This window comes from Hypomesus transpacificus, chromosome 13 (assembly GCF_021917145.1).
Source record: "Hypomesus transpacificus isolate Combined female chromosome 13, fHypTra1, whole genome shotgun sequence".
Taxonomy (NCBI): Eukaryota; Metazoa; Chordata; class Actinopteri; order Osmeriformes; family Osmeridae; genus Hypomesus; species Hypomesus transpacificus.
In genome coordinates, this window is record NC_061072.1 from 5,033,188 (window position 1) to 5,105,276 (window position 72,089).

General features: G+C 41.9%; 1 protein-coding gene and 2 long non-coding RNA genes across 4 annotated transcripts; 2 read left to right on the forward strand and 1 right to left on the reverse strand.

The window, feature by feature from the left end:
* Positions 1–22,283: 22,283 nt before the first annotated feature.
* Positions 22,284–23,515, forward strand: LOC124476017. Its single transcript, XR_006956995.1, has 4 exons — positions 22,284–22,395; positions 22,523–22,645; positions 22,755–23,223; positions 23,475–23,515. It is a non-coding gene; the product is annotated as an uncharacterized LOC124476017 (long non-coding RNA).
* A 61-nt stretch (positions 23,516–23,576) lies between these two features.
* LOC124476018 lies at positions 23,577–24,028 on the forward strand. The gene is made up of 3 exons (XR_006956996.1): positions 23,577–23,618; positions 23,700–23,813; positions 23,989–24,028. It is a non-coding gene; the product is annotated as an uncharacterized LOC124476018 (long non-coding RNA).
* A 9,708-nt stretch (positions 24,029–33,736) lies between these two features.
* zgc:174164 (uncharacterized protein LOC570656 homolog) lies at positions 33,737–42,659 on the reverse strand. Of its 2 annotated transcripts, none has more exons than XM_047032202.1 (22): positions 42,496–42,659; positions 42,196–42,299; positions 42,022–42,098; positions 41,850–41,928; positions 40,985–41,061; positions 40,584–40,776; positions 40,421–40,483; positions 40,190–40,261; positions 39,892–40,061; positions 39,652–39,742; positions 39,251–39,381; positions 38,968–39,139; positions 38,717–38,806; positions 37,886–38,081; positions 37,673–37,781; positions 37,190–37,370; positions 37,008–37,094; positions 36,593–36,698; positions 36,313–36,451; positions 34,517–34,610; positions 34,247–34,284; positions 33,737–34,073 (listed from the first exon to the last, which is right to left on the reverse strand). In XM_047032202.1, exons 1-22 carry the CDS (start codon positions 42,572–42,574, stop codon positions 33,968–33,970), a joined length of 2,454 nt encoding a protein of 817 aa, XP_046888158.1. In that variant the 5' UTR covers positions 42,575–42,659; the 3' UTR covers positions 33,737–33,967. The 2 variants fall into 2 exon arrangements, with proteins under 2 accessions (XP_046888158.1, XP_046888159.1); XM_047032203.1 differs by having other exon boundaries at positions 42,196–42,282; positions 42,496–42,634.
* Positions 42,660–72,089: the final 29,430 nt, after the last annotated feature.

A 72,089-nucleotide genomic window follows, 5' to 3' on the forward strand; every position in this document is an offset into this window, starting at 1 on the left:
GGTTTGTCATTGTTGTAGCTCACCCTGGTGCGTGTTGGTATACAGCAGTCCTCACAGAAGCTGATGTATGACGTCACAGCCTCCGTGAGCTCATCCAGACTATTGGTAGCAGTCATGAACATGTCCCAGTCAGTACAGTCCAAGCACACCTGCAGTTCCTCCATAGCCTCACTGGTCCACTGTTTCGATGTCCTCACAGCAGACTTACAGCGCTTAAGCTTCTGCCTGTATGCAGGAATCAGGTGGACCATGGCGTGGTCTGAATGACCCAGTGCTGCTCGGGGAACCGCATGGTAGCAGTGATCCAAAGTGTTCTCTTCTCTGCTAGGGCATTTGATGAATTGTCTGTATTTGGGGAGTTCTTGAGTGAGATTGCCTTTGAGCACAATAACCAAGGAATCGGGATTTTCATGCTCCACACTCAATATCTGGTTGGCGAGCACACGTTGACCCACACGTATATACACACGTATACACCCATACATACACACATATACCAGGTTTTATAATGATAATAATAATAGTAATAATCAAATAATAGGTGTGACATTTTGAAAAATTACAGTCAAATTTTTACCAAATATGAAAACAAAAATGAAAACATGTTATGTTTGCAATATTATACATTTTTCTCATTGTGGCTGTCTCTAAGGCCATGACAGGCTGATACATACTTTGCTGCTAAAATACAGCAGTTAGGTTTTTCTCCCAATAAATAAACCAGTCTCTCTCTATTTGTTACATTTTCAAATTCCTTGTATATGTTGGTAATTTGGGGGAAGTATTTGGTTCGAATGTCTTTATAGTGGTCACATTCTGTTAGGAAGTGGAGCTCTGTCACTTCTTGTATGAAAAGTGCTATATAACTTACTATATAAATAAAGTCTTACTTACTTACTTCTCCTTGTGAGCAGACAGAGCACAGCCTCTCCTCTCTGGGCAGCCATGTCTGCCTGTGACGGTCTCTATGGCCAGGCTGTGCTCACTGAGTCTGTATTTAGTTAATGTCATCCTTATTTTTGGTTCAGACAAAGTGATCAGGTATTCTTCCATTGTGTACTGTCTTTTTAGATTTAAATAGCATTCTGTTTTGTTATTTTGGAATAATTATGTGGCTGCTGTCTTGAGGCTCTGTGGGGTTTGGTGAGCAGAGCCTCTGGACTAGCTGGATGAGGGGACTCTTATCTGGCTTCATCTTTTGGCATAGAAGGGCTTTGTGGTGGAAGGTATTTTCATCATTTTGGCTAAGGTGTAGGTAGAATTGAGTTGCTCTTTTTTGTATTTTGATGAGAGGATACACTCCTAATTCAGCTCTGCAGGCATTGTTTGGGGTTTTGCGTTGAACTCTCTTAATATGTTTTTACAAAATTCTGTGTGCAGCCTTTCTATGGGGTGTTTGTCCCACTTGGCAAATTCTTGGTTTGTAGGTGGGCCCCAGATTTCACAGGCATATATCGCAATGGGTTATATAATGGATTTAATAATTTTAAGACAGATTTTGATTGGGATGTCAATTTTAACATTTCTTTTGATGGCGTAAAAAGCCCTTCGTGCCTTGTCTCTCAGGTAATTTGCAACTTTTTGGAAGTGGCCTGTGGTGCTGATGTTTAGACCTAGGTAAGTATAATTTTTGTTGTATTCTAATTTGTCAGTTCCCAGGAGGAATCAATATTTGGGATCCTGATTTCTGGTTCTTTTTCGAATTTTAGTCTTTTTAGATTGACTTTTAGGGCCCAATTTTGACAGAATCTGTGCAGCAGGTCTAGATGTTGCTGTAGTCCCTCCTTGGTTGGGGACAGAAGCACAAGGTCGTCTGCAAAGAGGAGGCATTTGACCTCTGTGTCCAGGAGAGGGATTCCAGGTGCTGCAGACTGTTCTAGTTCCCTCGCCAGACCATTTATGTAAATATAAAAGAGGGTGGGACTCAGACTGCATCCCTGTCTTACTCCTCGACCTTGGCCAAAGAAGTATGTGTGCCTTTGTCCAATTTTGACTGCACACCTGTTATTTGTGTACATTGATTTTATGAGGTCATATGTTTTCCCAACGACTCTGCTCTTTATCAGTTTATATAAAAGGCCTTCACGCCAGATTGAGTCAAATGCTTTTTGGAAATCAACAAAGCAAGAGAAGATTTTAGTCATGTTTTGGTTAATTTGTTGGTCGACAATTGTTTGTAGAGTGAATATATGATCTGATGTACGGAAATTTGGTAGAAAGCCAATTTGACATTTGCTCAGTATATTGTTTTCGCTGAGAAAGTGCAGGAGTCTGTTATTAATAATACTACAGAGGATTTTACCCAGTCTGCTGTACACATATCCCACGGTAATTATTGGGATCGAATTGTTCTTCTTTTTTTAATATTGGGGTGATCAGACCAGACTTTAGGGAATACACCAGAACTGAGGATGATGTTAAAAAGTTTTAGTATGGCCAATTTAAATTTGTAATCCGTAAATTTGATCATTTCATTTAGTATACCATCAACACCGCAGGCTTTATTGGGTTTTAGGTTTTGTATTTTATCTTGTAGTTCATTCAATGTTATTGAAAAATCAAGAGGGTTCTGGTCATTCTTAATTTCAGATTCAAATAATTGTAGCTCATCGTGTATGTGTTTTTGTTCTGGGTTTTTATCTATGTACATGAAAAGCTTGGAGAAGTGGTTAATCCATATATCCCCATTTTGAATGGGTAATTCTTCATGTTGTTTATATTGTCTGTTCCAGTTTTCTTTATAATTATTGGCCTTTTTGGGATTTTTGTTACATTTAGTCATTTTGTTACAGGTTTTAAGATTAGATAGAGAGGCAGATAAATCATACATGTTGTTTATGTTCTCTATTGCTACGTTGACACCTTCACTATTATAGGGGAATGTTTTGTTAAAGAAATTATCCAATAGAGATTGTACTTGTGGCTGATGATAGCATCCTGATAGGTTTCTTGGCTATCTTTCTGCCATCAGTAACAATTACTAATGCTATGTTGATTGCTTGTTTTAGATGATTCTTGATTAGTTAATTCTTTGTTCATATACAGTGTGATTTTGCTTTGGTCTGATAGGGAGGTGGATGGGCTTACTGTAAATGCTCTGAGAGACTCTGGGCTGAGGTCTGTGTGATACAGTAGTCCACAGTACTACTGCCAATAGATGAGCTGAAGGTGTACCTTCCGTAAGAGTCCCCTCTTAGCCTACCATTGACTATATAGAGACCAAGGGTGCAACACAGTTGTAGTAGTTGAGACCTGTTTCTGTTAGTCATTTTGTCGTAGTTCAGTCACACTGGGCACCTAGGGAAGCTGAGGCTGTCTCCACCAGGTAGATGCTTATCCCCTTGGTTGCTAAGAATGTTCTCCAGTTCTGGAGTTTAGGTCACCACAAAGCATTACATTTCCCTGGCTTTGGAAGTTGCTTATCTCTTCTTCTAATATGGAGAAGCTCTCTTCTTTAAAATAGGGGGATTCTACTGGGGGTATATAAATGGCACATAAGAAGACATTTCTCTCATTTGAGAGTATTTTGCAATCTATTTCTATCCAAGTGTGAAATGTTTCTTTTTTGATCAATTTAATGCCATGACTGAAGTCTGACCTATACCAAATGAGTACACCTCTTGAGTCTCTTCCCTGTCTAACTCTTGGTAATTTAGTGGATGGGATTATTAGTTCTTTATAACCTAGGGGGCAACCAGTAGGTTCATCGCCTCTATTCCAAGTTTCCTGTAGGATCATTATGTCTTATGGTGTGTTGCTCTACTCACCGCTTGAGCGTAGCTATGGCGGCCAGGATTGGGCTCTTGTCATTCTGTGGACTGGTTGTAGAGGGTGCACTGGGGAGGATCAGGTAGGTTTAGGAAGATATTGGGGCTGACCAGGGTTGGTTTGGGTAGAATGGATTGGGAGGTGGGGACTCTGTGACGGTAGGTATTCTGGTCCTGATGGAGTCTGTCTGTCTGTCTGTCTGTCTGTCTGTCTGTCTGTCTGTCTGTCTGTCTGTCTGTCTGTCTGTCTGGTGGTGCTGTAGTCTTGTGGGGGGGTTTCTGGATGTAGGTCCTCTGTGTGCAGCGTGTGTGTTGTAGCTCCAGGAAGACTTCTCCTTTCTCTGGTTGGGCTGTGTGACCTTACGCTTCTCCTATGGGAGTTGTTCGGATTTCGATTGAGCGCTACATCTTTGAGTGTCTTGGCGAAGGTAGGGATTACTGATTTGTAAAGGTGTACTACTTGGTTATACAGACAGTTGAGATCAAGTGTGGGGTGGTGGGCCAGTTGGACGTTAGGCTTGAGTGTACAATCTCTGGATAATCTGGCATTAATCCTCGGGATGGTGGCAGGGTGGAAGTATTTTCTTGGTAGCAGCGTAGAGATCACTACTCTTGAGTTAGGGAAAGTGTGTGTGGCTTTCTCTATCACACCTTTGAGTGCAGTGGCCACAATTATCTTGCAGTACTCTTTGTACCCGTCAGTTGTACCCGTATGAATAATTACAGTGTTTCCCACAGATTAGAAAGCTTATTGTGGCGGGGAGGGGTGGGGGTTGTCAGACCGGGGGGGAGGGGGGGGGGGTCGTAATAATTCCTTCGTTAATAATTTGTTACACAGTTAATTTGTTAATAATTTGTTACATTAAATATTAATCCAAAATGATTCACACCTTCACAAAATTAACAACAACTAACATATCATTTTTGCATTATGCATGTAGCAACGCTAGTGCTAAACAACTATTTAACTGGTCGGCTCCATGACGCCGGGTAAGTAGCTAGCTCTTGAGACTTCTCACCAAAAGAACGAAGGGGTAACTTCGAGTACTGTAAGTCGCTCTGGATAAGAGCGTCTGCTAAATGTAAATGTGAGTAAGGTACCTAGCGAAAAGTAGCCTCAACGTTCCTCGACTTTTAGCTATGTTACTAATGCTGAAGGCTCGCTGATATAGCTGTCGGTCTTACTAGAACGGCATATGTATGCATTGTTGCTAACGTGTGCTGACGTTGTGACTGTGTGCATATGTGAGAAAGACGCATGAGTGACAGAGAGACGGAGGGAGAGCAGGGGAAAGGAAATGCAGCTGAACGAATACGCTGCGTGTTTTAACCTAAATAGCGATTAAAAAAAAAAGTTTTACGAAACGCAATATGTGGCGGTCGGTGTTGATTCTGTGGCGCACCACCACAAATTAGTCTATGTGTGGGAAACACTGAATTATGTGACTGGGGGATCCTATCTTTTCTTCATTCAGCAGGTCAAGGGTACCTTGGATGTTTGGACACCAGAGTTTTGTAACTATGTGTCTCTGAAATAGCCTTTTTTTCTTCCATGTACTTGCCATTCGAGTCGATTAGGAGCACTATTTCTGGAATGTGTGTGTCCTCTGTAGGTGGTGTGGCCTCGGTATGGTTGTCATTTACTATGCAAGGGGCGGAGTTCAGTTGGTCCTGATTGATTTGTCCCATATTGTCGAGGTTGTTGTCGAGGTCAGAGGTGGGTTGTATTTTTTTCTTTGCTCTTTTTCATGCCTCAGCTCTCTTATCTCTTCACTCATTGCCGCCAGCTGGGCCTGATAGCTCAACCTTTCTTCCTGTAGTTCTTTCATTTCTATCCTTAGTGCAGACACTTCTCTCTTGAGGTCGTCCCTTCTTTCCTCTGATTCTTGATGATTGCTTAAAGGCACTTTTCTCTGTTTTTCAGTGTTTTTTGTCTGTGATGATTGTAGTATGTTGATGAGTTCTCTCATTTCAACAAGTTCAATTTCTAGTCCTGTGAATCTCTCTCTCCTGTCCATTAAGGAGGCGCAGAGTTTTGACGTCCGCTCGTCACTGGGGTCGACTTCCACGGGAGTCTGTGTGGTCTCTATAAGGCCTTCAGGAGGGGGGGGGGGGGGGGGGGGGGGGGGGGCATCGTCTGCATCGTCTGCCCCAGCCAGGATGAGGGGGATGTTCTCAGTCTGCTCCTGTTGTGCCTTCTCTTTAATATTTAAAAACTCTTGTTGGAATTGTTTAATGTCTTTTCCTTGCACTATTATTGTTCCAGTTTTGTACAGGTTAATGTGGGGTATGTCTTTCTCTGGTTCTTCCTCATCTCTTATTCTTAGTTTCCAGCCATTGCAAATCTCTTCTTTTTTAGTTGAGGGGTAGTGCGCTTTAATAGCACTGTGCCAAGCGAGGGGCTGGTCACTGTAGAAGATTAGGTTGCTGACATCTCCAATTTTGTAGGAGTCGGCATATAGTATCTCAGGGTTCTTTTTTAGAAGCTTTTGTTTGTATTGTTTTCGGCCATTCTCATTGGTAATGTCCTTTGGATATACTATGGATATTACCTCCATACCAGGGGGGAGGGAATCCATATTCTAGTACATTTCAGAGGATATTCAATTGTCTGTCTTTCACTTTTATCAGTTAGCTAGTCTAACTAGTTGCCTGTTTTGATAGCTCTGATTTGTTTGACAACAACTCGTAGTCACTGGGATATCCTTAATTTCTCGTTTATATAAAGCTCTGTGTAGTTTTCAATTAACTCCTTACATTTTTTCCAGGTATTGATCTCTTATACTTTTATATTTGTAACATTTAAGTAGGAAATGTTTTTCAGTTTCAATTTCCCCTGATGTACAGTGCCCACAGATTCTGTACTCTTTAGGTAACCATGTTTTTTGATATCTTCCTTTTTCGATTGCAAGGGTGTGGTCACTCACTTGTGGTCATTCTGTATTTAGTGAGCAGTTGTGTCTGCTTTATGTCCTTGACAGTATATAGGTATGCAGCCATTTTATACTTTCTATTCAGGCCCCGATAGCAGTGTAATTTGTTTTGAGTCTTGGTATTTGAGTCTAAGTATTCTATAGTTTTGTTTCCCAGTGTGAATATGTGCCTCTTTTCCTGACATTTGGGCTTTTTTTGTTTGACCATGATTTTGGTCTTTGTTATATTAACTTCCATGGTCCAATTTTGGCAGTATTCTTCGAGTAAAACCAATTACTGTTGTAGCCCTTCTTTTGTGGGTGACATCAGAACCAGATCATCTGCGTAAAACAGTGTCATGGAGAGGGAGGCCGGGTGCAGTTGATGGTTCAAGGGTCTCTGCTAGTTTATTGATAAAGATGTTAAATAGAGTGGGGCTTAAGTTACAACCCTGGCGGACACCCCTCTTTTGAGAGAAAATATTTGTGTGTTGGTCTCCAATTTTAATGCTGCATTTGTTGCCTGAGTACATAGATTTGATGATGTCAAATGTCTTCCCTCCGATGCCACATTGGAGGAGTCTGTAGTAGAGTCCCTCATGCCAGATGGAATCAAAGGCATTTCTAAGGTCCACAAAACAAGTAAAGATTTTGCCGTTTTCCGTGTGGTGTACATTTTTTTCAATAAGTGTATGTAGGGTGTAAATGTGGTCTGTGGTGCGATATTTTGGAAGGAACCCTATTTGATTTTTGCTGAGTGTACTGTGTTCATTAAGGAAGTTTAGGATTCTGTTGTTTAAGATACTACAGAATAACTTCCCCAGATTACTGCTCACACAGATACCTCTGTAGTTGTTGGGGTCACATTTGTCTCCACTCTTGTAAATAGGTGTTATTATGCCTTGATTCCAAATGCTAGGAAAGTGTCCAGATTTGAGTGTTATGTTGTATAACTTGAGTACTCCTGTCTGCATTTCTAGAGAGCTACTTTTAAGCATTTCATTTCTAATGAGGTCGGGACCACAGGCCTTTTTAGTTTTAAGGGACTGGATCTTTGTTACCAATTCTTCCTTTGTAATCGGGAAATCAAGTGAGTTTTGGTTGTTCTTAATGGTTGCTTCTAGTTTTCTTAGGTGTTTGATTGTTAGATTTTGGTTTTGGTTCATACTTTCTAGTGGGATTTCTTCGTATAGGCTTTCAAAGTGGTTTTTCTAGATTTCCCCATTTTGGATTGGTGGTGTGGTGGAATTTTCTACGATTGAATGTCTGAAGTCAGAAGAATTTGTCTTTATCTGTTTATTCTTGAAATCAAGGAGGAGCAGTTCCAAAACAGTATCATAAATGATGTCTGCAGTAGAAGGGCTCTCTAAAGGTGTCATGATCTGAACACTCTTTTATACAGTAATTCCAGACAGTTACATCATTAGTTCAATAGTTCATGTCTATCAAAAGAGGAATCTTCAATAACAGAAAGTTAAAAAGGGAAATAGGTTGCAGAACTGGATACAGATGCTCAATATTAAAAAACAGAGCTTGAGACGACAGAAGCAGAACTTGTCAGCAAAACACCCCTGGAGTATGGGCAAAACAACCAGGGTCAAACAGTCAAATTGTTAGACGTTTGTCAGCAAACGGAAACTTAAGCAATACTGTCTTAGGCTAAAAGGTTATGCCATTTTTACAGAAGTTAAAACCTCAGCAATAATTGTTCTAGGCCAAAGAATATTATAGACATCTTAAAGGGGCAATTGACTGCAAAACCGATTTTACCTTGTCATTGTTGAAAAACGACAGTTCGGAGGGTAAACTGAACATACCGTGAATATCAAAGTCCATTGACACCTCTTTCCTATTCAAATCTCAAAAAGAAAAAAAATTGCTGTAAAACGCTAGCTTTTCAACAAAGCCACCGGTCCTACGTAGGACCGGTGATCGCCCTCTTATTGGCTCTGGTCTGTATCTTTGTCACGCCCCAGAATTTACATCCAGACCAGCCCGAGGTAGCGTCTATCTCCGATACTAGTTTAGCTGCGCGCTGCTCTGTGTAGGCTACTTATAAGGAATTACAAAGAAGAACGTTTTGAATTATAACAAGGATATTGAAAATGGACCACGATCGTAAATGCTGTGTTCCAGGCTGTATAGGGAAGGCTAACACTCACAGTCTTCCCAAGGAGCCAAACATTCAACAGGCATGGCTGCTGTTGTCTATGAGAAGATCCCGGCGAAGTTCGACACTCAATCATTCATTTGCTCTGAACATTTCACCCAAGACAGTTTTGACAACCTTGGACAATTTTAAGCAGGATATGCTAGGAAGCTGAACCTGGAAAGAGGTGCTGTTCCAACCGTATGCTCATTGCAACTGCAAGCTATAAGGACAGTATGATGTTGTGCTAACAGTTATTAGCAATGCTAACGTTTCCTGTATATAGCATACCAGGTAGAATGCTAAATACGTTTCTACACACATCAAATGGCTCTAGCTAGACTAGCTGTAGTCGGCATTAGAAGGGAAGCTTCCGAAAAATAGCCAGAAAACGAACTGCAGTCTGGCTTATTGCTGACGCCTGTCTAGATAATCTATTTGAAAGAACTGGAGAAAGGCAGGTTTTAGATACAGGATACGTTAGCATTGCCAGTAACTGTTACTAGTAACACCTAGACTGTAGGCATGTAAACAAGTTTAGCTTGCTAGTTAACGCAAGAGCATAGAATGTGTGATAATTTAGCCTAGTTTATTGGCAATGGGACTAACGTTGATTCATGTTCCTGACTGTGTTTCATTCAAATAAATAACCTGTGTAATGAAAATCTACAATTCACGATGCATGTTTGTCCCGATCTTTGTCATGTTATTTTACAGCAAGATATCTAGAGCTAGCCTAGCTAGCTAACTGAAGCCGAGTAGAATCACGATATGGTTTGGTTGCTAAGCTGTAGCCTAACGTTCTACCCACCTAAGTCAATCCAGTTTGTTTCAACAACAGAAGTGGAAACAAGTAATGTTATCATTTCAAATGATAGATAGTCAATCTGTTGAAAACAGTGTTGTGTAGACACAATAGATTTATTTGCGCGTTTTTATTTCAAGTCTCCAACTTCGGTGTTTCAGCGAGTGCTGCTGTTGGCCGTGTTGCGTTTTTGCTCCCAGCTTCACTCGTTGATAACCAACCAATCAGCGCGCAGCTTATCTAAATATTAATGAGCATACCATAAAAGGAGAAAAGCTAGTGTTTTTTCCCGGGAACATTTCAGAGGATCTGTCAGAGGGCATAGAACAGCACCCGGGCCATTTTCAACCCAACCAATGTTACACACCCTATTCGGAGACCTTAAGGAACAGTGTGAAATACCCAAAAAAAAACAGTCAATTGCCCCTTTAAAGAATAGTAATTTTCTATTACAATTCCCCCCTTTTGATCAAACCCTTGATCAACATAAAAATCATATAAAACAAAGAAAATACAACTACATGGAATACATCAAATGTGTTACCCTTGTTACAGTTGAAAACACTTCATCATTAACCAGTAGAAAAAGCAAAAGCTGTTTTTGCGAGACATAGACGTCTCTGAGTTTTTGAGCAAGCAGAAAAATATACAGAACAATTTTTACCATCTACCCGGAAGGGCAGAGAAGACACAAAGGTGTCCAACAAAAATGGAAATAAAAGGACAGTCACCTATTATAATCATATTCCAAATAAAAGTTGGTCATGATAAACTGATGAGAGCACGTACCCTAGCCTGATGATGTACTACCCAAATTGTAGGAGACAAGGGAAAATCAGAGCTATCAGGAGACATAGAAATGTAAGTGTCATCAGAGGATACAGTATGTAATGTAATATCAACATTTTCATACGGGCCAAAATGCAAATATCGTAATTCAGAAGGGTAAAATGTACAAGCACCAATAGGCAAACGTTCCAACAAATCAGAATGTGACACAATCATGATCAAAAACAAATTAGACTATGACCGAGGCATCATCAGAGTTGGAATCAGAACCAAAATCTAAATCAGATGGACTTGCCCAGGGCCTCCAAAGGTCAGTCGGCAGAGGAGCGAAAGTGGGGTTGCGGTCTGTAGCCACAAGATTGAGGAACTGAGTGTTAACAGATCTGTCAATGGCCTTAACAATCATCAGCCAGAGTCAGCCATCCTAACCGGGGAAAATACATTGTGAATTTAATGGTTGTCCCTAAACTCTCCCACGTACAGTACGTCTGTAGTTCTGAAAGCTTTTAGTCAAGGCGGGTGGGTATGTACGAACATAAGCAATGTTGCGAGAATTTTTTACTACTCTTAGATATCGAACAGTCTCAATTCTGGCTAGACATGAGTGTCACAGGACAATCTCCTTCTGTTATGTTGGTCGGGCCATATATCGCCACGCGCTGATCAGTCTGTTCCCTTGGGAGTCTCACCATCTGATATACTGTACGATGAGTGAGATACCACCAGTGGAGATAGGATCAGAGTGAGGATCAAGGCCAGCCCCATCACGGTACCTAATCTGGAACGGTTGCAGGATGTTCTCATGGTGGTCGGCGGTCCCACGTTGTCCCTTGGAGGTTGCTTGGTGACAACAGATGTGGGTGTATTCTCTGGAACGTGTATGTGCATTATGTATTTCGCCGGTGCAGTTCAGAGCAGCGTTCTTCGTACACTCTAGAACTGTGATGAGTCAGCGCAGCCCTGCCGTGTAAGTGTGTGGGAGGTGTGTGGTTACTCGGGAGGCTCAGGAACCTTTCTGCAGTGATTGGCGTGGATCCAGGTCGCTCTTTCAGCCGTCTTTACAGCAGTGTGTGTAGTTAGCAGGATCTGGAACGGTCCTAAACACCTCTTCGATCTCCAGTTCTTCCTGCGCAGATCTTTCACCAGGATCCAATCACCTGGCTTAAGGTTGTGTAGAGTACCTTCAGCTGGCTGGGGCAATGCGTCTCTTCTGTTAGGGTGCAGGCAGATTACTTCCACAGGGCTTTCTCCTGGGGGGTTGCGAATGACTGAAGAGCTGCAGCCAGATGACAGGCCTCAGTTAGGGCTATCAACTCAGCTGCCTGGGCTGAGAGGTGGCTGGGAAGAGAGCCTGAAACAAGAGTGTCATGTGCAGAACAAACAGCATATCCAACTTTGTTAACACTCGTAGAGGGGTCGCAAGAGGCGGACCCATCCACAAACAAAATGAAGTCGGGGTTGGATAATGGTGTTTCCTGGAGATCAGGTCTGGGAGTGCAGGCCTCCTGGAGGGTTAGCACACAGTCATGGGGTTCACCATCCACAATTGTGGGTTAAAGGGTAGCAGGGTTAAGAACATTACAACGCTTGATGGTGATGTTAGGCATATTCAACAATGAGGCATTGTAACGTAACCACCTAGCGGCGGACAGATGAGAAGTTTTCTGTTCGAGCAAAATTAATGAAACAGCAATGGGGACAAAAAGGGTTATAGGTGAATAAACTACTATGTCTCTTGATGCCATGACTGCTTTCTCTGCAGCAGCCACGGCTCTCAGACAAAGCGGAAGTCCAGCTGCAACTGGGTCAAGTTTAGCAGAGAAGTAAGCAACCGGACGTTGCCCTCCCCCATGCTCCCGCAGGAGAACAGAAGTCATGCACCCATTTTTCTCATCCACAGCTTGAATGAAAGGCCTAGTTGGATCTGGAAGACCTACAGTGGGTGAAGACTGTAGGGTTAGTTTCAGTTCACAAAAACTGTCATACGCTTCCGGTGTCCATGTAACTTTGTCATTTGAGGAGAGGCTCTGCCCATGAATCAGCGCACTGAGTGGGGCCTCTAGGATTGCATAATTTTGAATGAACTGTCGACAGTAAGAACAAATACCAAGAAATGACATGACTTGCTTTTTTGTAATTGGCTTTGGGATGTTTTGAATTGCTGCTATTCTCTTGGGAGAGAGAGATTTGCCCTCATGTGATCACAGCTGTCCCAAAAATGTTACAGACTCTTTAACAAACTGCAGTTTTGACAAACTGGCTTTGTGGCCTTCTGAGGCCAAATGTTTAAGCAAGGTGATGGTGTCTTTTCTGCACTGGTCAGCAGTTGGCGAGCAGGTCATGAGCTCATCGACGTAGGTCAGCAAAACTGTTCCTGGAGAGAGTTCAAGTGTCTCAAGGCTGGTCTTTATGGCCTCGTTGTAGATTGTAGGACTTTCACAGTAGCCCTGACATAACCTGGTGAAAGTGTAAGCCTTTCCGTCAAAGTTGAATGCAAACCAATACTGGCTGTCCTTATGAACAGGAACACTGAAAAAGGCATTGGCCAAGTCAACAACAGAAAAGAATCTTGCTGTGGGTGGGACTTGTGATAGAATGGTGTAAGGATTAGGCACGTGTGGAGCACGTGGCTTCACGGCAGCATTGACAGCTTGCAAGTCCTGAACAAGGCGCCACTCAACAGGAAGGCCCACGTCACAAATCTTTTTAACAGGAAATAAAGGGGATCTGACAGGAGATGACTCATAAGGCACAATATCTCCAGCATTGAGCAGAGACTCAAAAACAGGTCTGATACCAGCAAGAGCTTCAGGTTTAAGTGGGTATTGTTTTCGACAAGGCCGGAAATCAGACTTTGGAGGGATAACCACTGGCTCACAGTTCTTGATCAAACCAACATCATACTTGCCAGTGGCCCACAAAGTTTTAGGAACCGAGTCAAGTGCTGGGTCAGGTGATAAATCAGACTGTGTCATTGTCAGAAAAGGCAAGTGAACAGACTCCTTTACTATTTGTTCGTGACGGACCACAGGCACATCAGCAAGGAAAGACTTCTTGAAACAATTCATAATAAGTGAATAAGAAACGTTGGGGTCTGTTGTACTGACCCAGTCAGAGACCTTCAAGCATTCAGCCAGAAACGGGCCCAAATCTCGCCAAGACATGTCGGAACTCCTGACCAAATAGACATGAGAAGTAGAATCACAAACATCACAGAAACTCTGTTGATCTTGTTTTAACAATACTTCAGCAACACAACAAAAATCCATATAATACAAATTAACAATCTGCAAACTCTCTGATTTTACAGCCTGAAACCAGCCGGTTTCATAAACTGTATCTGCTCCAATACTAATATGAGAAGTACAATGCAAATCATCCAGCATCATAACAGGTCAAAATTCCAGCGGAGACAATCGGGGGCGCAACGGCCGGTCCTCCCCTCTCTTTGAAAATGTTGAGGTTTTGGAGACCAAACACCTTTGTTTGGGATGATCAGTCCCCGTCCGCGTCGCTCCCGACGATCACTCGTGGAATCCTGTTCGTGACGCCAAGTTTGTGGTGGAATTTTCTATGATTGAATGTCTGAAGTCAGAAGAATTTGTCTTTATCTGTTTATTCTTGAAATCAAGGAGGAGCAGTTCCAAAACAGTATCATAAATGATGTCTGCAGTAGAAGGGCTCTCTAAAGGTGTCATGATCTGAACACTCTTTTATACAGTAATTCCAGACAGTTACATCATTAGTTCAATAGTTCATGTCTATCAAAAGAGGAATCTTCAATAACAGAAAGTTAAAAAGGGAAATAGGTTGCAGAACTGGATACAGATGCTCAATATTAAAAAACAGAGCTTGAGACGACAGAAGCAGAACTTGTCAGCAAAACACCCCTGGAGTATGGGCAAAACAACCAGGGTCAAACAGTCAAATTGTTAGACGTTTGACAGAAAACGGAAACTTAAGCAATACTGTCTTAGGCTAAAAGGTTATGCCATTTTTACAGAAGTTAAAACCTCAGCAATAATTGTTCTAGGCCAAAGAATATTATAGACATCTTAAAGAATAGTAATTTTCTATTACAGTGGTACCACTGCTCTTGAGGTGTTCATGTTATTCTACCTTTCCCAGAATTAGTTTTGGTCAATTGACTGTTCTATATCATTCAGTGTTGTATACATGTAATTGAGCTTTTTTTTGTATTTAATAGTTTGTTTATATTGTTTGAGGATTTCGCAGTACCTCAGGCGTAGGACATGGTCCTTTGGCTGGAGGTGTTTCAAGTTTGAGTATTTTCTCAGTTCCTTTCTCTTTTTTTGCACTCATAATCAAACCATTTCTCTTTTTTAATTTTGTTAGGTTTAATATTTACTTTCTGCTGGCCAGCTTCTTTTGGAGCATTGTGAAAGATATGGTTTATATCTCTCACGGCCATCTCTCTCTATCTCTCTCTCTCTCTCATTGGCTTTCTGAGAGTAGAGTGTATTCTAGACTGCAACCTTTTTTACCCAACAAATCCAGTTGATCATTAAAAGTTCCAGAAAAAGGGGAGAATAAATGGCAACTTATCACATCTGGAAATTAATTGCATGTTGAGGAAATTAAAACTAGCTTGTATAGCATCATCATTAGAACTGCATCATTTGACGTCTTTATTAGGCTATTTACATTTGAATGTCCATTTTACTTAAATTGACTCAAGGTTGACTGGACACAACTTTCTACTCTAACTTTCACAAATTTCTACCATTATCATCAGATCAGAAGGATTTTATTTGCCATGAATGTTTGCACAAACAAGGAATTTACTTTGGCAGGGAGGTGCATACATTAAACATATAGGAATATTGAAACTTAAATATGTGGACTAACTATACAAAAGGAGCAAAGTCTAGCTAATACTAAGGGGGGTCTAGCTAATACTAAGGGGAATAAAAAAGAAAAGTAGCCCTAATTTACAATCTAACCTAAAAATAAAGATAGTGCAAACGATACAATAGTGCAAATTGAAATGTGCAGGGTGTCATTGTGCAGATTGTGACACTGAATTAAAAGACAAAACAAGACACAAGACAAAACAGAGCACACCGAGCTACCGCGGCTGCCATCGTCGGCGCCATCTTGCTACTTGCTATTAAAGTGCATGGAATACACATGTTTGCTAATTACTTGCTATTATTTCCCTTCAAGCTAATTCTTTCTTTTGGTTAAACCAGTAATGACAGATTTCACCCTTGTAATATTAATACGGCATGACAACAGAAATAGTTCCACTGGTAGTATTTTTGGATGACACACACGGCTCAAAGCATTTAGGGAATACACTGAGGTAAATACAGGATTTGATTTCAGACCATTTTTGACAAAGAATTGTAAGATGTAGGCCTACTGAGATAAAAATCTACATACATACATTAAAGCTTCATGAGTGTTACTGATCTAATCAAGCTACTTAGTAGGCCTACTGATGACTTTCCGATGAAAATAATGAATGAATTGTCTAGGATACAAATGTTTACTTAACTTAGGAACAAATCAAATCAAATTTATTTGTATAGCCCTTTTTACACGCAAGCATGTCACAGAGGGCTTCACATGCGCCCATAGAACTGCCCCTCAACCAACCTAAACCCTCAAGGAAGACAAGGAAAAACTCCCTGAAAAACTCCCACCGGGAGAAAAAATGGAAGAAACCTTGGGAGGAGCAATTCAGATAGGGATCCCCTCCTCCAGAGACGGTTGGTAAGAGAGAGGAGCAGAACACAAGCTAAACATAGTCATACAGTGTCAATGGGTTTTGAAACACCAAAATCCATTGTTCGGCTTTATAGACGTTGGATGGGACCGGGAAACTCGCTGTTGGCCGTCATGGAGACTGGATTCCGGGTGACGACCTGGTTCAGCGTTGGCAGACCGACGACCAAGCAGGTCCTGACAGCTCAAACCCCCCACACCACAGGGAATGTGTGGGGGGGGGGGGACAGAGAGGAGAGCAGGGATTAGAGAATGCCAGGAGCAGCTAACAGTTACAGTCATAATAGAATGAGATCCCCACCGGTCAAGTGTGGACTAGTGCAGCAATTTAACAGAGCAAAAAGGGTATTTGATGCAGCCCCACACACCAAAACAACGACAGCCCCCCTCAGTTGGAACATGAAATCTGTTCCAGGGGAAAGAACTCTAAAGTAGGTTATACTTATACGAATAAGGATGAAAACAACCAGTCCCCCGTTGTCTCCAACTAGTAATAAAAACTATAACAGTAACAATATACAGCAACGGAACTATAATAATAATAATACTAACAATATACAGTAACAGGTGTACTTTATTTGTAACATCTAGCTGGGCAATGTGAACATAAGCTATAATTAAAATTTAAAAGTTACATGTGATACACACATAGGCAAGCACACACCCCAGGTTTACATAGAAAGTACACACATACTTCCCTTTAACGATCATAGAATTGACTAAACAAGAACGTTTTTAATCTAGTTTTAAATGTCGAGACAGTATCAGCTTCCTTAATTGAGATGGGTAATTTGTTCCAAAGAAGAGGTGCTCTATATGAGAACGCCCTACCTCCAGCAGTTTTTTTCTTAACTTTGGGTATTACCAGATAGCCGGCATTTTGAGATCTTAGAGTCCTTGCGGGGCAATAGGGTGCAAGGAGACCGGAGAGGTACAGTGGTGCCAATCCATGCAGAGATTTGTAAGTTAGTAGTAGAACTTTGAAATCAGCTCTGGCTTGGATAGGGAGCCAGTGTAAAGAGATAAGAGTCGATGTTATATGATCAAACTTTCTAGTTTTAGTCAATAGTCTAGCAGCAGCATTTTGCACCCGCTGTAAGTTTTTTAGGTAGGTAATTGGGAGGCCAGAGAACAACACATTGCAGTAGTCCAATCGGGACGTAACAAAAGCATGTATTACTTTTTCAGCATCATCCTTTGAGAGGAATTTTCGTATTTTGGCAATATTACGTAGATGGAAAAATGCTGTTCTGGTGATTTGCTTAATATGGTACTCAAACGAAAGGTCTGGGTCCATTGTGACTCCCAGATTTTTTACCAGCTGGCTTTGAGATACTTTGACGCCGTCTAAGTCTAAGGTTAGATGGGATAAATTATTTCGGTGTTTTTTCGGACCAAAAATTTGAACCTCGGTTTTATCCGAATTAAGAAGAAGGAAATTTGCAGTCATCCAAGTTTTCAACCCGGAAACACAGGTTTCCATAGCATGTGGAAATTCTCCCGGCTTTATAGACATGTATAGCTGAGTATCATCTGCATAGCAGTGAAAATCTACCCCAAAACTTCTAATTATGTTTCCTAAAGGCAACATATAGAGTGAAAATAACAGAGGGCCTAAAACTGAACCCTGTGGTACTCCGTATTTTACAATGGAGCTCCTGGATGAGCAACCATCATAGTGGACATATTGTGATCTATCAGATAGATACGATCTGAACCACTGAAGTGAAGTACCAGAAATCCCAACATAGTTCTCCATACGTTCCAGGAGAATCTCATGATCTACAGTGTCAAAAGCTGCACTTAGGTCTAGAAGAACAAGGACAGAGCTAAAGCCCGCGTAAGAGGCTAATAATAGATCATTGACTACCTTGGCTAATGCAGTTTCAGTGCTGTGGTGAAGACGAAATCCAGACTGGAGAGGTTCATAGAGCTGATTTGAGGAGAGGTGCTCAGTGAGCTGTTTTGCCACAGCTTTTTCCAAAATTTTGGAGAGAGATGGCAAATTTGAAATGGGCCTGTAATTGCTAAGACAACCTGGATCCAGGTTTGGTTTTTTAAGAAGGGGCTTGATAATAGCTTGTTTGAAATCGTCAGGGACTTGTCCAGTTACAATAGATTCATTAATAATACTAAGCATGGGCGGTCCAATAATATGGAGAAGTTCCCTACAAAGTTTGGCAGGGAGGGGATCGAGAAGGCAGCTAGTGGGTTTCGAGGAATCTATCAGCTTGATGAATGCTTCCATAGAAATAGGGTTAAAGTGAGTGAGAGTCTCAACATGCAGAATGCTAGGTACAGCGGGAAAATCAGTGTTGATGGCCACTCCTCCAGGACTAGTCTGTAGTTTGTCCCTTATTGCATAGATTTTTTGGTCAAAGAAATCTAAGAAATCATTGGGAGAGAGATCTGAACTAACACAGAGTGTACTTTTCTTAGTGAGTTTTGCAACAGTATCAAATAGGAACTTAGTGTTGTGTTTGTTCTTACTAATCAACTTAGAGAAATATTCTGATCTGGACCTGATGAGGACTTGCTTGTACTCTATTTGGCTGTCCTTCCAGGCCAGGCGGAAAACCTCCAATTTAGTGGTACGCCACTTATGCTCTAATTTTCTAGTGGACCTCTTGAGAGTGCGGGTTTCCTCTGAATACCATGGAGCCAGTTTCTTGTCTATTCTTTTCCTTGGTTTGAGTGGAGCAACAGAATCTAGGGATTGCTGAAGAACCAAATTCAGATCCCTTGTTTTAGCATTTAATGATTTATTCGGGACATCAAGTGCTTCTAGTGCAGCGGGTAGAATACTAGCCAGTTCCAGAGCTGTATTTGGGGTTAAGCAGCGGCTAATAGAAATATTCTGGGTGCCTCCAAGGCTCTGGCAGAGATCCATTTTAAAGGTTACCAGGCAGTGGTCTGATAATATAGGATTGTGGGGATGGACAATGACATCACTAATCTTGATTCCCCGCGTGAGAACAAAAGTAAATGACCATGCGCGATTCACACACACACTGTTATTTTGTAGCCTAATGATATTATTTTAATGTTATCCCTTAGCCGACATATTAGACATTGTGATGATATCATTCTGTTGATACACTAGGCCTAGAGTGCATGTATTAATTTTCGATACTGAGACTGCAGTCGGCCAATGATCAAAAGGACTGTTTGGGAAGGAAAATCACTGATTTATTTTGCATACACAAGAGAACGATCCGCATCCTTCGGGGTGCGCGCAGCCCCACTTTTACCATAGGGAACTTCCCTGCAAAGAAGCATCAGGCGTGACATCATAATCAGAAGTTGACATAGCAACGGACACATCTTGGCATTCCAAAGCATTATGATGTCACGCCTGACGCTTTTTGACAGCCGATATTAGCTAAGACTGACACAAACAGAAACGCAGTACAGAGATAAGGTCTTAATGCGTATCACTAATCATCATTGCACAGTTAAGAACAAGCACTGTCAGAAATATGGGAGTTACATCATCATGTGTGAGAACTTTTGGTGTGCTTTAGTTGGAAGAGAAGCCTTAAGTAGGCTACCTGTGTGCCTTACCAGTTGCCAAATACTAGTAGGTAAACACAGTCTTGTGTTTACAGAAGTGTTCACAATTTTCCATCTGCAAAATTGAGAAAACTGAACTTCCTCAAGCAACAAAGGGCCAAAGTTTCAGAAAATGAAGCTTAACCCTAACTTTAAACAAGATGGTCCTTACATGGAAACAAGGGTGAGTTTCTCTTTATTCAGTAGAGTATAGACAGCTGACTGGCTTTTATTTCAAAAATGGTGTGAGAGGAATACTCATCTGTGAATGGCACCTCATTTGTAGCGAGTAAATGTCATTTTAAATGGATCACAGCTCATAGCATGAAGCCTTTTCTCTCTTCCCTAGGAGTACGGTGCCTCCCTCAGAAGAGATCCCTCCACTCTGACTGAAGGGGGGAGAGGGGTGTACATGGGCCACCACCCGGCCGAGGGCAGGGGTCCCTGGGCTGAGGAGGGTGGACCTCCCTATAGAGAGAGCAGGACCACCAGACTGGGAAGGGTGGAGCCTGTTGAGCGGAGGGCACCAACGTACCAAGAGGAACTAGAACAGCAGGTGACCCCCCCCCCCCTTCTATGAGTTGGGATACTGTACAAAAATACACAAAGTACTGTAAATAGTATTGATTCTGCTCATAGATAAGTGACTGGTATTGAAGGTACAAACTCACCAAAACATGGACTGAACTTAGATACATGGAATTTTCTTGCTCAACTTTGAGTTGAGATTCTGTGTTTTACTTTAGTCTATGTTTGAAACAAGTACAGCAATGATGGTGGGCATGTAATGTTTTGACGTGAATGGTACAGAGAATGGAGGAGTGAACGTTTTGGTCGGATCAATGATAAAAGTTGTAGATTTATATAGATTTTTAGCATCATTTGTAAGTTAGTTTGATTCATTCCATTTAGACCGTCTCACCCAGTGAAAGTCAGTCTCATGTTCATGATGATATCATAATCTATGCTGGGTCTATCCTCAAATCTTTGGTACATGTAGTTCCACGGGAGTCAGTATTCCTCACCATATTCTTTCAAAATCTTGAATCCCTCCAGATCCAGGAGAAGCAGCAGCGCCTGAGGCTGGAAAAGAAAGAAAGAGACTGGGCTGAGGCCAAGATGGAGGCTGAAATGAGGAACTACAACCCATGGGGCCGGGGAGGGTGCGGCGCACCCCTCAGAGACACCCGAGGGGACCTCATATGTACGTTGTAGCATGTTTCACTAACCTTCATTGTTGGCTCACCTTTCATATATATAGGTGCTCATCTGATCTGTGAAGCCCTCTGTGACATTGTAAGAAGGGCTATACAAATAACATGATTTGATATAGTCACTTTGTAGAGGGCCACATTTTAAACAGTTTTGAAGTCAGGGGTAAAAATGTTTGCTGGTCTGCTGCTACTTTTGAATCTTGTATTTAAAACACTTCTTATGATTTGCCTGTCTAGCTGACCTGAAGCAGATGCACAGGCAGAATGAGGAAGCTTGGTTGAACCCCGAGACCTCTCAGAGAAATGTCACCAGGCCCAACCTGAGAGAGGACAGACTGCCTCCTATAAACACAGTCTCAGGTAGACAGTCACTGCACCAGCTGGCACATTGCAGATAACACATACATTAACGTGCATGGAATACACATGGTTGTAATATATTTCATCTTTGCAGGTTCTGATCATGTCCAGACCAGTGACATTTCCAGCAGTTTGTTTGCTAACCAGCAGACAGGGGCGCACTGGGGGCAACACCTGGCCGAGGGCAGGGGTCCCTGGGCTGAGGAGGGTGGACCTCCCTATAGAGAGAGTAGGACCACCAGACTGGGAAGGGTGGGGCCTGTTGAGCGGAGGGCGCCAACTTATCAGGAGGAACTGGAACAGCAGGTGACCTCCTCCCCCCCACCTCTATATGGATATTGGAATACAGTACCAAAATACCCCAAATGCAATTAGTTCTGCTCATAGATAATGTTTCGGGATTGAAAGAACAAACTCACCATCATGTGGACTGAACTGTAGAACATGGAATGTTCTTCATCAACTTTGAGATGTGGTGGTTGAAATTGAGATGTGGTGGTTGAAATTGAGATGTGGTGAATGAAATTCCAAGGTGGACCTTGTGATGGTGGGCAGGCATGTAAGGTTTTGACAGAAAGGGTAGAGAAAAGGGAGTAGGTAGCCTTTTGGTCAGATGAAACAGAGCAGTTGTACATCAAAGTAGATTTGTGGGGGGTTTTTTTATACGTTACTTGAATTCACAAAGGGGATCCTTCCCATTTAGAGCCTTTAGCGACTCTGTTTCATAATGAAATAATCTTTATGCTTTTATAACCTGATAAAGGTAAATACAAGACCATCTTTATTCACAAAGGATGAATTATTCTAGTTGTGCAAGATGAAAGTCTCATGTTCATGATGTTGTCATTGTGTACGCTGACTGAGTCTATCCTCAAACCTCTGGTACATGTAGTTCCAGGGGAGTCAGTATTCCTCACCAAATTCCTTCATAACCTTGAATCCCTGCAGATCCAGGAGAAGCAGGAGCGCCGGAGGCTGGAGAAGGCTGAGAGGGACCGGGCTGAGGCCAAGCTGGAGGCCGAAATAAAAAATTATGACCCATGGGGCCGGGGAGGGTGCGGCGCACCCCTCAGAGACACCCAAGGGGACCTCATTAGTACGTTGTAGCATGTTTCACTTACATTCCATGTTGGCTCACCCTACAGGATTGCATAAGTTGATTGGAGTTCAATTGATGGCATATATTTCTGTGTAAAGTGTCTGACTGTACTCTGCCTGTCTAGCTGACCTGAAGCAGATGCACAGGCAGAATGAGGAAGCTTGGCTGAACCCCGAGACCTCTCTGAAAGAAGCCACCAGGCCCATCCTGAGGGAGGACAGACTGCCTCCCATCAACACAGTCTCTGGTAGACAGTCAATGCACCAGCTGGCACACTGCAGACATCACATCATTTCACGCGAATGTAATACACACGTACACACAATGCATATGACTGTTCTACTTTATCTTTGCAGGTTTTGCCCCTGTCCAGACCTCCATGTTTGCCAGAGGAAATGTGTTTCCTAACCAGCCAACGCTTCATCAACTCACTGAACTGGATAAGTATAAGCTTGGCCTAAAACAACAGGTACAGTGTGGTATGGTATGGTTTGGGATGTGTTATGTACAGATTTCAAGACCCTGGCCTCTGGTGGCTGTTGGGTCTTTTAGCTTCAACAAGCCATTGATTTAAAGGATGTTGTGTACTGTACACAAACACACACACCCACACACACACACACACAGGTACACGATGTTGTATAACAAACTGTTTACCTTTCGGGCCCTGCCCAGATTGAGGAGAAGCACCTTAGGGAGGCAGAGGAGAGGGAGAAGCTACGCCTGGAGGAGGCGAAGGAGGAGAGGAGGCTGGCAGAGCAGAGGGCTCAAATGAAGAGGGAGTTTGACGAGGAGAAGGAGATCCGAAAACTCAAGGAGATGGAGGTCAGCTGGGCACTGATTGGCTAAGAGGGATTTGGCAGACATTATTGTATATGCCTTTGCAATATACAGTATACAACTTATCTTATGTGGACCACACACTCTTGAATAACAATGCTGAACAATCTTGATAGTAGAATTGGATTTTTATGGTGTGGACAATACACGTAAGGGTTGATTTTAAGCGAGTGTAACATGTTCTTGTGACTCAGCTGTAATTAGCTCAATAAAGTTTGGTCTTCTTCTTGCAACAGAAAAGGGGCAAAAACAAGGAGCTGGTCCGTCTTGCAGAGGAGAAGAAGAAAGAGGTGGAGAAGAAGAAGAAAGAGGTGGAGGAGAATGAGATTGCTGCTGGGAGGATGCGCTATGAGAAAGAGAGACAGACGCGCATTCAAGAGGTGAGAGGACCACAAAACTTTATTAGAAAGTTAAACAAACAGAAATATCAGTATGATCCCCATCTTACTGTCTATCTGCAGGTGCGAAGGGAGATCTCGCCTCCCATCCCCACGCTCCAGAAGAGACACAGGACCCCCCAGTCCACCTCCAGTCCCCCCAGCATGGACAGCAGACGATCCACCTCCTCCATGTCTGTAAGTTACCGCTTGTATAAACCATAAACGTACTGTGGAGTGCATCATCTGAAAACAGGTAGAAACACATGTCTCTGTCCCCCACAGACACCTTTTAGGAATGTTCTCTTTCAGGAGTGTTCTTGTGACTCAGCTGTTATTAGCTAAATAAAGTTTGGTCTTCTTCTTGCAACAGCAAACGGACAAAAACAAGGAGCTGGTCCGTCTCGCAAAGGACAAGAAGAAGAAAAGGGTAGAGGAAGAGGAGATTGCTGCTGGGAGGACGCGCTACGAGAAAGAGAGACAGGCGCGCATTCAAGAGGTGAGAGGACCACACAACTTGATTAGAAAGATTTGAACAAACAGAAATATCAGTATGATCCCCATCTTACTGTCTATCTGCAGATGCGAAGGGAGATCTCGCCCCCCATCCCCACCCTCCAGAAGAGACACAGGGCCCCCCAGTCCACCCCCAGTCCCCCCAGCATGGACAGCAAATGCCCCACCACCCCCATGTCTGTAAGTTACCGCTTGTATAAACCATAAACGTAGTATGGAGAGCATTGTCTGAAAACAGGTATAAACTGATGTCTCTCTCCCCCCCCACACACCTTTTAGAAGGGTTCTCTTTCAGGGCTCCAATCCCAGACAGCTTCTGTCCCAGCTGTTAGGAAGGAGTTGAGAGCTGCAGGTAACACACACACAAAAACACTAAATGTTCCAAATAGCTAGAACCAACACATTGTGGATTAGTTGGTATGTTGGTATGTGATTGTGTGTGTACGTGTGTCAGGCTGCCTACCAGAGTACGAGAGGGAAGTCCTCTGTAAGTTGTCTGCAATCCGTAAAAAGCTGCTCAGAGAGCAGAAACGGGCGGAGGGCCAGATGATGCGCTCAGAGTGAGAGGAGCTGGACTCACTTGACAGGTAACACCCTTCGCGACTGGGGCACTACTGCAAAGTTTAGGGGAGAATAGAACAGAGTTTGGTCATGAAGTATGAAATGCTAAATTTCTCTATGTGGCTTAGGATGGAGGCTTCCAGGGAGTTTATCAGACTGCCAGATGACTACATCCTGTCAAAGAGGGTGGACCCAAAGAACATGAAGAAATACTGACTCACTTTCTTTCTTCTCTCTCTCTCTCTCTCTCTCTCTCTCTCTCTCTCTCTCTCTCTCTCTCTCTCTCTCTCTCTCTCTCTCTCAGTCTCTCTCTCTCTCAGTCTTTCTCTCTCTCTCTCTCTCTCTCTCTGTTTCTCTCACTCTCTTACTCAATCTCTTACTCTCTCTCTCTATTTTTCTCACTCTCTTACTAACTTTCTCTCTCTCTCTCTCTCTCTCTCTCTCTCTGTCTCTGTCTTTCTCTCTCTCTCTCTCTCTCTCTCTCTCTCTCTCTCTCTCTCTCTCTCTCTCTCTCAGTCTCTCTCTCTCTCAGTCTTTCTCTCTCTCTCTCTCTCTCTCTCTGTTTCTCTCACTCTCTTACTCAATCTCTTACTCTCTCTATTTTTCTCACTCTCTACTCACTCTCTCTCTCTCTCTCTCTCTCTCTCTCTCTCTCTCTCTCTCTATCTCTCACTCTCTTACTCAATCTCTTACTCTCTCTCTCTATTTCTCTCACTCTCTTACTCACTTTCTCTCTGTCTCTCTCTTTCTCACTCTCTGTCTCACTCTCTCATTCTCTCTTCCTCTCTTACTCACTCTCTCTCTATCTCTCATTCTTTCTCCCTCTCACACTCTCTTACTCTCTCTCTCTCTCTCTCTCTCTGTCTCTCTCTCTATCTCTCATTCTCTCTCACATCTCTCTCTCTCTTTCTCTCTCTCTCTCTCGTTGGCATTCTGAGAGTAGAGTGCCTTGTAATCTGCAACCTTCTTTACCCTACGAATCCATTAGATCAAAAAAAAGTGGAGAATAAATGGCAACTTATCACATCTGGAAATTAAATGCTTGTTGAGTTAATTAAAACTAGCTTGTATAGCATCATCATTAGAACTGCATTATTTGACGTCTGTATTAGGCTATTTACATTTGAATGTCCATTTTATGTGAATTGCGATTGTTTCAGTTGAAAACGTAGTGGACTGAATAAAAAAAGGTCCACTGTGGATACTTATTACATTTACATTTATTCATTTAGCAGACGCTTTTATCCAAAGCAATTTCCAAGAGAGAGCTTTACAAAGTGCATAGGTCACTGATAATAACAACAAGATAGCCCCAAAGCATTACGGGTAGCCAAAACAAGAAGCACACATTGTGAACAACCAAAAAATAAGTGCCAAAGGGAAGAACCATAAGAGCATGTCGTTAAGCAAGTTACAATTAAACAACATGAATCATGAAAAGTGCATGTGTACCTGTAGAAAAAGCAAGCAACAGTCAAAATAAAAATAAGACCAACTAAAATAGACTATTTCGCTGCAAATACAACAGTCCAAATCAGTTACAACTAACCAACAAGAGCAACAGGTCTCTAAGCAAGACTCATTGTGATCCTTGAGGAAACTAGCATTGGGTTCAGCAAACCATTCCTAAGTACCGTTGTACTCCCGGAACAAGTGCGCCTTGAGCCTTCGTCTTGAGCCTTCTTTTGAAGGTGGAGAGACAGTCTGTGTCTCTGATGGAGGTGGGGAGTTTATTCCATCACTGGGGGGCCAGGCAGGAGAAGAGCTTGTGTTGGGACCGGTCAGTCTTGAGCGGTGGGACCACCAGGCGGTTGTCTGCAAAAGGCCGTGGGTGGCGGGTGGGGGTGTAAGGCTGCAGGAGAGACTTGATGCTCGTCATCCATGGTGACCCCAAGGCTCATGGCAGAGGATGAAGGGGTCACCGTCGCAGATCCCAGGGTGATTGAGAGGTCGTGGGAGATGGAGGCTATTACAGTTTTTCTCAATTGCTAAAACACTAAAACCCATTGTCTGAACAAAGTTGTCAGTTGCCTAAACTCATGTAGCTAATTGTGCAGTCTGTTGTCAATACCTTAAACTATTTCACATGGTACAACACAATTTGCAGATCTCACTTAGACTTTTCAGCAAAACCCTAAACACATTCTCAGTCTCAAAACCGATTCTGCACTCTAATGCACATGTCATCCATACTGGTAAACACAAGTGGCAACAATCCCATACAAATAGAGAACCCCTGTCATTGATTAAACACAACCACTCAAAATAGATTTCACTTGATGTCAAATGATGTGACACAACCAATATAAGGCAGTTTTGAGAGCAAACAGTTTGTTGAAGGTGGGAAGGAGAAGGTCTGAGAATGGATTGAAGAAACAATGTGAGAGGACGAGGACGAGTGCGTGTTCGAGGTGGGCGACGAGGAGGAAGAGGAGGAGGGCAAGTAAGAGGAAGAGGAGGACAAAGAGGAAGAGGAAGACAAAGAGTGGAAATATTGGATGAAATTAGAGCAACAGTCATCGACCATGTTATAGTCCATGGACTGACAATGAGGGAAGCAGGACTTAGAGTGCACCCCAATTTGAGCCGATTTTCTGTGTCCACCATAGTAAGAACATTCAGAGAAGAGAACAGGTAGAGTATACTACTGTATTTTTGTCATTGCAGATTTACTGTACTACACTATTGCAGCTGTTTCAATAGACATTTGTAAAGTTCATCACTGTATGTATTGTACTACATGAATATTTTTTGTAACTGCACATCTATTTTCTGTAGAACTGCAAGGCTGCCACATGCAGGTGGAAGGACAGCCATATTCACTCCGGAGCAGAGACCATTATAGTGGGCATGGTCCTTCAAAATATTTGATACGACTCTGAGAAATCCAGGAACGAGTCATACAAGACAACACACACTTGACCGTGTCCTCCATCGTAACAGCATACGAATAAAACAGGTATACCGAGTACCTTTTGAGCGCAACTCACAAAGGTTGAAAGAACTGCGAGCTCAGTATGTGCAAGTAAGTGTACATTCAGACACATTAACTATAATCCAGATTGTCTACAGTACTACCACATACTATGTGAATGCAAGGGCGTTGGTTTGGTCTCAGACTTGGTGGGGACATCCACCCAAATGCCCCCCCCCCCCCCCCCCCCCCCCCCCCCGGAGCGCAAATCGAGATGCCATTCTGTATACAATCCCTAAAGAGCTAGTCTAACTGTATGATCTAAAAAAAAGGCACGCTCCGAAAAAATAGACTGTGATGATGAGACTGTAATGCTGAACAACAAAATGTTTTATTATCATAAACCTCACCTGAAGCCCTGATGCTGTTTCCTCAGCCTGCTCTACATCTGGAGTGTTTTCATGCTGTCTTTCCTGCATACAAAATGGTTCATTCATTTTGTAGCCTATCCTATGGCTAGCAAGTTTAACCCTCCTGCCATATTGTATAGTGTTTTTTGGACATTAATAATCAAATAATGATACATTATATTTGAATAACCAACAGTGTTAACTTATTCACATTGCCAACTGTTTTTTCCAGCACCTGTCTAGCAATGCAGTGACAGTCCATCAACTGTGAATTTGTTCTAGGCTAGACTCCTAACCTTGGTTGAAAGATTAGCTACAGAAGCTAGGTTTAGCTGTAACAATATCCTGGTTAACACATAATATCACCAGTTAATACTTTTTCCACAGTAGAATCTGCATTTGAAAGCCTGGTCACTACCACTGCTAGTGTGGCTAGTTATTTAGCCTGACTTACACTGCTTTTTGAAAAAGCCTCGTATGTCCCCTTTCTTCTTCTTGGGTGGAGGCATATCTGATCTACAAAGCACAAAAAGGGGGCATGAGGTGTGTAGCCAACCGGTACTTTACGTTTAAAGCAGTCATAACCAGGTTCATAGGAAGAATAGATAGATACGTAAGCACTTCAGGCATGGACAAGCCACATAAATAAGGATAACAGTGTACTGCCTGTCTTGTCCTTCTGAAGTTGTAAAATTGAATAGGCTGAACATCAACATGTAACATCAAGTATAGCCTAGAAATTCCAAACGAATTAGCTTTCAATGTTACGTATGCCTAGGCTACTTGGACCGTGTCCTGGCAAAAAATAAAGAACATTATGCTACATGTTTTGCCAGGATAACTGGCAAGACCATTGAATGTTCATGAAGTTCCTGTGTGTTTATTCCTTTGACTGGGTACAACAACGCGATCAGTCAACCGACTATAAATGTTTTTAATGTCGGGCTACGAATTTATGATACGTGTGGCATCCTTTAGCCAAATAATTAGCCTACATTTTGCTGAGAGATTGAAGAGCTAGACAACAAATGTTCTAATGAATCACCGACTAGTCATCTTCTGACATTGCCTTTGCTCCATGTTAAAAGCTCAAAAATGATGGACTGGCAAAAGCTTTATAACTATAAATCTACTCTAAAATGTACTTAAAAGTATGGCGACGACGTTATCCATAAGTACATGCGACAACTTTGGCAACTTATCCAGTAGTAAATGTCAAACGACAAGTATGTCAAAGTAGTAGAACCGTTATCCCAAGCTAGCATAGAAAAATTGCTGTGTTTACACCGGCAGACGCGGTGCAAACCACTTCCGGCGGAAATGAATTGCATCTGTGTTGAGTTATGGCAGCCCAGTGGTTTTGGCGTGTAAACTTGTCTATAGGCTACAAGACGTTTCCATCAGATATAAGTCGGGGTGAAACAGAGTCTCTGTATTTGGGGGTCTGTGAATAACTGACTGCTGTCAAGGGAAGTGGCCTTTTTGCCTCGGATTCACGTCTTTCGTAGCACTCCGCCAGTAGTCCGGTAACTTTTCAACCCCAGCGTACTCCGTTGCTTAGCGGCGTCAGCTGATCCGAAACCTATGGGATTAAAACGTATAGCCTCTACCGGGTAAAAATTGATGAGTTTACGATTAATTTTAATGTTTTTGGAAAGTACAGAGATTTTGACACTTGGTCAAAGGCTGAGTTGTTGCCATCGCCAGTGAAGACAAAAGCAAGAGAGGACAGCAGCATAGAAGAGGGCAGCGAAGCGGCACAAAGTTATTGGATGACGGAGACATTGACAAATTAGAAGAGGATCGACACGAAATCAACCCTAAAAGGAATACAGAATGGGCCATGTCAGTTTTCAAAGACTGGTTGATAGAAGAAAAAAATCCATTAGACATGCACAAAATCTAAATCAGGTGCTACGCTCTTTTTATCCGTCAGTGCAGAATGGCAAAAGCCAATCATACTGAATTGCAAGCTACATCGCACTTAGCACGCAGGGATAGCACGTCACTTTTCTACATTTGACATAATGAACTCTGGCAGTTTTAAATCAACGTGATCAAGTCCGTCATCAAAGACTTGAGAAAAAAAGGCAAAGACACCAGCCAGCATCACCCCCTGATTTCAGCAACAGACCTAGATCTGCTCATCAATTCCGAGGTGCTGAATCATGTCAACACAGTTTGCGGACTGGTCAAGAAGGTGTGGTTCGATGTCCAGCTGCATCTAGCAAGACGTTGCAGAGAAGGCAATCGGGAATTGAAGAGGGACTCTTTCATTTTAAACAAAGACGAAATTGGAATCGAGTATATTTCTCTAGCATACAACGCAGAGACAAAAAACCACCTTGCAAAGGAAATTACCGTGGCTACATTTTTGCGGAGCCTGAAAATCCAAATTGTCCAATTGCCAGTTTAAAAAAGTATGTATCCCTTTGCCAACCTAATGCCGATGCATTTTACCTGCACCCTCTAAAAAAGGACCAGGAGCAGCTTAACCAACAGGATGTCTGATACTCTCGGATGTGAGGGCAGTCTGAGGAGCTATTGGACTCCATCCCTGACAGACAGGGAAAAGTGGAACAGAGTCCTGTCCTCTCATCCCGGCAGCAGCAGATCTGGTGAGTTATAGCTACATAGCCTAACATAAACGATTTGAAATGTCAAAATTGTTCTGGCTAACATTGATTCTCTGTGTCCATGGCAGCTCCCCCCCAAGAAATCCGGAATGAAGACAGGAATATATCTTTCAATATTCCAAAAGAATCCTCATTTTCCTTGTCACATTTTACAATTAATGTCAATGTACAGTTAAACATGAATAAATACAATCTTAGGGTCACACCAGCTCAATAGAATTTCGGCAGATGATTGTGCAGCTGTAGAATGTCCAACTTTTTTGAAGATCAACTTCTTTGGCAAACTATTTCTTTGGTGATCAGATCAATACTACGAATTGTAACAAATGTGGCGGGGAGGTTCGACTACGCCACTCTCACAGATGGGGTGAGAGACCCTTAGTTGGAAATACTATATCTAAGATTAATGTTCTGTCCAATCAAATAAACTGTACAGAGGCTGTCGTATCAAAAGTATACAAAGGTTTATTTTATACACAATAGTAAGATCAAATGGTATATAATGGTACGTTATAAAAAATAGTTCACGGCAAGCCAAAGCACACAAGGTAAACACATCAAACCATTCCTCAAATCAAACTTGTAAACAAAAGATAAACAAAAATGTGGGAAAAACAGAAAGGTTGGCTCTAAACCCAGCCGCTGATGCGTTTGGAACCCGCACTCGGTTGTCCAGTCAATTTCCCGCTAAGGATGCGTTTCACAAATTGGTACAGCAATAGTTAGTCAGTTACAGTCAACATATGGCTAATACCACTGAAACCAATGTAATGCGTTGCCAGCCTACCTGAATCTTTGGTGCCGATGCCTAAAGCACTAGGTTACCCACACAGCAATAATTGCGCCCAATACCTACCACTATTTAAACTAATGCTGGTGCTCATTAAAGGGGCAATTGACTGCAAAACCGATTTTACCTTGTCATTGTTGAAAAACGACAGTTCGGAGGGTAAACTGAACATACCGTGAATATCAAAGTCCATTGACACCTCTTTCCTATTCAAATCTCAAAAAGAAAAAAATTGGCTGTAAAACGCTAGCTTTTCAACAAAGCCACCGGTCCTACGTAGGACCGGTGATCGCCCTCTTATTGGCTCTGGTCTGTATCTTTGTCACGCCCCAGAATTTACATACAGACCAGTCCGAGGTAGCGTGTATCTCCGATACTAGTTTAGCTGCGCGCTGCTCTGTGTGGGCTACTTATAAGGAATTACAAAGAAGAACGTTTTGAATTATAACAAGGATATTGAAAATGGACCACGGTCTTAAATGCTGTGTTCCAGGCTGTACAGGGAAGGCTAACACTCAGTCTTCCCAAGGAGCCAAACATTCAACAGGCATGGCTGCTGTTGTCTATGAGAAGATCCCGGCGAAGTTCGACACTCAATCATTCATTTGCTCTGAACATTTCACCCAAGACAGTTTTGACAACCTTGGACAATTTCAAGCAGGATATGCTAGGAAGCTGAACTGTGCTAACAGTTATTAGCAATGCTAACGTTTCCTGTATATAGTATACCAGGTAGAATGCTAAATACGTTTCTACACACATCAAATGACTCTAGCTAGACTAGCTGTAGTCGGTATTAGAAGGGAAGCTTCCGAAAAATAGCCAGAAAACGAACTGCAGTCTGGCTTATTGCTAACGCCTGTCCAGATAATCTATTTGAAAGAACTGGAGAAAGGCAGGTTATAGATACAGGATACGTTAGCATTGCTAGTAACTGTTACTTGTAACACCTAGACTGTAGGCATGTAAACAAGTTTAGCTTGCTAGTTAATGCAAGAGCATAGGTAGAATGTGTGATCATTTAGCCTAGTTTATTGGCAATGGGGCTAACGTTGATTCATGTTCCTGACTGTGTTTCATTCAAATAAATAACCTGTGTAATGAAAATCTACAATTCACATGCATATTTGTCCAGATCTTTGTCATGTTATTTTACAGCAAGATATCTAGAGCTAGCCTAGCTAGCTAACTGAAGCCGTGTAGAATCACGATATGGTTTGGTTGCTGAGCTATACTGTAGCCTAACGTTCTACCCACCTAAGTCAATCCAGTTTGCTTCAACAACAGAAGTGGAAACAAGTAATGTTATCATTTCAAATGATATATAGTCAATCTGTTGAAAACAGTGTTGTGTAGACACAATAGGTTTATTTGCGCGTTTTTATTTCAAGTCTCCAACTTCGGTGTTTCAGCAAGTGCTGCTGTTGGCCGTGTTGTTTTTGCTCCCAGCTTCACTCGTTGATAACCAACCAATCAGCGCGCAGCGTATCTAAATATTATGAGCATACCATAAAAGGAGAAATCTAGTGGTTTTTCCCGGGAACATTTCAGAGGATCTGTCAGAGGGCATAGAACAGCACCCGGGCCATTTTCAACCCAACCAATGTTACATACCCTATTCGGAGACCTTAAGGAACAGTGTGAAATACCCCAAAAACCCAGTCAATTGCCCCTTTAAGGAATGAGCGCCAGCTGTGAGTTACACAGAGCTCCTGGGTCCTAGAGCTACCCGGTTACACAAATAAATTGTAAAAAGACACACTGTGTTAAGTTATTTTCTGGGGAGAGGATAATGACATTTTCTAAATCAGCTCAGTAATTTACCATCCTAATAATTCCAACAGTATTTCTCCCATTTCTACCAGTAATGCAGGTACTGGCAATGTTTTCACAAATTTCACATTGCACACTTTTCAATACCTGTCTTTGAATCACATCCAATTTCCTTATAAGAAACCTGGCTGCTGAACCATATGTAAAACTTCTGTAATCCAACACAGACCTAATCAAGGACACATACTACCTTTTTAACAGAGTTAAACCTTCAAGTTTAACCTTTTACTGCAACCTACTGGGCAGGATGTTTATACACATGAATAAGGGTAAGGCAAACTTTACACAACATTATTATTAAAAGCTAAAATACATTTTGTAATAATTTACAACAAAAATGACAGTTTATTTACATTTAGTCATTTATCAGACACTCTTATCCAGAGCGACTTACAGTAAGTACAGGGACAATCCTCCCGAGGCAAGTAGGGTGAAGTGCCTTGCCCAAGGACACAACGTCATTTGACACGGCAGGGAATCGATCCGGCAACCTTCTGATTTCTAGCCCGACTCCCTCACCGCTCAGCCATCTGACTACCCAGTTCAGAGTTTAAGTTTTGTTTAAGTAATGCCCAAAAATGTTTTTCCTCATGAAAAGTTAACCCTTTGAGATTTAAAATAGAAACAAGGACATGAACGTAGTGGAACTACCCTTTAAGAAAGCACAGCAAAACACCTAGGATGCCAGTGTGTTATTTGCTGGATGGAATGGGTCTGGGAACCCCTGGGCCCTGCTGGTGAACAAGTGGATTGGGGAAAGAGGCTGATTCTGTATTCCAGGGATACAAATCTCCATTCCTGAAATGGACCAGTCAAAAAATATATTGAACACACCTTGAAAATAATGGTATATGCAAGAATTAAGTGTTGGTCAAACAAGAAATATCCTTACAACCCATACATAACAGATGGGGAAAATGTGTCCAAACTTTTAACTGGTACTGTATATATAATGATGTACAGATACATACCTGGATGTTTGTTCTAAGGCAGGGTCTGGGGTAATAGTCTGATATAAAATCAGAAACAAAGATATTAGCGTTGTAATTGTAACATAAAATAGCAGTGCTAGAAGCTTTTGACTATTTCTTCCTGATCATGTTCAGTTAATGCTAGTTATGGCTAGACTAACATGTGCACATGATGTCTTAATACGTAAGCTAATGGAAATGTATTTGTTTCCATTGGGTTGTCTAGTACAGTTTGTAAAAACTGTGCTCCCAACTAAATAGTTAGCTTACCTGAGTAGGAGGGCCATGTCTGTGAGGTTGTGCAGTGGGGTTTGCAGGAACATCTGTCTTGCTGTTGCCTTGACCATTAGCAACATTTTGGGACCTGTGTTCACAATACAACAATAACTTATGTCAATTATAAAAATCTGCAATGCTCATTGGTAGAGCATTTGCCTGCAGATTAAGTGGTCCCAGGTTCAAATCCTGCCCCTTTTGCGCATACAGTGAGGGATATATATTTTTTATCCCCTGCTGATTTTGTACGTTTGCCCACTGACAAATAAATGATCAGTCTATAATTTTAATGGTATGTTTTTTTGAACAGTGAGAGACAGAATAACAACAGCAAAATCCAGAAAAATGCATTGATTTGCATTTTAATGAGTGAAATAAGTATTTGACCCCCTCTCAATCAGAAAGATTTCTGGCTCCCAGGTCTCTTTTATACAGGTAACAAACTGAGATTAGGTGCATTCCCTTTCAGAGAGTTTAAAAGACACTTATCCACAGAAGCAATCAATCAATCAGATTCCAAACTCTCCACCTTGGCCAAGACCAAAGAGTTGTCCAAGGATGTCAGAGACAAGATTGTAGACCTACACAAGGCTGCAATGGGCTACAAGACCATCGCTAAGCAGCTCGGTGAGAAGGTGACAACAGTTGGTGCAATTATTCGCAAATGGAAGAAACACAAAACAACTGTCAATCACTGTCAAGGCTCCATCCAAGATCTCACCTCAGAGTTGCAATGATCATGAGAACAATGAGGAATCATCCCAGAACTACACGGGAGGACCTTGTCAATGATATCAAGGCAGCTGGGACCAAGAAAACACTTGGTAACACACTATGCTGTGAAGGACTGAAATCCTGTAGTGCCCGCAAGGTCCCGCTGCTTAAGAAAGCACATGTACAGGCCCGTCTGAAGTTTGCCAATGAACATCTGAATGATTTAGAGGAGAACTGGGTGAAAGTATTGTGGTCAGATGAGAACAAAATCGAGCCGTGTTTGGAGGAGGAATGCTGCCTTTGACCCCAAGAACACCATCCCCACCATCAAACACGCAGGTGGAAACATTATACTTTGGGGGTGTTTTTCTGCTAAGGGGGCAGGACAACTTCATCGCATCAATGGGACGATGGACACAGCAGTGTACCGTCAAATTTTGGGTGAGAACTTCCTTCCCTCAGCCGGGGGTATTGAAAATGGGTTGTGGATTGATATTCCAGCATGACAATGACCCAAACCACCTGGCCAAGGCAACAAAGGAGTGGCTCAAGAAGAAGCACATTAAGGTCCTGGAGTGGCCTAGCCAGTCTCCAGACCTTAATCTCATAGAAAATCTGTGGAGGGAGCTGAAGGTTCGAGTTGCCAAACGTCAGCCTTGAAACCTTAATGACTTGGAGAAGATCTGCAAAGAGGAGTGGGACAAAATCCCTCTTGAGATGTGTGCAAACCGGTGGCCAACTACAAGAAACGTATGACTTCTGTGATTGCCAACAAGGGTTCTGCCACCAAGTACTAAGTCATGTTTTGCAGTGAGGTCGAACACTCATCTCACTCATTAAAATGCATTGAAATGTGTTTTTATTCCATTTTCTTGTTGTTGTTATTCTGTCTCTCACTGTTCAAATAAACCTACCATTAAAAATTATAGACTTTTCATTTCTTTTCAGTGGGCAAACATATACAAAATCAGCAGGGGATCAACAACAAATCCCTGTATGTCCCTTTGGATTAAAGTATCTGCTAAATGAATATAATTTTAAGTGTTTAGACTACTTTGTCTTTAGAGCATGATTACCTGTGGTGAATGGCACAACTTTGTTTAACACACTTCAGAGTATCCCGTTTGAACACATACAGCAGAACTAGAACCAGCAGGACCAGGATGGGTACCACTAACAGGAAGAAGATTAGCAAGCCGTTCCTGAGGGAGTAGTCTGAGAACAAAGATCAAAGGTCAGTGAAGATGACCGTGACCAACAAGTCATGAAGTGATACTTTACATGCAAAATACCCATATCATGGAAAAAAATTATACATAACTTAACATAACATAAAAATAGACATGGTTGGCCTACCTATCTGGGCAGGACCACTGTCTATGCTGCCTCCTCTCCCTGACCTATCACAGAAAGGAGGGGCCCAGCCATCATTACAGTGGCAGTGCCCTTGGTCGTTACACACCTGAGGAAAACACAGAATACACAGATAAGTTCTAGCCAGGAAATCACAAAAAATCAAGACTGTCATCAATGCATACTGTACAGTGCAGTACCGTAAAACAAAACAATGTTAATTGTTTTGTCTGTTAATGTTGTTGTTTGCTATGAAAACCACAAAACAAGTAAACTAGCCACACAAAGTTTAAAACAACCTAATATAACCAAAAGTTTTTTGTTTGTTATAACAACCAGTTATAACAAAACATGTACCTCTAAACAAAATAAAACAATTCAAATAAAAACAGCTCCCCTCAAAAAATGTGCCTCTCACCCCATGACCATTACAGATGTTCTGGGCATCACAGTTAAGTTGTGGCAGCAGAGCCGTGGCGTTCACACACTTGAAGTCAATGCAGGCCTGTTAGAAGTTAAACATCTCACTAACTTGTTTCAACCAATATGTTTACGTGGCTTTGTCAGTATTGTTAGAAATCCTTTTGTAGTGACACACACCTTTCCCTTGTCACAGAGACTCCCTTCATTCACATAAGCAGGATCCAGGACATCACTTCCGAGGTTGAAGTCTGCGTTCACACACGAAGACCCATCAATCACTTGTATGCTGACATGCGCACCAGGAGGGGGATTGTTTGTGTCTACATTGGTGCACTGAACCTTTCCACACATGGCATTGCTGCAGCAAAGGAGATTACGTAATTAATTATTCCATTGTTACAGTAAATGCACTGCTTGTCATTTACAAGAAAGCCACTGTGCACTCCATTGAATGGATTGAGTTTGTTTTACAGTATAGTGGTTTGCTCAAAGGCACATCGGAAGGATTAAGGCTAAAAATTAAGGACTGACACAGACGGTAGCTACATAATTTTCTGCTGACTTTAAAGTGGTGAGGTGGGGGCCCGAACCAGCACCCTAAAATGTCAAGAAGGGTCCTCAACCCCTACCTAGCAACAAGGCATTCAAAGACCTTCTTACCTCGTACTACACTTGATATAGTCTCCTGTGCTAGTCATCCCACAGTTACCAAACAAATCCCCCTTTGTGTTGGCATGTTGAAAGCAAATATCTGCTGCCTTCGTTGCACCTAGAAGTCAAACTAAAGGTTAGAAAATGCTTTATCATGTCCTCAAAAGATCTTTAGATAGTAACACGTGAACAGTAAGTGCTTCAAGTTAAACATAGAATAACCTTTCTCAAATAGATGTTTGCACTGGTAGTCATATGTCTGACAACGACCCTCATAACAGTAAGCTGCATTGCTCTCACAGGTCCCGCCATCCATAATGTAGTGGTCAGTGGGACAGAAGGCAGATTTCCCATTGCAGAACTCAGGCAGGTCACATGAATTTACAGAGCTTCTGCATGGTGTTCCTGAAACGCTGACCTAAAACACAACAATACAGAATGCACATGTGGTACTCTATCAGAATTTAAGAACAACTTGAGACACATCTAGACATTCCACCCAGCTGCTAGTCCAAGAAATCGTGTGCCGCCCCCTACCCTGTCGGCCGCCCCCCGACAGCGCCCCCAGAACGAGCACCGCTACTGCCTGGCTGCGACAAACGAACCTGGACCTGATATTAGTTTCCTCCAGGAACACAATGACTTTTACTGAGGGACTTGTTGCTCTTGCTGGTTAGTTGTAACTGATTTCACTTTTTGTACTCGCAGTGAATTTTGTTATTGTTGCTTGCTTTTCTACAGGTAAACTCTTGCTCTTTTGAGGTTCATGTTGTTTAATTGTAACTTGTTTAACTGCATGCTCTTATGGTTCTTCCCATTGGCACATATTTGTATTTTCACAATGTATGCTTCATGTTTTGGCTACCCGCAATGTTTTTGGGGCTATCTCGTTGTTATGATCAGTGACCTATGCACTTTTGTAAAGCTTTCTCTTGGAAGTCACTTTGGATAAAAGCGTCTGCTAAATGAATAAATGTAAATCTATGGCTATGTTTTCAATTGTGTAATTTTTCTCATTTATACCGTATTTCTTGGATACAGATACAGACTCACCTGGCAGTTGTTGCAGCAACTTCCCTGAGCACAGAAAGAACCCCTGGAGAACTTGCAGGTAGCTGCATCACAGCACTTATTTGTGCATTCCTATACAAAAATAAAAAACACAAAGCTGTCCTTGGTCACAATGAAACTAAGTAGCTTCTAGATGATTAATGATTAAGTAAGTCACACATTCATAACTGTGTGTGTCTGAGCTCATGTTTCGGCATGACACATTTGCCCTATTGTTCTGTGGTAAGCTGTACCTCTGGTGAGCTACAGTCACACTGCTCTCCCTCCTCCAGAATGCCATTGCCACATTTAGCCACATTGACCACATCTGACAACAAGGGCGGGTTCCTTAGACACACCCCATCTCCACGTAGAACTAATCTCTCAAAATCGTCCCCGCTGCAGATACTAAAGCTGGTGGAACCGCTGTGAAACAAAAGAATTAAATGAAAAACTTTGTTCAACCAATTTTTTGTCACATGAAGATAGATTTACTATGAAAAAACAGAAATCCCTTTTCAGGTGTTTTTATTTTACGTGGCATGCGCATCCATGATACAGCTTCCTCCATTACAAGAGCAGCGGCCATTATCATGGTTCATTCCTAGGTTGTGGCCCAATTCGTGAGCCACCACAGTGGAGAAGTAGGGTAGACTGTTGTCACTAAACTGTTGAGAGGATTTTGTTGAAGTTATCACTAAAAGTTGTTAAACACACAGGGTACACAGCAGCAATCCCCAAAGGCATTGCACTGTCATTTTCTAACCTGAATGCCTAACATGTTTGACTCCTCTGTTATTCATGTTGTCTAGGATAACATTTGGCACTGTTGCCATTTAGAGTTGCTCATGAATATTGCAGATGGTATCGGTTTTCAGGTTGACAAGACCATAATATCAAGTAGCGCTAGAAGTTAAAAAGTATAGTGTTGAACTGACCACGTTAATTCCTCCAGAGCTTGCCACCGAACACACTGTTCCCACAAACGCCATTCCCAGGATCCCACCACTATATGCAGAGGATCGACCACTGTATAAACAAAATGTGAAATGTAAGACAGGCTGAGTAGCCTAACAGAATGAAAACATATTTTTGTGTTTAAGATGAGACCTCAACTATGTAGCACTTTTGTAACTCAGGCCTCGAGTGAATATTTATTATTCATAGAAAACACTCACACAATGAGGTGACCGGCATCATTCCTTTTCTTAGGCAAGAGGGTCTCTTTTCTCCAGGCCACAAACCTCCCCAGAACTTCCCCAGCAGAACCTTCCACGTCAAAAGGATTCCCGGTTTTAAATATCTCCAAAGCAACCAAAACCACCCGGATATTCAGCTGCTTGTAGTACTGGAATCATACATTCAAAACCAAATAATAATAAAAAACTGTATTATTAATAAGTATATAAATTCAGTTAATCATCAATGAATCAGGAAATAATGACACCATGTTTATTAATTAATGTAACCTCTCACCCCGTCCAGTAGATTTGCCAATTCGACCATTTCCTCTCGCACTGCGCTCTCATTTTCTTTCTTAAATTTATACTGTAAATATAGTAGTACAGGAGAAATCTCTTTAAGATATGGATGTACTTGCGACAGTGTAGACAGCAACTAAATACAATAATACATTTTTTTTTTCTATTGCAGTGAAATCAATTTCCAGAACAACACATACTGTACAATGAGGCATTGGTTTCTCACCCTGAGATTGTCTGCCACTAATGCCAACTCCACATATCTAGTTTGAGGTAGGTTACGTTTTCTCTGTGAAGGTAACATAGAAGACAAGCAATTGGTAACTGTTTACTACAGGAATGGTTAAATCTCAGTTTATAACTGTAAGTTGTATGATGAGCATCCCCACCCGTATAAGTGCGGTCAGTGACATGGCGGGGTCAAAGACATAGTGACTTTCATTGTGTGAGTCCTCATCTGTCACTCCACAGGCGAAGGCCTCAGAGTGGCTGTGCTTAAGGTGGTACAGAAGGTGCTCGTTGGCTGTAAACTGTGGGGCTGGTTCAATGCCATAAGACTCATTGCTAACAAGAATCACACCCCTGAAACAGAATCAATGCATAATAAAAGTTTAGAAATACAATTTGGCCATGAAGTATATCTACAACGCATATAATCCACAACATCGTCACCTGATTGAGATAAACAGACAAAACAGGAAACTAAACTTGTTATATCATTGTAATTCATTTTACATTCAGAATCAACAGGAGGGAAGTCACCACAGGAGAGAAGCCAAGCATGTTGTACCTTAGACCTGAGCAGGTACTGAGTACAACCAGCGAGTCGTCATGTCCCTTTACTTTCCCATGGTAGTAGCAATGGTCCTGCAAATAATAATATAATCCTAAACAAGACAGTTTCTGGCAGACCTAATCAATCAGGAGGATCTTGAAACAAGCAAATGTTTGCTTTATTTTATAGTTGCCTACTAGTGCATAGCACCCGTGATGCAGTTGGTGATTGAGATGACAGTGAAACATACAAATACAGATTACTTGAACTGTAGATAGTGCATAGTGCATGTAATTAAATTGGTGGCACACACACACAAATTCCTGGAATTATAGATAGGGCACAGTGCTGCGATGATGTTGGTGACACACACAGATTTCAGGAATTTTAGATAGACAATGCAGTGCCCGTGATGCAGCTGGTGCGGAAAGTTCTTCTCAGTGGTTTTGGTATTCTACCTATATTTCTCAGATCACAATTGAAATTCTGTCATTTCTGAAGTACTTCTTCAACCTATACACTTTGCAGAGTGCCCTGTTCTTGAGTTGACATTCTCTTAGGAAACTTGCTGCAGACAAGAGGACCAATCAGAGGAAAGGAGCGTGACTCAAAGAGAGCAAGCCAAGCTGTGGCAAACTATTTTTTCACAATCTTTCATTATTTATTGTTGAAATGCTTATGCAAACAACGACAATCGCGGCACTGCACTCTGTAGGGTTATAAAGAGGACACCTGCAAGATATTAACTTTGCAGAGTGCCCGGTTCTTACTCTGATCTCTGATCTGAAACTATACCCATTCTAATTTGTACACACACACACACAGATTCCTGGAATTACAAGAGCAATAATACTTGCAAGAAAAAAAACATTTTACTCACATTTAGTTTTGGATATGTTGTTTTAGGGGATCCACTTTTGTCATGAGAATACTGAACAAAGTCTTGTGATAGAAAGTCTCTGGTGGAGAAAATGGATACAAATATTTCAACATGCATTTTTGGTGAAACGTTTGAGACTACTTAGAAATTGTTCAGCAAATTCAAATCATACTTGTTTTTTTTAAGATAGAGGATGTGCTTGTTGTCATTTATGTTCAAAGTGTAAGCCAGGTGATCTGTTTCGTCTGCCTGGAATAGAATGAATCATTAATGTAACTATTTATATAACTAGTTTAATATAACTACATAAATATAACTAGTGTGAAATGGTTTATGAAGTTTGTACCTTGTTTTCTTTGGGGATGTTTGAATTTCTTTTCCATCTCCGAATCAGTTGAGGTTTCACCATAGTGTAGCTGACGGGTTTAGATGTCTGACCATTGAAAATATCTGAACGTAAACAAGCAATACTTACATTCTGAAGTGTATTGGACACCTGTTTGCCAAATAAAAGTAGCGTAGCCTATGTCTTATGATCTCCAGTGCCTACAAAATTATTGTAAATTTCGGGAATAGGCTACACCATTGCATGTGATGCGGTCAGACCACATTATAGACTACTATTTTCAAATGATATATAACCTACCATTGTTCTCAATTTCGAAGATGTAATTAAGTAAAATTATACAAGTCAGAAGACTGTAGAAACTCCGTTTCCCGACCATGATAGTTGCTACAAAATGTCCATAAGCGGGTAGCCTATTGTTTACGGGTTTCTGAAGTCAGGAGTAGGGCGTGTATTGCCGACAGGTGAGAGAGAGAAAAAAACCGGTAAGGTAGGTAAGAAAATGAGGTGAAACCAGTTTCATATTCGAGATTCAACAGACATTCCGTTCAAGGTCCGCTTCATATATCTAGGGACCGGGGTAAAAGAGTAGAGTCCGAATGTTTCTTCAATATCTTTGTCAAAATCGAACGTACAAACTTCAAACTTTGTTGCACATTCTTCTACTACTGACTGACCAATTTGTCCAACCTTTGGTTTTGTGATAATGTTGATTATTGATTAACCCGTAGCCAATAAATCAATAAAAACACACATTTTCCAGTATTCAATCAATATCAAAAATGACCACAGAAATTTCAAACTTGTTTCACATTCTTCTACTTCTATCTGAACAAGTTGTCAAAGCTTTGGTTTGGTGATGAAGTAGATTTTTGATTAACCAGGGCCATGGCAAATTAATCAATAAAAATACATTTTCCAGTATTTCATCAATATCTTTGCCAAAAATGACCATAGAAACTTCAAACTTGTTTCACATTCTTCTAATACTATCTGAACAAGTTTTCCAACCTTTGGTTTGATGATAAATTTGATTATTGACTAACCCATAGCCAATAAATCAATAAAAATACAAACATTTCAGTGTTTCCTCAATATCTTTCAAAACAATTAACATAGAAACTTGACACCTGTTTCAAATTTTTGTAATCCTAGCTGACTAAGTTGTCCAAGCTTTGGTTTGGTGATAAAGATGATTATTGATTAACCAGGGCCATAGCCAATAAATCAATAAAAACACCAATATTTCTGTGTTTCCTCAATATCTTTGTCAAAAATGTACATAGACACTTCAGACTTGTTGCACATTCTTCTAATACTAGCAGACCAAGTTGTCCAAGCTTTGGTTTGGTGATACAGTTGATTATTAATTAACCTATAGCCAATAAATCATTAAAAACAAAAAAGTCCAGTATTTCATCAATATCTTTGTCAAAATTGACCACATGAACTTCAAACTTGTTTCACATTCTTCTACTTCTATCTGAACAAGTTGTCCAACCTTTGCTTTGGTGATAAAGTTGATTATTGATTAACCCATAGACAATAAATCAATACAAATACTAATATCTCAAGGTTTTCTCAATATCTTTGTCAAAAATGAAGATATAAACTTCAGACTTGTTGCACATTCTTTTTGTAAGTAGGTAAACCAGTTCAAGTTCAAGTCTTTTTTTGTCAGATACACAGAGCAAAACAAGGTCGGACTGGACACCTAAATTCTTAGGACAAGACAATGCAAAGCAACCTGGCATAACATAAGCACACGGAACATAGATTGAATGTATGCTAAACTAGATTAAATAAGTAAACTCCAAAATATATAATTAATATATATTTATCAAATACAATATACTAAATCCCTCATACACATATTAACCTATACTAACCTATAAACCTATTCTAACCTAAGTGAAGTACAGTGAAGTACAATAGTGCAACAATACTGATTGTGCAACCAGTAGCTGAAAGTGACAGTTTCAAGTTTAGTGTCTAAAGTGACTAGTATGAAGTGAGTCAATGTCCATATCAATGTCCATTCAAAAGCCTGATGGCCCTTGGAAAGAAGCTGTTGTCCAGTCTGCGTGTGCGAGACCAAATGCAATTATAGATAGAAGATAATATTTCAAATATAAAATCATTCATGTTGGTTGCTTGCTGTGTTGCTTTTTGGATAATAAAGTTGAAAGTTGAAAAATAGACTGGTGAATTTTGATGTCCAACACAAAACTTTGTATGACCAATTGTTACTCTAGTACACAGTGTTATTTGGCCAAACGGTTACTTCTTTGTTAACTGATGACAGAATCTGGGATAAGGTTTCAAGGGAGAACCCAAAAGCATACCGGACACACCGCAAGTACGCTATTTAATGTGAAATGTATTGAAGTAAAAGACAAATAGTGGAAAATAATTAGTATTGTCCCTAATGGCCTTTTTATGACAACATTTAGTCATTATAATGGGAGTTCTAGATCAGATTCTAGAAGATTCTAGAACAGCATTTAGTTGGCATGTTCACTAAATTAAGGTGTTTGTTCGTCATGTTTGGTATTCCATATTGGATCTGTTAAAGTTTTGAAGAACACTTTGTTGAAATGTTTGCAAAATAAAGGAAAAATAAATAAAACATTAATTACGTTTTTATGTCCATTCTTGACAACTTCATCACCAAACAAAGGTAGGACAACTTGGTTTACTAGTAGTAAAATAATGTGAAACATGTTCTTTTTTACAAAGATATTGATGAAATACTGGAACATTTGTTTTTATTGATTTATTGGCTACGGGTTAATCAATAATCAACATTATCACCAAACCAAAGGTTGGACAAATTGGTCAGTCAGTAGTATAAGAATGTGCAACAAGTTTGAAGTTTGTATGGTCGATTTTGACAAAAATATTGAAGAAACATTCGGACTGTCTACCCAGCTAACAAAATGACATCCCCAGGATGTCCCCTGAACGTCCGCGAATGTAATCAGGACGTCGCAAGGGAACATCCCCATGACTTTTTTTTGTAGGGTCCCCCGAAAGTCCTGGGGACGTCCATATAACGTCCTCATAACATTTAGGGGACGTTCAGGGGATGTTTGTCTGCGACGTCATGGGGACATTCCCTTGCGACGTCCTGATAACTTTCGCATACCAAATGCAGAATCAATTTCTTAACCTTAATTTATAGTCACATTTATGCATTTAAAGGAGACATGAAATGCTGTTTTTGGATGCTTTTATATAGGCCTTAGTGGTTCCCTAATACTGTATCTGAAGTATCTTTCCCGAAATTCAACCTTGGTGCATAGTTACAGCCACTACGAGCAGTCCCTCAATGAGCTTTCCTCAAAACGCACTGTTTCTGTGTCTGTAGCTTTAAATGCTAATGAGAAGGAGAGGGGCGGCAACATGCGCTAATGTTTACAACGGATGTATCGCAATGGCTCGTAGCCCCCGTTGCTGTAAGATGCCTCGAATTTAGCCATTCTCATCTGATCACCCTGGTTTGCAGAAGTGCACACAAGTCATTTCAATGAGGAGAAAGGCGGATATCGCGAGCCATAACACCAACAGCAGAACGGTTATCCAAATAACAAAGAAGGGTACAACACTCGCGTTACAGCGTTTGTATTCACACACACACTTGATGCCATTTATCTTTACATTAGCAACAGTAACTCAGCTGTTAGCTGCAGAGCTAATGTTACAGCCACATTCTAAGGGTAGCAAGCTAGGTAATCATATACAGTAAAGCAACAAAATGATATAGCGTTAGTTAACTTACTTGTCCACGGTTTGTAGCTTGACCAAGGAGATTTAGTAATGATCCAGAATTTAATTTCAGCAAGGCCAGCTTTGTGTTGGCTCAAGTTGAGGAAACAGTAGTGGCTGAAATGTTAGGCGCAGACATACAAAACTTTGGGAAGTTGTGTCGGCGCATTTCCAGCGAAAATACAATTAAGATACTGGTTGTGCAAAGGCTCGGATGAAGGAACTAAAAAAATATTTTTCTTGCATTTGTACATCCAAGCACTGAGCAACTGTTATGCTTTGTTTGTTTGCTCACCATGATGTCTCCAGGAAAAAACGATATCGCACTCGCCCTTGCACGGTGGTAGCTCAGTTTCTCATGGGCGGGCCAGATGATCTGGGCGGCCAAAGCAGAGAGAGGGGAGGTAACCTTCCTCATATCTACGTCACTTGGAGGAGATTTTCAAACAGAGTGTTTGAGTCTTCATTTTGTCAAAGGCGGAGAAGAACACCCAGGGCTTTGTTTAGACCTATCAAAAATTCTAGCCACTGGGGGACCAAAGGCAGGCTAGGGGAACTCATATTAATGTTAAATAACCTCATAAAATGAAGTTTTCATGTCATGTCTCCTTTAATGGATATTTTTGGTATACAAAGTATAAAATGCATATTCGCATATAGTGCAAAACTAAACTGAATGTGATCACTTAAACTCAACAATGTAATTTAACTTCTTTATTTTTAAAAAGCTACTTGAAGTATTACAGGCTGCTGTTAAGTATTGTGCATTGTAACTTATTTTGTGTATGCTTATAGAAGAAAAACATAAACAAACACTTTATTCAAATGCATTTTAAAAGCCTGAATTAATTTTCTTATATTTTAATTGTGTCAACCCTTCTTCATCCTCTCCCTACTCCTCCTCGTCCTCCACCAGTTCATCCGGAATCAACACCTGCAACATGACTTAGCTACAGTTAGACAGCAGATCAAATGCAAAGAACATTAAGTGGAAGTGTGATTTATCCATATGCTTCTGCCATTTTTTTAGTACCGTAACAAGTGAAACAGAAATCCTCCCTGACCTTCAGTATCCAGATATTTACAACCATCTAGTGCTAATCAAACATCTAGTGCTAATCAACTTTCCTTCATCTACTCATCGTAAATATTTATCCGACGTAGCAACGTAGCATATCATTATGATACTTTTCTTGCAAAACGTCTTGGTTTATTGTAGCTCTAGTCTAGAGCTAACTGGCCAAACGTAGCTTGCCACTCTACAGTAGAGATAACGCTACTTGACTAGCTAGAGCTGTAGCCTTCACCTGTCTAAAAGTAGCTTCAGCTGTTTTGTATTTTCTGTATCCTTCAAGACACAACACCACAGTTAGGTGGTGGGCCGAAGCTCAAAATCGTGCATTTGAACGATCCCTGGCGATGGAGGAGCTGGATTTTTCTGTATCACTTTAAAACTGTTTTACAACCTTTAAAACATTTGTTGGCATGTCCAGCTCTTGCACATTTTTCAAGGAACAAACATTTTGTTTCTTTATCGACACAGGCATGTTTTCCGCACAACTAGTCGGCATCTAATAAGAGCTCATATACATGACACCTTCATAAAATCCACCAATCGTATACCCCGATATTCAAGGCGAGTAAAGTAGGAAGTATACATTCACATGTGCGTTTTGGTGAGCAGGTATATGTCAGTGGTCGACTGGGCTTAAAATGTATGGAAAAAAGTTACAATGGCTAATTCAGGTATTCTCTAAAGAAACATTGCAACGTTCCACTTAAACGAGCATATTTGTTATATTTTTTCGCTGCTATTAGTCATCACAGTGATAAAGTTAACAGTTTTGTGATAATGACATGTGCAGAACATTGTTCAAATAAATGTACAGTATTGTTTTGTGTGTGTTGCCTAACATAAAATAATGACATGAATCAATGACATACGTAATAAAATTAGCCAAGAGTAGGTATACCACATCAGTAACACTTATCAATACATATTGACAGCTCTGCAGAATGACCAGTCATTTGAATCAGGTGTGTTGGAGCAAGGAAACATCTAAATCATGCAGGACAGGGGTGCCCTTAGGACCACGGTTGGGAACCACTGTGCTAGGTAATATAGCTAAAGCACGTAAGAGTGAAAATGCAGCTCTGGAGAAGGATTATTATAACCTTTATTCAACCAGGAGAGACCCACTGAGATTAAGAATCTGTTTTTCAAGGGAGACCTGGCCAAGATAGCCAGCAACATACATACAAATATAGTTACAAAAATACAAAACGAGACAAATTAGGAGAGTTAGTGTCGTAGCCAGGTACATTAAAAACATTTACATTTTAAGGAATATGGCTCTGGCTCTTTCATTTTTAATTTAAAAGCATTAAGCGAGATTAATTCATCTAGTTTCAAGACATTTTGCAACATATTCCATGCCAAGGCTGCGGAGTACAGAAAAGCCCTCTTTCCAATTTCCGTACGGGCATAAGGTACAGATAGCATGACGCAGTCCTGCGAACGCAGAGAGCATTTCCCGTCACTCTTCTGCTTTATAAGGACACACATAGTATGGGAGCAGACCAAGAATGGCCTTATATATAAAGGCATACCAATGACAGAGCCTACGGGTGGTCAGAGCAGGCCATCATACCTGAGAGTATAACTAACAGTGGTGAGTCAGAGCTTTGCAGTTTGCAAACCTTGAGCCTTGTGCTCCTATCCGCAATATGAGAGGTGATTAATATCGCAATGGAGAAGGTTCAGTCTCAATTGAAGGCCATGGAAGTGACCATCACTCAAAACAAAGAAAAGTTTGCTGAAGTAGACGAGGGGGAGTTTAGGCCGAATCCCAATACTCCCCCTTACCCCTTCCCCTTAATTTACCCCTAGCCCTTGGCCCTCGAAAGTAAGGGGTAAGGGCTACATAGCCCTAGGAAATGGGACGCCACTTGGTTATAGGTACGTCATCTAGCACGTATCGATATCTCCAAAGCAAGTACTGTTATGCACTGATATTAAACAAAATTCGCTGCTAATGGAGTTTACTTAAAACTGAAGACATGCTAGTCAGAGAAATGCGGGACTGTTGTGCAATTCAACACTGTAGCATTAGCGTACCAAACTAGCGATTTTTTGAAACGTTTAGATTTGGAAAATAGTTGCAAATATGTTCAGGACTGTGTATAACACAAGACTGTCATAATTTTTTTTTCAATTAATTAAGCCGAAATATTACATATATCGGACTCTGGATGATCTGGCCGCCATTGTTGCCGGTCGCGCAGGATTCACATAGCCCTAGGTTTCAAGTAAGCTCCCGATCTTACTTGGTTTTAAGGGGTGTATACCCCTTAGTCTTAGCCCTACCCCTAGCTCCAAAAGAGTATTGTGACACCACTAGCTCTCACGGAACGCGCAAAACTAAGGGGAAGGGGTAAGGGGGAGTATTGGGATTCGGCCTTAGTATGGACAGTCGAATCACTGACATTGAGAACTCTACCACAGGGCTACAAGTAGAAAACACCAAACTGAAGGATAAGATTGAGAGCTTGGAGATGCACAGCGGGAAATTTAACATGCGTATATTTGGGTTAGACAACGGCATAGAAAAGGGAAACCCCACTGCATTTATGTCTTCTTTTTTAAAGGAAATTTTCAGTTTGGATGAACTTCCGGGGATCCCGCAGTAGGGAACGCACACCGTGTAGGCCCAGATAAGAACACACGTCGAACCATGATTGTCAGAATGCAGCGTCTCCAAGTGAAACAAGCCATTATAAATCTTTCCAAACAGAAGGGATCCATGAACTATCGTGGTATGAGGGTGTGGATTTACCCGGATTTAACATCAGAGGAAAATTGGAAAAGAACCATGTTCAACGATGTGAGAAAGAAACTCTGTGAAGTGAAGGTACATCATGGTATTACACACCCGGCGACACTGATCACCTTCAAAGGAGAGACAAAGTCATTCTCCAGCTCCAAGGATGCCGAGACCCACTTCAACAAGGACATTAAACCTACCCTGCTAAGTGAAAGTTGCGCTTTCAATAAGCGTTCGTGGGAGGGTCATAGGGAAAGTGGGAGGGTCATGGGGAAAGTGGGGGTTACACTTAAAAAGCTGGGAGGATACGCGTTAAGTCCGCCTAATTATATATTTCACTGTATTTACAAAGACTGCCAGCAAGAGTCCGCCTCTATTCTGCGGGGAAATTCTCTGCCTCTTAAAAGCAGGTCTTAACCAGGAGCGCATTTCCTGTGTGTACAAATGTACGTACCTTATTCAATGGCAGCAGTGATCCGAGCAAGGCGAAGACACAGGCCGATTTTTCAAGGGTGTGGATGTTCTTCATGTTCGTATGCTTCATGTTTTGGTTACCCACAATATTTTTGGGGCTATCTCGTTGTTTATGATCATTGACCTATGCACTTTTGTAAAGCTCTCTCTTGGAAGTCACTTTGGATAAAAGCGTCTGCTAAATGAATACATGTAGATGTTCTGCCCTGTAATATGTTCAGGTTTGCTGTTACTTCATGCACTAATATGCAGTGTTGGGAATAACGCGTTACATCAATACTTTTGGCGGTAACTAGTCATGTAACTCATTACTTTTTTCTTGCATGAATTCCCAAATTTCCTGTTTTTAATCTAATTTAAACAAGTTTACGGTGATGCAGTGTATGAATAAATCACTCCGTATTTTAGACCAGCCCACACAATGGCCGATAGTTCGGACCGTGCAAGCTTTGTGTCATGGAAATATCAACATTATTTTTCCCTTGTCCACATCAAGGATAAAAATATACTGGTTAGTTGTAGTTTGTGTGCAGGTGCGAGAACTTTATCCACTGCGAAGAATAGTAATTATAATCTTCACAAGCACCTAGTAAAACAACTCGCTTCTACAAAGCTAATCGTGAAAGAACCCAGTGCTAGCTCTGCTGATCAAGCAGTTGGAGCCATTTCATCAAAACAGCCTGGGCTTGATTTTAAACAGAAGTATTTGCAGTCTCTAAACCAGGCAGAACTAAACAGACTGATTGCCAGGCATGTTGTCAAGACATGCAACCTATGTCAACAGTTGAGTTTGTTGCCTTCAGGCAACTAATGAGCAACATACAATGATATAACATTTGACAGTTGTCGTGTCCCACACTGTGCCACTGCAACACTAAAATAGTATAACTATCTGTGAGAGTTAATTTGATAATAGAAGCAGGGAATTAAAAGTAACGCAAACGTTACTTTCCCTTGTAACTAATAACTTTTTTATGCAGTAACTAGTAAAGTAATGCAGTTACTTATGGAATGAGTAACTAGTAACTGTAACTAATTACTAATTTTTGGTAACATTCCCAACACTGCTAATATATCAATTTCCTCGTCGCTAAATTTAAACTTGCGCTTTCTTTTTCCCGTAGGAAGATCCATGGCATATACATGTGGGCCAATTGTTTGGTCTTTTAGAGGTGCGCTAATTATGCTAATGGTCAGAGTGTCAGGTTTGATAAATACTCAGAGGTGTCAAGTAACGAAGTACAAATACTTCGTTAAGTAACGAAGTACAAATACTTCGTTACTGTACCTAAGTAGAATTTTTTGGTATCTTTACTTAACTCAAGTATTAATTTTTCTGGCAACTCTTTACTTTTACTTCTTACATTTTAACACAAGTATCTGTACTTTCTACTCCTTACACTTTTAAAACAGGCTTGTTACTATTGGTTCCGGTTTTATTTCAAAAGTTTCAAATGTGTGCCATCCAATACAGATTAGTGGCGCCATCCAGATATACTGATTTCGAGCGTAATTGGATGAAGCATAGAAACCCATAACACTCATTGGTAAAGCTATACATCTTCTTTGCGCATGATGCAAAACAAGAGGCGAACTAACGATAATGAGCTCGGCCAGTCAGAAAGTCACTGGCCAAGGTCAGTGTCAGAAAGATATTCGGTTGGCAACTCTGGCAAGATGTCTGAAGGCTCTGAAGACACAGGAGAACATCAAAACCTTCAACATCACTGGCCCTACCTTGAAGAAATGTTTGAATTCGTGGGGAGCAAAAATAATTTGGAGTGTATGGTCAGACTGATGAAAATAACAACAATCAAGCACCTACAGCAGAGAGTGGTGAAGTAGATGATGATAGTGATGAAAATGATGAAGAAGACCAGGATAGCACTGAGAGCGTGGAGTTTGTTGAAGCTGGAGCCATATTGGATGAAGACAACTGCCTGGAATATCAGCTTCCAAAACACCATAGTTGCGCCTGCCACCTTCTCAACTTGGTGTCAACAGTTGATGTTGAGGAGGCAAATATCAGCACAGTCTACAAGCGTGTCTCACGCTCAACGTTTTCAAAGTGCTGGAGTCTTTGGAACAAAAGCGCAAGATCCACCACAGCAGCTGAGATCATTGAAGAGAATTGCAAACTCCAGCTCTTGAGGCCAAATGCAACCAGGTGGAACTCACTCTTCTTAGCAGTGGAAAGGATCGTGAGAATTGCAAGGGAACAAGGAGAAGGGGCCATTACAGCTGTTTGCAGTGCACTAAAGATACCCATGTATGTACCTGCCCCTTTTAATTTTTAAAGCTGAGCTATATATTTTTTCACTTTGAATTGAAAAGCTATAAAACACTATATATACAATATATTTATTAACCCTCTGCACAGATGATTAGCATTTTAGAATTGGTTTGTTATTGAATTGAAAGTGTTCCATGAAATAAATATGAAATTGTGTTTTTTATTTGTTTTAACAGGTTCACGCCAATCGAGCTTGCATTTCTGGCAGAATATGCAAAAACGATGAGACCAGTTGCAAAGGCCCCTGATGTTCTTCAGGGGGAGACAAATGTGCAAATGGGGTGGTTGGTCCCAACAATTACATTACTCAAGGCTAAGCTCCAGCACTTCCGCCAAGTTCTGTGGGCCTTTAATTGATGCACTTATAGCAGGCCTTGAAAAAAGAAATCCAGAGCTGATCGCCGCAGCAATCCTAGTCCCCAAATTCAAGACGTGCTGGACAAGTGATGAATGCATCCTAAAACTTGGTAAGTTTGCACTGTTTGCTTTATGCTAGTATCTAATAAAGGAAATTCCTGCATTTGAAGTATCTCTAACATACTAAGCAATTACTGTAGAAATCAAAAGCAAACCAAATAGCAATCATTATTTGTAAGCCATATAAAGTTGATAAAAATCATAATGCCATCTTTCAGTGTTGTAATTTCAATGTTTTAATCCAAGTCCATGGTCCAATTTTTGTTTTTCTATTCCATAGGCCTTGACTATATCAAAAGTCACTTGAAGGACCAAGCTGTGGAGAATCAAGGAGAGATCTCCCATTCTTCAGAGGAGGAGGACTTCTTTGCTGCAATCAAGCAGACTAGTTCTCAAGATAATGCAAAACAGCTTGAGTCCTACCTTGGATGCCGAGATGATGCAGTAGAGATTCTTAAGTCTTTCCCGGCAGTATGCAACCTGTCATTGAGGCTTAACACCGCAGTCCCAGCCTCAGCAGCCTGCGAGAGACTGTTTAGTGCAGTGGGACTGATCTTTAGACCAAAAAGGGCACGCATTGGTTCTAAGAACTTTGAAAATCAGCTTCTTTTGAGGCTAAACAGAGAGTTCTTGTAATTCCATTGTACTCTTTCTGTCTTACAAACACACGACATACCGACGCGCACACTTTATCACACAAGGACCTAAATGCTCCTGTGACACCAGTGGTGTTGGTAGTGTAGTAGTTTATGTCCAGTTTTACTGCCCAGTTTTTGAAGGGAATTATGGACAAGCATATCTCTCTCTCTCTCTCTCTCTTACACTCTCTCACTCTCTCTTTTACTCACACACACACTCTCTCTTTTACTCACACACAGACTGATATGCACTTCGCAGTCTATTTATCTCCTTCACACACACTGAAAAGCACACTCCTTCCACAGACACTCAAGTTCTTAACATTCTATTGCTGCTGAAATAATGTCCTGGTAGTTTTGCAGGCCAGAGTATGTCTTGAACTCAAGTTTGGAGTTCTATTTAAATTCCAATAAAGTTTGAGAAAAACATGCTCTTCGAGTTTGAGGTCTTTGACACCATTATTATATTTTTGTATGATTTTTTTTTTTTACCATGTCTTGGGCTCCATCTAACACTAATCAGCTTTCAATTAAGCTTCTATTTCTTACAGTTGTGTCAACTATGAGGTCCAACTAATTTAGCTTTAGATGGTTTAAAAAAAAAAAAAAAATTGTTATGGTTACTTTCTACTTTAATACTTTAAGTAGATTTTACAGCCTGTACTTTTTTACTTTAACTTGAGTAAAGAGGTTAAGTTGATACTTTTACCAGAGTATTTTTAAACTCAAGTATCAATACTTCTACTTGAGTAACGAACGTGTTTACTTTTGACACCACAGTAAATACTACGCAAAATGAGGAAGCATAACGGGCGCTAATACCGAACTCGCAAAAACAGACGCAGCGTAAACTGCGTCATTGTTAGTAAATGAGGCCCTGAGTGTGGTGAAGATCAGGGAGGTTGGTCCTAATGTGTAGGCAGTATGACTGGGAGGACCAGCGACCCAGAAGCTGGATGGTGTGGTCGGCAAACGCCCTGGTTGGAAGCAGAGGAAGCAGTGCCGATTCTGAAGGAATGTGCGGAATAGTGTGTAGGGTCTATGCCTGATTTGGCGAGGATGAGGCGAAGATGATGGTGGAACCATAACCGGGAGGCAACGTGTCCTGATTCCGTAATGAATAGTGGGCTGGAGGGGAGGGCGTGGCTCCCGGATTTGGAGTGAATGAGTTTCTGTAGTGACTCGAAGGGGCTGAGGGGAGATTTAAGGCAGAAGAGGAAGATGGGAACTGCTGGCCTGCTCTGATTGGTCTTGCTGCGTTTCAGGTAAAAAATGAGTGTGTCGGGGGAGTGTAGAGTGATGTCAGAGACACATGGGTGAGCAGAAAGGTCGAAGGTGGAGGAGGTGGACGTGAATTCGGAGCACCTCAGGAAGCCCAAGAAGGCCAGGAGGAACATAGCCTCGGGTGGAGTCAGTGGAAGGGGAAGAGAAGTCAGACCGCAGTGTGCTGATGCAGGCGGCAAGTAGGTCGGCAGTGAGGGAGAGCCATGCAGAGGGAGAGCATGGTTCCAGGCGCTTCAGATCCTTCATGAGGCGGGAGGTCTGGCTGTTGGAGATGGCTGTGCAGGGGGAACCGGAGAGCAACTTGCAAATAAATTGATGCCGCTGAGGTATGTGTGGATGGTGTGCGAATAGAGAGGTGCGTGTGAGCGTATGAGATAAAGCTGGTGATGGAAAGGAGGTTGAATGAAGGGAAGGTGAGGTGGTGAACAGTGTGGAAGTGTCGTCCAATTTTTTTTTTAACGTTTTTAACCAATAGCAAAATGTAAAACAGCACGGAAACGGCAGCAAAGTATGATGCAAAGTGTTTATTCGAATCTAACACAAAGGATTGATTCCAACAAACATGAGTAGACCCCGGAGTCTGACTTAGTCAGGACATTTGCTTATATATTTGTTCCCCATTTTTATTTTATTTTACCATTGGTACATTATATGTAGTCACAGATTCATATATGCATTTCACACGCGGTTGGTCCCTTGTCACAGAATTTAAATAGCCTGGACTTTCCCTAACTTTCTCCCATCCAGTGCCCACATGAGGCCTTGCGGCCCAGCTGCACAGGTTAAACAGGAGTTTTAGGACATAAATCTGTCCTCTGATATCTGGGCCTTGTAGTTCCCTAATATCTGGGCTTTGTAGTCCTTCATGGGAGAGGCCTACAAAAACTTCTCTCTGTTGCTCTCAAACTCTATCTATCTGGTCTTCCACATTTGGCCTCTGTGTCTTTTATGTTTTAATGGTAATACTAATCAGTCAACAGCTTTGCATCTGGTTTTCAGTAATATAGAATATAAAAGTAAAAAGGTGATTAAGAGGTTCATTTTCAATCATATAATCCATAACCATTTCTCCATTGTCATAATTACAGCAGTGTGATGTTTTTTCTACAACATTTCCCCCTGTGGGACTGACGAAGTCCCAACACAACCCATACTGGAAACACTACTGTAATTATTCAATAGAAACAAAACTTGAAGAACATAACTGCTGATATAATACAAAACTTTCTAAAACACCTTAGGCTACTAATTCATACACTTCCCAAACATGCATTGTAACAGTACAATCACAAATACAGAACAGGGTGTTGTTAATTTCCATCTTATATATAAATGTCATCATGTGCAAAGCTCAACCTACGTGGGATGGTGGTCTCTCCTTCTTTCCTACACTCGCTTAAGCTTCCAGCTTATTGCACACATAGAGGGGGAGTGAAGGTTTAATGCAGGGGTCGGCAACAGGCGGCACGCGGGCCACTTGTGGCCCGCCAGCAATTTTGTTTGGCCCGTCAAAATATTTCCGATAATGCAAAAAACTTCGCGCTCGCATTAATGTCAAGTTCTGATTTCACCTCACATCAAAACCTTGACTAGGTCCTAGTAATAATATTCTCACTGGATGAGACAGTATTTATGTGCACCAACGATGACGACCCACCACGTTGGGATGACAGTGACGACCATGTTGATAGAGAGAGTTTGTTAAAATAATGAAATTATTCAAACAAACCACCAATGGGCTCATTCACATGGTTGATTATCATTAGTTATTTGTAGTATACCTACCCATTCTCCATGTAGGCCTAGTTGTTGCGAGTGCACGTATCGCAAGGGCACCTATCGCAGCGTCTAAATAGGCAGTAACCCAGACTCTGGCCTGCCATCTAGTGACGAGGAAAAATACTGGCCCGCGGACCAAGTTACTTGAGTGTAAAATACAATTTTGATGGCCAAGCACACAGCTGATGCAAATGCTCCGCCCGCTCGTCAAAGCCAGGCGATTGCAAAGTTGTTTTTAATTTAAAAAAAACATTTGCACGAAGCAATCCGAACCACTTTTCCATGTTGATATGAGCATTACAATTTGAAAAAATAATGGATGAAAAAGAAATCAAGGGACATTTAGAATAGATAAAAATGTGCGATTAATTGCGATTAATCGCGAGTTAACTATGACACTAATGCGATTAATCGCGATTAAATATTTTAATCGTTTGACAGCTCTAATTGTGACTAATACTGGAGGATGAAGATGAATGTCTGATGATGTCCAGGGAAAAGGGGGATGTCTGATGATGTTCAGGGATAAGGGGATGTGTGATGAGATTCTGGGGAAGGGGATGTGTAATGAAGTTCTGGGAAGGGGCTGGTTCTCCAAGGAGGGGCGTCCAAGAGAGGGCAGTATATGCAATTGGGGAACAGAATTTGTCCAGGGTGGGACAGACCAAGTGGTCGGATGACATCCTCCACAGCCAAGGCTTCTCTTTAGGAATTAAAATCACTCGTACTCATAAGCTTGTGCTGGTGGAGCCGTGGGGTGCACGGGTTGATATTCACCCCACCTCCACCCTAGACGTGCACACCCTTTCAATGCAGTATTGAAACGGTGCAACATCTTTTTGGACCCTCGTCACTGGAGGCTTTTAAACTTAGCCAGTGACACGTCTCCAATCCGCCGTATGGTCTCAGCGGTTCAGGATCTGGTGAGCAGCTTGTCGTATCTTCATCCTTGTCTCAATCTGGGATTTTCCTCCCATTGGATCCTCTGCTTCAACTTCCATGGTCTGGACTTCTGGAGCTGGTGGTTGGTCATTGGATCGTAGTCTGGTGGTTCCTGGGTCATCAAGCCGTGGGATTCAGTGTGATGGTCCTGGTGAACTGAAAGATGGTGGCCACACCGGGGTTGAACCAGTAGGGCTGGATGAGATGGGTCTCTGCCGGTGGTCTGGGTTGTTGGTCATTCAGCCGTAGACCCAATCTCCAGGTACAACCGTCTGCAGGTTCCCTGGAATTTCTGTTTCCTTTTCCTTTGTGGCACCTTTTTCCTGTTGAAACACAACCTCCCTCACCGATTTCATCGAGGGTAGGACCCTCAAGGGGTCATCTTAAATAAGGAACTGGAAAAAGTCTTACATTTAGCAGACGCTCTTATCCAGAGCGACTTACAGTAAATACAGGGACATTCCCCCCGCGGCAAGTAGGGTGAAGTGCCTTGCCCAAGGACACAACGTCATTTGGCACTGCCGGGAATCGATCTGGCAACTTTCAGATTACTCGCCCGATTCCCTCATTGTTCAGCCACCTGCAGGGCTGCCAACTTTTCCAAAAACCTTGGCGTGAGATTTGGTAGCCCCCCTCCGGGCGAGCTTTTGCGAGCTTCACTCCCCCCAAAGGCGAGTTTACACGGCTGCATAGCCGCGGGAACATATTTTTTCAGGGGGGTGCTGGCGGGGGCTTAATGTTGCGGGGCAGCAGGGAGGAACTGGGAGTAAAAATTGGCCCTGGACTTTGATCCAGACCGGCCCACCAGAACTGGCCCCCATATACGCCACCACAACTGCCCTGCTAATGCAAGCATAGTCTGTGTTCAATGGGATGCGAGTTAGGGAGTTGAATCCTTAAGGCGAGCCGAAAAATGTTTGGCCTTTATTTGAGCGCAAAATATTTGAGCTTCATGTAAAATAAACAGCCGTTTTTCAATTGGTAAAACCTTGTCTAGTGAAGGTGATTTCTTTGTCTTTTAATTTTTCAGCCCCACCCTACGTTTCTTACCCTGGTTTTCCATAGTTAGTCTTTTCCCGGTGCTCCCGAATGCCAGTCCGCTACTGCGGAGCTGTGCCACGGTGGTGGATTTTAAGTCATATAATTTTAAATTCTTGTGCTGTCAGGGGGTGCTGCAGCACCCTCGAGCACCCCTAGTTCCCGCGGCCATGCACGGCTGTTTGCGCGTCAATGTTGCTTCACTCGGTTAACCTGCGCGTCGTCCGTTAATGTTTACAACGTTAGTTTGAATACTTGTTTGGCGTTGCCTTTTCAGCGTGAGATATACAAGGTGTGGCGTGAGAGCGTGAGAAATGGGTGAAATGCTTGTGTCACACGGCGAAACCGTGAGAGTTGGCTGCTCTGCACCTGACTCCCGTCTTCCAGTAGCATCTCATGCAGTGTTAGAAATGTCAGGTGGTTAGTACTCAGATGGTTAGTACTCGGGCGGTTGGTATTCAGGCGGTTGGTACACGGGTGCATTACCATTAGTGCCGGCGGTAAGGTTTGTAGGCTTACCCAGTTTACCTTACCATCAGCCATGATCTTTGTTGCCTTGATTTTCAAGGTACCGTTGGCTCTCTCGACTGTCCCTTGTGACTGTGGATGATCAACACAGCCAGACCTTTGTCTGATTGTTAACAGTTTGAATGCCAATTTTAATGTTTTGCCCACATAATGCAGTCCATTGCAATCTCAAATCTTGGAAGAACCTCTATACAGTAAATGTTGCTACTGATCGGGAATCTAGATCTGCAGTTTATTGGACAGTGCACATTAATCACAATTAAGTAAAAGTGCCGGTTTTAGCCAGCCGACTAATTTTCATTGAACAATAAACACACGCAGGGCAACGTAGGACAAGCAAGACATAGCATAAAGATAGAGCAACATAGAACAATAAGCGACAAGACAAAATCCATTAAAGCAACAAAGTGTTTCCACACCTTACAAGCCACAAACAACATGGAAAGCGACAATACACAGCTAGGGATTATGTTTACAAATCTGGTTGCCCTTTAGCCATGTCTTCATGTTTTTGGTAAGAGTGTGATAGGTGGTGCAGTTATGTGTCTGATGGCAGTGTATTCCAGACATTTGAAGCTCCCACAGAGAAAGTGGATTTACCAAAAGTGCTTTTCCTTAAGGGAAGTATACAGTCGCCTCTCATGGCAGACCTTGTGGTTCGGCTGCCATATGTTTGGGTTTTTTGTTTAACAAAAGGCAGGAGGTAGTTGGCAATGCCTCTCTATCTACTGAAGCAACAGATCACTTAGTACCAAGATGTATCTCAGTCTTTGTATAGGCTTGTTGCATCTTGTCTACACAGTCTATAGCAATGATTCTCAAATGGGGGTACTGTAAGGGGTACGTGATATTTATGTAACCAAGTTTCTTTAAATTCCATGATGACTAAAATTATACTACAATGTTTGACAAGAAGACTAGCTAGCTAACCACGTCATTGTCCCCAAATCAAGATTTTTACGAACAAAATAATTGGCATGTTGTGCAGCAGCCTGTCTGAAGTAGATTGACTAGCGCAGTGAATAGTGAATGGGATGTGAGATAAGCGGTTATGTGACACTGACACTGTAAATTCAGAAAAGGTTTTAAGAAATGTTGAAGTCTTTCAAAATTGTAAATGGATGCTTTGTGGCCCTGTTGTTATGGTTACTCATTTCAGATACTTAACAGGCTTTTACTATGTAGCCAGCACAATAATTTGGAACGTGAACAGTTTCTCTGGAGCTACTCGATTTGTTAAAACGATTTGTTTGTAACCTCGACCTACGGTCTGGGTTAACAAACGTTTTAACAAATCTCTGTTTACAAAGGAGTTTGCAGACCTGTCGAGGAGTAAACATTTGCTGTATATATATTATTTATATCGTTTTTATCAAACATGTTTGGGGCCAGTCAAGGGATACTTGGCTGAGAACAAATGTATAGGGGGTTCATTATTGAAAAAGATTGAGAAGCACTGGTCTATAAGATTCCTAAATGGTCTGTCTGGTGTTGGACTTTGTGAAATGGGAGCAGAAACTGAACCGAGAAACATAATGTGCAAAGTACACTATCAACTGTGTCTTCTAAATATGGTGTCCCCCATACGACCTAAAGGTGACATATAATTATCCCCCTGGCGCAATGGTCAGTACCATGCGCATTCCGAACAGCAAAGCGCAGAAATGTACTTGGTAAAACAAAATGGCCAGGACTACTCCTCCATAGACCTTTGTAGGGTCCATCCTGGGTGTGTTGCATTGCCCCACGTTTCAACCACATATCTTTTTCTTGAGGACTAACTCGGTCTTGCGCCAGCACAAAGGAAGATAAAGTGGTGAGTGGGGCTGGATCATCCTCTACTTGTATTGGTCCAGTCACTGCCCCAGTCCCTGCTGCCGCTTGCCTGGCTGCCTCATATGCCATGTTGTTACCTCTGGCGATGAGTGTGTCAGTCTTTTGGTGGGCCGGGCATTTAATAATGGCCAGGGCTGTTGGAACGTGCAAGGCATCAGTTGTGAAATGGACTGTCCATGGCTGATCATGGTGCCATCGGCTCTGCGGAAGCCTCTCTGCTTCCATATGTTACCGTACACATGACAGACGCCATATGCATATGCAGAGTCAGTGTAAACATCAAGACTATTGCCCTTTGCCAACTGACATGTTGCTGTAAGTGCCTTTATTTCAGCCAATCGGGCAGAATATGGTTAGTCAACCTTTACAGATTGGACGATCTCAAATGTAGTGTCATTTTTGTAGCTGTACAACACTGTAGCCAGCGTGGTTACCCACAGCATCTCTATAGCAAGATCCATCCATGAACAGAGTAAGGTCTGCTGTGAACAGGTCTTGTCGTGCACGCATAAAGATTTTGGTTTCATGAACACAGTCGTGTGGTGTCCCATCTACTGGTAACACCATCTTAGTTGCTGGGTTGACTGTCGCACCTTAGTGTTAACTCAAACAGACGACAACGTTGAGTATCAAAAAGTATCACTTTACTTGAGCACATGCATCACTGGCATTGTTCCATCATACAAAACTTTCCGCCCTTAACTGCTCATGCGCAGTCATACTTAACAAACTCCCCCTTTTTCTTAAGGAAAACATTAAACAACTCAGTTTACAACTTAGTTCACTAAACAAACACAATTTTTCTTATATCACATCAGTCTCTTTGATTTGTTATCCTGTCCTGTCATTCTTTAAGTTGCCATACACCTTCCTTGAGAGCCCTCAATAGGACAAGAGCTGATGTTCCTTTCTTTGTCAAGCAGTCAGCGAGCTGTTCTTTAGAAGCTGACCACATGATGTTTTGAATGGTTCCAGATTGAATGAGTTATTTGACATTGCTGATCTCAAAACGCAGTCTCTTCTCAGTAACTGATTTGGTGGACTTAACAGCATCAAGCAGTGAGCGATTGTCAGTGACACATAAGAACTTACTGTAGGCGACCTCTGTGCTTGCAGTCGCCTACAGTAAGTTCTGAAAACAGTGTGGCTAAGAATATTGCTAAGTTTGTGTAACTTCAGCAGAGTCTTCTGTTATTCTGTTATAGTCTTCTGTCATATTTTCAGTCACAGTGAGAATTTCCTCCTCATCGTGAATCTCACTCTTTTCAGGATCAACCTCAGGTTTTAAGTTCACGCAATAGTGGCCTGAAGAGGTTAACTCAATTTTCACTGGCTGCTTAAACATTACAGCTTTGTCATGTTCAATATCCAAAACAGCACCTGCTCTTTTCAGGGATGCTTTGCTTAAGAGCAAAGGGATGTCTACTGGAACAACTTTAGTGTCTATATGACATTTTGTTCGACCTATCACAGCTGGAATTTTCACACTCTTCGTAGAACGTACAAGTCTGCCATCACCAAACCGAAATGCTCTAGCACTTTCTTTGGTCTCCAGTTTGGCTAATTCACTCTGTCGCAATCCACTCACATAATGATCAAGCCACTTTTCTCCACATACTGTTCTGGTACATGCTGGGTCAAGGACAGCTGATCCCAAAGCCTCCACCATGAAGATCTCAGAGTCTGACAATAAATCCTTCGAAAACAAAGTTATGTTGCACTCATCCACATTTTGTGGTAACCTCTCAACATCCTCCGTACATTTTGCCTGCTCATTTTTGTGGGGACAATCCTTTGCCCATTGATAAGCGCTTTGGCAGACAGCACAGTGTGATCTTCTCCCAAATTTGTCAAATGGATTCGAGCCTGGCACAGTACTCTGATCTTTAAAACTTGACCTTGAATCACGTCTCCCAGTATATCGCGTGTAGTATGCACAGTATGGATCATTTACATTTATTCATTTAGCAGACGCTTTTATCCAAAGCGACTTCCAAGAGAGAGCTTTACAAAGTGCATAGGTCACTGATAATAACAACAAGATAGCCCCAAAGCATTGCAGGTAGCCAAAAACAGAAGTACACATTGTGAACAACCAAAAATAAATGCTGAAGGGAAGAAACCATAAGAGCATGTAGTTAAGCAAATTACAATTAAACAACATGAATCTTTAAGTGCAAGTGTACCTGTAGGAAAGCAATAAAAATAGGATTAAATATAATACAACAGTTTAAATCAGCTACCACTAACCAGAGCCATAGAAAAAGAGTTGCGACACGCTTTGATCTCGCCGACACGTGATCACGTGGTTCATGTAGCTCGCTGTAGTTCCAAAAAGCCCCACTGCTGTCAACTTTTTTGAATGGTTTTCAAAGGAGCTGGCCAACGGAAGTCGCTTTCTCAGGCAAATTACGAATGAAACAGGCTCAGTTGAAGAAATCCGATATTCTGGCTATCTTCAGCTGACTCTTATCTACATTAGGCAATCCTCGCTGACGTTTTTGGTGAACAATGGAGTGAACTACAACATTGTGAACACTCACTGCCAGTGAAACGCAGGAAAAAAGCTAGAGCTTTTTTGTCACGTGGTTCCGGTAGCTCGCTGTAGTTAAATGAAAACCCACTGCTGTCAACGTGTTTGAATGGTTTTCGGCTGGACCGACAGCAGCACCATCTCGATTCACGGATATTTTCGGTATATTAACACAATATCAATTGGTTACTGGTGTGTTGTATCATGTATGTATGCTACTTTATTAACATGTATGTATAACATTAACTTATAATGCATAACGCAATATTGTGAAGCAGAGCTGGAAATGGCTATGCTAGCCTATATTGTTCCACTTAACGTTTAACCTTCGACTGTTGAAGTAAATGGGATTTGTTCAACTTTTTTTTTCTTCATCAGCCCACTTACAATTTACCACATTAACAACACGTTTGTACTTGATGCAAGTGGAATCTAACCATGATCACCGGCAACTGTTCAATAGAAAAAAATTGAACAGAATATACAAGGCAACCAACTGCAATTCAATAAAACATTTTATTGTACAATATGTCCAGTGTTCTTCCACTCCTTTTGTTTGTAGTGAGCAGGTGATCTTAATGTCTGCTTTTCACAAAACTTAGACCGCAGTAGTAGATGCATCTAGTTGAGCTAACTAACTAGCTAGCTATTGAGTTGACCTGAAATTCCTGCCGAGTGTTGCTGGACGATAGGGGACCCAAGGCTTTAATCTGCAATTCATTGTTGCTAGCTATAATCAGATGTACTATAGGCTAATAATAGCAGATTCTGTAAACTGTGTATGCCAAAGAACACCAATAATTAGAACTAATTTGACAGACTATAAACCAACGAACTTTTGGTTGATACACATGCTCTTTAGCTAGCTACAGTAAAAGTGTTGCATAGCTCTACTATAGTCTAGCGCAAACTGCATTTAGAATCTAACAAGCTATAATCTAACAAGCCATAATCTTACAATACATTTTCTCTACAGCTGGCTACTACTAATAACAATTGATATGTGGTGGTTGAAATATGAAAAAATGCAGGATTTTCATCAATTTACCAGCTCACTTGCTTCGGACCCCATAAGCCATATATGGCTCTAACAGCTCTAACTGCATTTAGAATCTAACAAGCTATAATCTTACGAAAATGTTTATCTTAAATTGGCCATATGAAATACTACTCATAACAATTGATATGTGGTGGTTGAAATATGAAAAAATGCATGATTTTCATCAATTTACCAGATAACTTACTTCGTAGACACTGAAAATGAATGGGGTTCAACGGTGGAAAATACAATGTTTGGAACTATAGGTTGCATGAGACACGCTTAACTTCCGCATTCCTCGATAACAATGGGAGTCTATGGAAGTGTCGCAACTCTCTTTTTCTATGGCTCTGCCACTAACCAACAAGAGCAACAGTCTAAGCAAGAGTCATTGTGATCCTTGAGGAAACTAGCGTTGGGTTCAACAAACCAATCCTAAGTACCGTTGTACTCCCGGAACAAGTGCGTCTTAAGCCTTCTCTTGAAGGTGGAGAGACAGTCTGTGTCTCTGATGGAGGTGGGGAGGTGATTCCACCACGGATCATTTGATTCACTAGCTCCTTCCGGTGGCGAATTATAACCGAATATTCTCTTCAAGGCTGATTTCATGCCACTAAACGTGAGGTCTGAACAAGCGGTAAGTGCTAACTGTTTGTCTTTAACAACAAGTCCAGCTGTATCAAGCAGCTTAAAAGCTAATACAGAATCTGGAAGCTTCATTTTCAATTTACTCATCGTATTGTAAATCCGTTCGAATTCAATGATGTAATCCAGCATGGACACTTTACTGTCTCGCCTGATGTTGTCGAATTCCGTGTACGCCTCATATTGACGGTCCTTCTCCTCTTTCAAAAACACGGTATCCAATTTCTGCAAAAGCGTTGTCAGGCCATTCTCTTTGTTCAAATCGACCGCGGCCACTTCCAAGGCTGCGTTCCTCGCCCTCCCTGTTAACGATAAAGCCACCGCCAAGGCCAGTTTCTTTGCATCCAGTTTGGTGATCTTGCAACTCTCATATGATTTCCTCTCATCAAACAATGGGGGAACCTTGTAATTGTTCAACGACATCCTCTGCTACCAATGTTAACTCAAACAGACGACAACGTTGAGTATCAAAAAGTATCACTTTACTTCAGCACATGCATCACTGGCATTGTTACATTATACAAAACTTCCCACCCCTAACTGCTCATGCGCAGTCATACTTAACACTTAGTGTGGTGAGTCCGGGGCTGACAGTATGACCTTGTAATCAGGTCTTCCGGCCTGTGTTAAGACAAAATGTGGGTTTGTGAGTAAGGCGTATAGTTGATGGGATGTGTAGAAAATTACTGCCCAGAGAACGGGTTAGATGGACAGTCTCTTTTGAAGTGTCCTTGTTGTTTACATACCTAGCACACCCATGTTTGCTGAGTGTCAGTCGGATTTGGGTTGGGCTGTGCTCGTCTGTCCTGCTGTGGGGGTGGGCCTCGTCCTCCTCCCCCACGGGGTCTACCTCCACGTTGCATAGGTCCTCCTCTTTCCTTCCAGGATCGATGGTTGTCATTTGAGGGCCCATCATGCATTTGGATTGGTGGCCGGGTGATAGTTGGGGGTTTGACTGGTGTTGCCTGCATTGGTCCTGGTGTAGCAGGCGGTTGGGGTGGTGGCCGGAACATCACTGGGGCCTGGGGTGTCGGGTTCTTGGAAACCTGGGCCTCTGATTCCTGTTTTTCTTCTCTGCAGTTATTGACGTGACGGACTATGTATCCTGAGAGCAATGGCCAGTCCATTCTCATCAGGTCTACCACATCGTCTAGACACTTTTGTACATCTTGAAGCATTGCCTTCACCACCATCAGCATAAACAGTCTCTGTGTGGTGTTGTTTGTGTTCCAGGCACTCCCAGTCTCATTTCTCCACCTGCGTTGCTCCCCAGTCTTCCTCCATCCCTCACCCAATGCTGCTGTTGTATGACTTAAGTGCACAGCCCCCAGTGGGGGTTCTGGCACATTGTGCGCCCAGGGCGAGTTTATCCACTTGCAGCCCCCCCCCCCGGGAGGAAGAAATCGTGTGCCGCCCCCTACCCCATCGACCCCCTCAGCGCCCCCAGAACGAGCACCGCTACAACCTGGCTGCGACAAACGAAAACGAAACTGCTGCACGGGGGTGCCTGCAGCTGCCTGAAGGGGGCGCCAATATGCCAATTCCCCACTAACTGAAATGATCGATAAGAGAAAACCGCGCAGATATTTCTTTTTTTGAAATGCTCGTGCGCCCCCCACGTGACATGAAAAAATGCCGCCATGGGCGGCTGCCCGATCTGCCCGTGCCTACAACCGCCCCTGACGGCCCCTCTGCTGCTGAGCTGTTGCCATGCGCTGTGGGGGTCCTCGTTTGGTCTGACTTCAGATGTTGGCCTGGGTGGGGACATCTCGTCACAGCGGTTTCGTAATTTTGTCATCAAGTTATTTATTTCATACTGCATCCTTTGCAATGACTCCTCCCAGTCTTGGCATTTTTGATTTATGTTGTCCCACTCTTCCAGCGACCGCTCTGTGCTTTTTTGTTTGGGGCGTTCCCCTAATGAGCTATCTGTTGATTGTTGCATTGGGGGTGCTTTGTTAGTTTCTTTAGAATCAGAATCAGAATAGGTTTTTAATCCCCTGAAAGTTTTTTTTTTTTTGACAAGGAATTTGCTTTGGCAGGAAAGTGCATACATTAAACATATAGGAATCTTAAAAATTTAAATATGAGGTCTAAACTATACTAAAAGTATGAAAACTAGCATTACTGTAACTGTCTAAATATGGAGGTGGCTCCAATGGTCACATTGGTAGGGCTCTGTCCCTATACTTCCTTTATTCCTGTGGCTGTATGATTGGTTATTTTCTATGTTATTTAATCTTAATTTCTTATTGTTACTTAAAGGTTTGGTTTTATAATCCTTGCTTAACCTACTGGGAACAACGGTAAGACTGAGGGATGGATGTGTGGCTGGCTTTTCCCGTACTGCTATGGTCTGCTTTACGGGCACTTTTACATTTAGTCACTTTTAAACGGAAGTCACCAGAATAGAGGCTACTGCAGTCTGTTCCAAACTGTGGACTGGACTGTACAGTCAAACCAATGATATAATGCTTGTTGCCAAGACACGCCAGGGAAAAAACTTCCTTTTGGGGCTGTATTTGTGATTTTGTGATCTGCCCAGTTTTGAGTTTGTCAGCTGAACGTTTTGTTAATTCTTAATTTTATGATCATGTGTGTGTTTGTATCAATCAAGGTAGAATAGGTGTGGGTGGAATTGTATCACTATTATCTAGTGTCAATTCATTAGAATTACGTTAGAATCCACTGGATCTTCTCGGGTATTTGATGTGTTCAATGATAATTTAACTTGCAAATGCAAGCACAGTTTCTAGTGTCTCCTCTCAGCTTGTTATAAAAGGTCCTTGTTCTCTCTCAGGAAGTTGTAGCTGATTTACGTATTGGGCTGCAATAGATCTATGTGTGTGTGTGGGTGTGCAATAGATCTATTGCAGCCCAATACGTAAATCAGCTACAACTTCCTGCTAAAAACACATTACATCTACACCATTCTACCTTGTACATTTGTAACTTTTGTAATATTTGTATTTTCATATTGTAATTTGGCAACTTATATTGTATTTATATTTACTTATATTGTACATTTATTGTGTATGTGTACGGGAGGAGTAGGGAGAAAATATGTGGGTGGAGGAGTGGTGTAGTGTGTGTGTGTGTTGTGTGAGGGGAGGGCGTTGGAGTGTGTATGTATGTATGATGTTGAGTGGTGATGTGCGGGAGGTGTGTGTATGTGTTTGAGTGCGAGAAAGTGTGTTGGAGTGTGTGTGTGTGTGGTGACCGAGTGTGTGTGAGGGTGTGGTGTAGTGTGTGTGGGGAGTGAATGGGTGAAGGGGTGGGCATTGGGGTGAGTGTATGAGTGTGTGTGTGGTAGGGTGGTGGTGTGAGGAAGGTGTGTGTGTGTGTGTGTGAGAGAGAAAGAGAGGGGGCAAAATGGGAGTGTAACAACTCCAGTTTTGAGTCAGGAGCTGGGCGTAGCTTTGCGCTGAGTGAGTGGGAGAGAGTGAGGAGTCCCAGAGCTGAGAGAGAAAAGTTGGCAGAGAGAAAACGCTCAGACCTCCCCACACAAGCTGTCTCTGCTCCCAGTCCGAGTTTTGTTCAATCACCCCCCACCCAAAGGCTTTAGACTTGTATAGCCTATGCCTCACAACTTAGGACCCAAGAAACATTGGAATTTAGCTTTCCGTAAGCTCACACAAATTACTCCCTGTCTTTATCTATAGCTTTGTAATTTTCTGTCTGGGGCTTTTTACAGATCTTTCAGACTTACTCCCCGACAGCCCGACTCTTGTCTCGTGAGTGCTCCGATGGTTAACGGTCTGCTCTTTTTTCAAGCCGAACGGACTCAACTCCAGAGATTTACAGGCGTTTCTCTCTTAAATACACTTCTTCGGGTTAAGGGAACAACTATTTCTATTTACGGGGCGGCTTGTGATGAAAACAAATATTTTGCGGGTCGGGGATGTTATTTAAACGTTATAGGTTAGAGAAATATGTCAGCTTATTTTCCTCCGTTTTATGGTTAAAACATTCTCATGTTCTCAAAATATTTTGCCTTGTGTATGTCCGAAAATAAGATGCTGAGCTTATGGTTTTTACAGTTTTTTCGTTTGCAGTTATTCAACGGTTTGAATAATGCCACTCTACTCTAATGCTAAGGGCCCTATTTTGATGATCTGAAACGCAAGTATCAAAACGCATAGCGCAAGTAACTTTGAGGGGAACTCCAGCTTGGTTGCTATTTTGCCGGCGGTATAAATGACTTTGCGCCTGGCGCAAATCTAAAAAGGGTTGGTCTACCTGGTCTACCTACCTACTATCTAGCTACATTACTAATGGGTGTGGTTTGGGCGTAACGTGCAATAAATCAATCAGAGCGTCATCTCACATTCCCTTTAAGAGCAGTGCTTGTTCCATGGCGGATTGCTATTATAACGGCGGATTTGCCAGGCGCACGCCAGGAGCGGTTCAAAGCCGAGGAGACCGACGTTCTAGTCAGGGCCGTAACAGATAGAGAAGTGATATTGTATGGAAAAGGCAGAGCAGTTTTCCTTTTTTCATTGCTCTAAATTGCCCGTTCATCGTGCTCTTTCAATTTCTTATTATATATACATCTATATTGTTATATTTAATTGTTTAGTTCTTAAAATTAGTTTAACTATTGTACTTTTTACTTAATTTAAGACCTGTATATGTTTAACGTTTTCACCTTCCTGCCACAGTAAATTCCGTGTTTGTGTAACAGGCTACATGGCGAATAAACCAGATTCTGATGGAGATGCGAGAAACAAAACAAAACCCAAACTAGAGAGCATACAATTTCTGGGGAAATTGTGAGGGTGTGCTTTCGGCTGCCCCAGCTGCCCATAGTCTCCTGGTGTTTAAATATTTAAAAAAGCATTTAAATGTATGACTGCAGTTCTGACCATTGTGTTCCCTTGATGATAATTTTGTAAAAATTACATGTATCACTCAGATGGAGGAGAGGTGATACTGGTAATGAGGAGGCCAAATGTAGCTCATGAAGATGCAGCGCTAGGTAACTTATTAAATTGTAATCAGATATAAACAACTTGTTGGTTGCCCAACAAGAGGAAGACACAGCATCTGCTTCTTCAACTCCTTAATCCTCTCGAGGCAACTGTTGCACCTGGTTATGAGGTTGTAGGCTATAGGACATCTAATATTGCATTTGTCCAATTATGTGTAGGACCGTATTTCTCAAGTGGTAGGACGTTTTGATTCATAAGAGCATCTAAATGTAGCCTATCAACATCAATATATTAATGTTTTCTGTTATTTTAAAGCAAGCTCAGAGACGTATGAATGTAGAGTTGGTCGCTATATGGAGTAGCCTACCGTATAGCCTACACCGTGAGCTGAGCTCGCAATGCCTAGCCTACGTGACGCCGCTTTTTATGACACACTTCAAAGATGTAAAGATGGTACCATTTAACCCTGTAAGACCCCATGGTTGTAAAATTACAACGGCACTTTGAACGGTCTAATTGCTCTTTTTTTTACATTATGGGTCGCTCTTAAAAGAGCCGTTGTTGTGCGTGCTGTGGCTAGCACAGGAGTCGTCGGAGACCGTCTTGGATGTTTCCCAAGAACACATTGTTTCCAACGTGATCAAGGTGGACACCGTCGGGTCGGTACATCCCCACGAAACCGTGTCGTATTTGGGGGTGTTGAATGCTCCCCATCCCACGGTCGGCCAGGAAGCTAGACACCGCTGTGTTGACTCGATGTCTTGCCCTGTCGATACCAGAAGCGCTGGTGCTCCTCTGATACCTCCAGACGCAGCGTTCCAGGATATCCGAAAACACCAGCAGAGTGTTTGGGAACATCTCCATGATGGCCCCCAGGTCTCGCTTCATCCGCCTCGTCAGGTCCAGCCCAGTCACTTGGCTGAGGTTGTTTCCCCCGACGTGGAGCACCATTTTGTTCGGGCTGGGAAGCATGCCACGCTTCTCACGGAGCTTAGGCACAAGGTCTGCCCACCTCATGCCCCTCACCCCTACCCATTCAATATGGCACTCCAGTGCAAGGTCGGGGTACAGTCCGACCTCCTCCGCGTGCCGCGCAAGCCAGTAGATCAACGAGCTGCCAACGATCCAGACGTGGGGACGACTTTGGTTTTCCATGGTGTGATATGATCCAACATCCAACATCTGCCAATTATATACTAGCTGGCTTCCCGCTTCTTCTTTTTCAAACAATGCAAGGCTAACATCTGCCTGTTTATTTGCTCCCTGTGTCTGTGTTGTTTTATTCACAATATTCCCATTGGTTGGCCTTGAAGACAAATAGCTCTCTATTATTTCTGAGACACTTGCGTCCTATTTTGTAATTTTACCGCCCTGAATGGCATCATTTGAGTAATGATGGCAAGCGCAGGCTTATTGATTAGACTACTTAAAAAACGTTATGTTTCATTATGCAAGATAGAGGAGTCTAGTTAGAAAAGGATTTAGGAGTTGTATTATTACATTAGCCTATTGTATTGATAATTTTTGAGTAACCTCAAACCTTTCTTTTGTTTCTTTGACCTTACATTTTCTTTGAGGGCTTATGGTCTCGGTTTAACATCATTATTTATAGGGACATCATTATTTATAGCGAAGAAGCCTACCGGACACTGTTAGCTCGCAACGTAGACAAAGAATGCTCCTGCAACAAAGTTGTTACTTAACTTCATTGCCACAGCCTCAACTTTGTCAATGTCAAAACTGTCTGTTCATGAAAATACTTCATTTCAGCCTAAACTGCTAGCTAGGATATACATTTCACTGGGTCTTGCAGCGCTGCTTGATTGAATTAGCCGGTCTGTAGAGATCTTGGGACGAAGCCACTTTTTTGGTGTTTTACTGATGCAGAATTCAGTCAAATAAAATCGATAGACGTAGCCTAATGA

Coding starts and splice junctions, on each gene's coding strand:
- zgc:174164 (XM_047032202.1), bottom strand. CDS start 42,574: ATGGTCGGGAAACGGAGTTTCTACAGTCTTCTGACTTGTATAATTTTA. Junction 41,929..42,021: donor CTCTATCTTAAAAAAAACAA/GTATGATTTGAA, acceptor TTTCTCCACCAG/AGACTTTCTATCACAAGACT. Junction 38,807..38,967: donor GTGACTGTAGCTCACCAGAG/GTACAGCTTACC, acceptor ATTTTTGTATAG/GAATGCACAAATAAGTGCTG.